Raw genomic sequence first — 72,089 nt, 5'->3', positions numbered from 1 at the left:
TATGCATATATATACAACTCGGCACTCTAAAGGTTAAGGAAAAAACCTATCAAAGGGGAAAAAAATGGCACGGAGAGAGAGGGAGAGCAATTCATACCGGGCTGATCCAGATGGGACATTTGATATGGAGAGCTTGTCAATGTTACTAAACGTTACATTTTGTATAGTCTCTAAAGTTTTACCAGTCCAATTCACAGGCACCAAAACCACTAGAGCAAGGAAAGTGATGGGGACAAATATTTTCAACCTGCAAGCGAAGGCCTCCAAATTAGATCTGATTAAACACAGGAAAAGAAAATTTGAATGCCATGCTGTAGTGCACCATCATTATCATTTCTTCGTAATTAACTACATCCCTCTGCATAGCTATGGAAAATCCAAAGTTGATGCAGATGACAATTCTGGGCGTCTTAAAAGAAACCATTACCAGCCACCAAACTATCAATGAAATAATCATGACGGAATAGGGAAAAGCAAATGCCTTAGTTTCATATATTGGCACAGGCGTTACGGTCACAGTGATCACTCTGTAGAAGTACCCCAAAATAAATTGATGCTTGGAGCTAAACGGCTTACCCAAGAAGGTAAATCCGGATGAATGCAGTAGAATCAAGGCCTGCATGCTCGATGAGCTCAGGTTCTGGCATTTTCAAAGCTGCTGGCATCCAATTCAAAAATTTTATATATGTTTTACAATCCAAGTTGACAAATTGCTTTACAAATGGCCCGGAGCGTGTTGGGCTGCCTCTTATCCCCTTGAGGTACCATTTCGGGAAGTACACTCTATCGTTTATGGGTTGAAGCCGCAATATGGCAAAGGCCACTAGAAATGCCAATGCCGTTAGAATATTGATGGCAGCTGACACGCCGATATCTTGGAGGCTGGCCATCGGTTCGTGTAAATATTATCAAGCGATCACCTAAATTAAAATGACCACTGAATGAGGTCGAGCAGTAAATATGATGGAAGAGTAATCGACAAGAAAATGAAAATGTCACGCATATGATGCTATCTACACAAACAGGATTTCATCTATACCTCAGAAAATTGAGCAACTGCAACTGCGTTCCTCTACAGAAATCACTCCTCTACCCGCAAAACCAGTGCTAATTGAGATTTCAATAACCTGTGCACGAGGAAAAAAACTGACATTGAACAATTGATAAGAAGGAAGTGAAGAAATATGTATATATTAATTGCGGACTTAGAGCTCTTCAGACTCTGTATTTGGTAGGTGAGAAAACTGAGAAACTGAGGAAGGCAAACAAACCACAATTTGCACCAGTCAAAAGCTTGTGTCGCGAGGAAGAAGAAGAAATAATCCCCCGGAAACTGATGACGAATCAACGTAGGTTCAACTCCACGGTAGCCGTACCTGACTCCGGCGCTAGCCTCCTCCTTATCCTCCGGAACCGATCCTCTGGACTTGACTGCTCTGCACTGCAAACGAAGAATGATCGGAAAACAAACAAGCATGATCAGCTCAAAAACCTACCCGGACGTCACACGAAAACGACGAGCCAAGCGGAAACGACAAAGAAAGCTAAACACAAGATCACGTTATTCCCGTTTTGGCTCGCGAGATGACTGAGGAACAGAGGAGGAGGAAGAAGAATTTGAAAAGCAAAAGAGCTGCGAAGAACAGCCACGCGACAAACGGAATGCACCATTGACATGCTGCGTAGATTCAACGTATGTCGCCATACCTGTCCTCGACGAAATGGTGTCCGCAGCGGAGGGAGGAGAGGCCGAAACGAGCAAATGCGGAGGCTCTGAGTTTTGAGAATCGCAGGGTTTCCGCTCCGTGCAGAGAGAGAGAGAGAGAAGGTGACGAGGTGAGAAGGGGAAGGGAGGAGGCGGGGGAGGGAACCGTTGATCGATGATGCGGTGACCGGTGGAATAGCGGAGAGTCGGCCTTTATATTAAAGCAACGATTTATTCCCATTCTCATCGCGCTCGATAGATCGTCATTTTGCATTCGCACATGGTAAAAGGACGCAATTGCCCCTGCCCGTTTTGTTCTCTCTCCCGCGCTCTGTCTCCTCGACATATTCCTCGGCATTCCTACTCACATGGCGTGAAAAAATACCGATTAAATTGCATAAAACAGTGAAATGAGCTTTAATTACTCGATTGAATGTCATGATCGTTCTTAATTAAAGAAACCTGATTTGTTTTTTCTCATCACATTATTATGAGCTTTACAAAATAGTGAAATGAGCTTTAATTACTCGATTGAATGCCTTGATTGTTCTTAATTAAAGAAATCTGATTTGTTCTTTCTCATCGCAGTATTATGAGATATAAGATCATTGAAGATTTGTCTCCTAAATAACATAATTTATCTATTTCATATTGAATTATTCATTTTTTCCTCTCAAATTATATTTGTATGTATACGTATACGTTCGATTACAAAGAGAACCTACGAGGCTAATATAGTATAATGATAGAGAAAAGGTAAATGAAGAGCATGAGGAAAATTCTATTAGCGAGATCAATTCAAGGGGTCCCTTGGCCCCAATTCATCTCTATACTTTGGCCGTCAACAGCTATACATAATTTAAATTAAAGAAGCTTATTTAGAATAGAATCTCTAAATTCCAAGTAAGACGTGCGCCGTTGCATAACAATCTTCTTTATATGTATTTTCTTTTTTCTTTTTTTTTAATAAAGATTGACTCTATATGTATAGGTAGACATACATGTTTATTTTTTTCCCATATATATGTATATTTGTCCATTACTGTTAGTTGAATCATGTTTTGTATACTTGTTTCCGCCTAGCTTGGATTTCTTGGTTATAACGGCTAAGACCTGATTCTAGTGCTCATACATCTACTTAAATTTTATTATATAGGAATTAAAGAGAGCGTAGCGCAGTGGTGCACGTCTTGATTTAGTAATAAAGAGGTTCTAGTTTTGATGCTCGTTAGAGACTACTCGTACCCCTTTATTAGTGTTTACATCCATTTTTTCACCATTTTTTCACGTCTAAGCCTCATTTACTGAGAAGTGCGGAAAATGAGTATTAATAATTGATTATTAAGATTTTTATTTTATTATACTATACTTACGAACCTTACTATGTAACCATTTTTTTTATAAGTACCAGAAAAAAAATTAGTAAAATACGTACAAGTTATTAATCTATTTCCATTTCTGAAAATATTTTTGGAATCTTTTTCACGCGAACTTAGTAATGCACGACAGAAACTAACTAATTCAGTGGGTAAGCATGAAACTTGAAATTACAATGAATGGGATTGAGGGCTGTGTCGGCCCGCAAAATCATTAAAGACCACGAAATCATAGTATTGATTATCAACACAGTTGTTTGGAAATTTGACTGCTCTACATGGTAGAGCAAGATTTTTGTGTAGTAAAAAAGATCAAAATTGTTTTATGATCTTTGAGAAGAGCGTTGATTAACACAAGGAAAGTATTTAAAAAATTATTGCCGAATTAATTTCTTGGCCACCCAATCTGTGGTTGTTAGGGGGTATCATGGAGCGTATGGTCTCTAAATGAAAAATGATTCAACCAACTCTCGGATTGTGGAATCGGAATGAGAGCGTCTAGCGAACCGACAATTGAAACGATTGTAGGAGTAGGGAACTCTTATAGGGCTCGGATGCCTTGCTTGAAATATGAGAACTTCATCAAGTTGGACGTGGAATGACTAATTTTATTGATACAAGCATGATTATAGGAGCATAGGAAACGATAAAAAGACGAACATAGGTCTTGTGTGTAGAGGGGTGTGTGAACAGTGGCGGAGCTAGTAAAGCCCCCCCTTGCCATTTCAAATAATTATGGGTGATTATAGGATGGAATGCTAACCAGTATTTTATGGTGGAATACAGATCTCAATCATGAGATTTCACCAACTTTTAATCTCATCCATTTATTTACATATTTTGTCACAAGTATTTGTAGTCCTTTATACTTTCTTTTTACAATTTTTGCTCACAATACTATATTCATGTTCTCGAATCTACCTTTCACTTATACCAATCACATTCCGCCACGTCACCAATTCGGCCACATCACATGAATATCCCATCCATGTAACTGCCACGTCAACAGCACTAATAGGAGAACTGGTTCAAACCGATTTACTAGTATTATTCGGTTTACCAACATAAATGGTTTACAATTCTGATTGGTTCTAAACCCAAATCAGTTTTTGGCTGGTTAGAAGCAACCGACAATGAGGCTCTAAACGACGATATCTAACTCCAAGAATATGTCAATGTTTGATCAGTGATTGTTTCTGACGATTCAGTTTTGAATAATCATGTCCAACTCAATCTTCTTTTCATTTTCCTGTGGGCAGTCTAAAAGCAATCAACAATGGCTTCTGACGATGAGGTTTGAACGATGATATCCAACTCAAGCAACATGCCAGTGTTTGATCCATTCTTGCTTCTGAAAATTCGATTTTGAACAATCATGTCCATCTCGATAATTTTTTCTTTTCTATTTTTATTCCGTTGATGGCTTTATCATCCTCTCCATTAATTTCCAAGGCGGCAGCCAACTACTATTGACGGTGGTCGGCCGTGACCACTTATGGTCGCCGGGGGCTACTTTTTTTTTTAATTCCGATTACACTTTCATCGGTATTTTTTTTTCTCATAATATGCTTTCCTAATTTTTCTCCCGAAAATCAAGGAAACATAATATCTGCAAAGAAAATTACACGGGTTCCCTAACTATCACCCATTAATAAGTAAATAAATACCTAATTTGTCTAGAAATTGGCGGGATTTTTAATTCGCTCCATTCAATTAACAAATATATGTGATTTTCTATAAATTCTCTTAGATTAATTTACCAGTATTGTTCCCCATAATCACAACCATGTTGCAACAACTTTCCCTTCCTATGTTTGAAACTAGGCAAGATTTGATTTATAATTCGCTTGGACGAATTATCATATTGGGACAAACTAAAACATGTGGTTTTTTGGAAAATTCTTGAAGATTTATTTACCAGTATTTGTTTCCAAAAATCATGGCCATTTCATGACAATTTCCCCTCCCACGTGGGAGAAGAGCTTTAGCATCGGCGACCAATGAATTCAAACAATTGTACTGGTGCAATATTTTTAGGCGGGAGAACCAAATCTAATATTTCTCAAAATCCCAAATCTAAACGCATTTAGCTCTGCCCAACATGAATGTTGGATCAAACCAATTAATAAAATGAGGGATTATCTCTATCCATCAGATTGCTTTGAACCAATATATATTCTAAGTCGAACCAGTACAAATAAATGTCTACCACGTTACTTACCCATTCCAAATCTTGTAATGGTTTAGATATTTAAAAGGATGTTCATTTTAGAGATGGCAAACCGATATATTAGAGCTAATATGTCTCATTGCTGTATCTATCAATCACCTTTAACTTTATAATTGTTATGTAAAATAACCATATAACATTCTAGGACCATAATGTCGATTTGCACGTGACAATTCACTCTTAAAACCATTTTTATTGGTTACAAGTTGATACTCTGTTTCATCATTGGTTCGATCTAACTCATTAATTGGTCGAGCCAACATGTGAATCTAGAAAATAATATGCACTTTATGGGTTGGTCTAAACTCGTTCATTGTTAAGGCTGAACCAACATCATCATCTTAAATATTATGGTTAATTTTTTATAAATGAAAATCAAAATAACTAGTTGCAAGTATCCCATAATTATAGGGAGGCCAATTTCAAGTTTACTTATGAAAAGTTAAAATCCCTTAATTTACGAAAATTTAATTAAGATTCGACCAGAAAAAAAAAATCGCAGGCACTGAGAGGGACGAAAGGACGACTCATGTAGCAGGCAGGACTCAGGTTGTTGTCATCTTTGTCATCGAACTTCAATGAAAGCTAGTGGCCGCTATGTCCTTGGGGCGGTCTTACATTGAAAACGATTAAACCAGTTATATGAACCCGTCGATTAATGCGTAAATCAAAATGATAACCAAATGTTGCAAAAGTTTGTCGAACAGTCTATGGCAAAATCAGAGTGGTCATCCCGCCCCCGCTAGCCTGGGCAGTGGATTTACCTTGAAATGGATTAAACCAGTCATATGAACCAATCGATTAAATCGTAAATCGAGATAAATGTTGCAAAAGTAGACGAAACGATTTATGGGCGAAAACCAGTGGCCGCCACCACCGTTAGCCTTGTCGGTGGTCCTTAAACCGATTCTATGAACCATTCTATTAAATCGTAAATTGGTTCTATTAAACCAAATATTGCAAAAGTAAACTGACTCGTATAAACCAATTTTTCATCTAAACCGGTCCACTAATATGGCCACATCATCCACGTATCCATGTCATCAACATTTCTTTTAACCCCAAAGTGGCCCTCCAAATTTATTTTACTATATATGTACCCCGATGGATCTGAGACAAAATGTAATATATGTTCCACAATGGAATATAAATGATCGTTCCATCCTAGAATTTGCCAATAATTACATATATGAATTTGTCAAAATCTTAACCTTTGCCCCCTAAAAAACACAAATCCCCCTGAAATTATTTTATTATTTGACTTTTACCCCCAAAATTTTCTTATAAGTCCTACCAATATATAGAAACTTTTGATTTGCCCCCCACCCTAGAGCATTATTTATGGCTCCGCCCCTGTGTGGGAATCTATGCCTCCATTTATAGGCAACTATAACTTGAACTCTATTATCTAGTCCTTGCGTAGGCGCTTTGGATTCTTTATTTTTAGTTAATATTGTTGTATTTATTGATTGTATAATACAAAAGATAAGAAATAAATAACGGACATTTGGAGTAATTTCATTAATTAATGTACCTAAATAAATTGTAAAAGTCTAGAATATTGTATAAAATTGTAAATATATTATGAAAATTTTGAAAATTGAATGAAAAAATCTAAGTATTTATTAAGGGAGAGACTTGAAGAGATGATCAACTATGAGCTAAGAGTTTTTCCAATACGTTTATGTGGAAAACTCATGTTGTACGAACAGGAGAATTTGGTGAGAGTATGCTAAATTATATATATATATATATATATATATATATATATAATGTAGATAGATAGATAGATAGATAGATTAGCCCCATAATGACCCAAATGAATTGAAAAATCAAGTGGCCTATCCATATATACACACACACACACATATATATATATATATAAGTAAAATTTACTCCTATGGTAGTAAATGCTCTCTCATTAATAGAAAAAATATTATTAAAAATAGGGTAAATTGCACTAGTGATCCAAAAATTTTTACAAATATTTCAATATGGTACAAAAAGTTTTTTTTGCTACTTGATGATACAAAATGTTTCCAAGTTTTTTCAGTATAGTACAAATCGTCATCTCGCCATTGACGCTGTCAAGTCGAAGCTGATTGTGCAAAATCGGTTTTGTGGGATGTTACATGATGGTGCAAAATGTTTTGAAGTTGTAAGTTAATAGTACAAAATGTTTTACGTAAGTTACATGATGGTGCAAAATTTACAATATTGTAAAGGACGGTTTGACGGCGTTAATGGCGAGAGAACAGTTTGTACTATACTGAAACAACTTTGAAACATTTTGTACCATCAAGTAGCAAAAAAAATATTTTGTACCATATTGAAACATTGATAAAACTTTTTGGACCACCAGTGTAATTTACCCTTAAAAATAATATATGAAAAAAATTAGGAGACTTTATTTGATCAAGTCAAGCCCAGTTATGAAAACCCAATATCTTCTCATCTTAATAAAAAAGGCCCAATTTAAAAAATAAGTGACATTTAAGTATAATAACAAATAAATATTTAATTAGATGTCAACTTAATTTCTATTATTAAAAGGGTAAATTTATCATAATAAATGAACTCACGAAACAAAAACTAAATATTTAAAATAAGCATGTCATAAAATTTTATAGTTAAAAATGTGTAACCAATCTTATTTGAATATCTATAAAAAAAATATATATCTATTATAAAATGATTAGATAAATATATAATGAATTAAGACCATTTAGTAAAAATATATATATCGAATAATTCAAGATTAACCAAATATTATTGATTGATTAACAAATGAAACTTGATATTAACATTGAGCATATTTTATTGTGTTAAAAAAGAAAGAATTTTTTAAAAAATCAGAATAATTGTTATAAAAAAGGATATATGTGTGTTAAAAGGAAAATATACCTGCAATACAAATGATATAAAACACTAACAAAAAGTAATCCATCATACATAGCATTTCTAAAAGAACATCATGACCCTACAAAAGAAAAGATTTATAACATAATGCCATTACTGACAAAAAAATAAAATTTAAAACTTAAAAATAAGGATGTTATAAATAATGTCTTATGTGATAAATCTATATTAACAATTAATTTAAAATTTTGATACATATTAATTAAAATAATTAGTTTGAAATTATTATTGTAATGATTAGCTTACTCTCAGTTCTATTAAAAATTATTATTTGATTATTAAAAATAATAATTAAAATTTATTATTGTTTTGAATAATTAGGAAATTGATGTTTTAAAATGTAAATAATTATGATGAAAATGTCATAGAGACATATGAATACGAGTCCACGCAATGCACGGTAAAAAAAAACTAGCTAACCTCTATTTTAATCTTTTTCAATTGCCAAACATCTCTTCAATGCATTTGTGTGTCCATGCCTTCTGCCATCGTTCTTCTTAGAGAGGCCACAATGGAGATACTACTGTTCATGAGCTTGATCGCTCAGTTCACCCGCTTTTCAATTCAACCCCCGTCTTTTACTTTTCCATTTCAAGCCCTTCAAATTTTAGCCACAATCAAGATGATAACGGGCTAATCTTGGGTTTTTCTTCTTTAATCAGATGTGATCACAAATTGGTCTTCAATTGTGGACTGATTGATGAAGTAATTCACATGCTTTTGAAAAAAAAAAACTCCTTTAGAATAAGCCCGAAATCATAAAACAATATCAACATCTTCTTGGGTCAAGACTCAAAGTTGGCCTGAAATGATATCTCGAAATTATACACGCCAAATTTTAGAGAGTATATGATTTTAGAAATTTCCAATAATTAGGTGCCAACACAGCGACCTAACCATTGTCCTTGTATATTTAAAAATACTAGTAGAGCTACACATGTGTTGCACATGAAAAATATTTGGATCGAGTGATAATACATATTATCAAAATGCAGGAAAATATATACATAATTTAAATTTAATTAAAAGATTTAATTATACACAAGATGTAGACCAGCCTATACAACATTAGTTTTATATATGTAGATTACGTACCTTTTTTCATTTTAATTATACTAGACAAACGTACTCGGGTTATGCACGGGTAAAAAGAAAAAGAGAACAAATTGATTAGGAAAACAAGGAAAATAAGAAGTGGATGGGTGAAAAAAATAGAGTGTGGAAGGTGGAGAGGAAAGTAGGTGAGTGGACTTGAAAGTTACTTGATGAAATTACTAGATTATCTAAAATATAGTAGTTGTAATTAATTAGAGAGAATGTATCATGGGTATTTTGGGAAATAAAAAATGACACCAAAAGAGAAGGCTTTGGCTTTATATAATAATATTGATTTCAGTAAAAATTGAAATATAAGTAGATTTTATAAAATATTATGAAAGCATTTTATGATAATTAATGAAAATAAAAAAGTAAAAAGTAAAAAAGCAAATGACGAGAAGGAGAAAGGAGGTGAGAGAAAATAGTGGTGAAGTGGTGGAATGGATTGTTAGAGCATTTGCAATGAGAAGACCATTTTAGTGACTCATTTCTCATTTCCGAGCCCACGTGATGCCACATCATCCAAAAGGGGTTGAAGGAAAAATTGTCCCTCTCCATTGGGGCCCATTTTGGGGCCATTTGTGAAATTGTATTTACATATTTATTAAAAGGGAAAGAGTGGCAAGCATACCACGGGGCGCACTTCGAGTGGAGCATGTCAACTGTCTCGCAGCCCTCGAATTCAAACTGGGGGGTGAAAACTGTCTCCGCTCTATTGTCATGGGGAGACCATTGGGCTTACTTTTTTAGAGTATTGCAGATGCTCTTAAAATAGCATTAAAATTACTAATATTTCCTTCTAAGTTTTAAGTATCTCTTAATTTAAATGGTTTGAAGTTATAATTTATATTTTTAAAATGGGCATTTCAAGGATAAACAAAGTTACCCAACTGCCATCATTTTCCCTTGTATAATATATATATTATAGAAGGGTACCAAATCAATAAGTATCAATCACTAATGGATCATTGAAAACAATTAACAAATTTTTTATTTAAATGATAATTGATATAATCAAATTAAAAATAATTAAGTCAATTTACTTGTACATTTATATTTACAGAAAAATTACAAGAACAATATTAATAATAAAGCATACTTCTCATGCAATCAATTACTTTTAAGGGTTAATAAGCAATTTGGTCCCTGACTTATATGCGCTAGGTCAGTTGGGTCCCAAGAAATTTATTGCATCAAGGTCTCCCTTACTTTGTAAATTTACATCAATTTGGTTTGTGGTACATCAATTTGGTCCCGTCCTTCATTTGAGAAATTGCATCAATTAAATCCTCGAGAGTAAGTGGCCATCCTTAATTACATCATACAGGTCCTTGAGTCGCATTGCTTGGATCCATGGACTCTAATAGCTTGACGGCGTTTGATGGAGATTAATTGTTTGAGAGCAAACTAATGTAACAAAATTGTCAAGTGATGTAACGCTGTTCAAATAAGGTTGAATTGTTAAATCAAATAGGTCCTAAAAGCAAGATTCCCTCTCATTTCTTAACGTTTGCCCTCCATTCTTTTCCTCCCATTTCAACTTTGCCTTTCTCTTCCTCTTCCCCTTCGTTTCTTCTGTTCAATCATGCTCTGTGATTCTTCTCCACCTACATTGTGCAACGCCATCAAGAAGAGAGGTTTGGGAGCACCATGGACGAAGATCATGTTGACTATAAGTTTGTTGCATACCTAGGGAAGTTTATCTCTCTCTAGAATCACGCTATTATTTTTTAAGGATAAATATGACATTTTTTTGGGCTTCCATGATCGACCATGTCTTGGTCTTTGTGTGGTTTTTTTTTTTTGGTAGAATTCCATGGTTTGTGGTTAGCATTCTTAAAAATGTGAGATTTTTATGCTTTTTTTTATGCTTGCAATGTGCACTTGTAGAAGACAGTGGATGTGCATCTTCATCATGAAAGGCATTTTGTTGGACTCCTCATGGAGAGTTATGACGGTGGCAATGTATTCATTTTTCAGGCTATAGATATAGATACCCTAACAGCTGTTGGGATCTGTGACTTGTTGCCTTAGGATTATGGTAGTAAACCTACAGCCCGCCATTATAGAGACTCCACATTTAAGATCTTTGATTTAGCCACAAACCCATTTGAAATAGACAGTAATGCTAGATACTCGATTAGTGTATTACAAGATCAGACTGAACTGCAATTGTATTATGAGGATGGCCATATAAATGTACTATGAGCATGGCCATATAGATGACGCTCTAGAACTAAGTGAAGATGAGATTAGGGAGTTGGAGATGGAGCTGGAAGAGCTTCAGATGAGGGAAAAATAAGCTGTTGAACACATTGCTAGAGATTGGGATGATATTTGTGAGGAACTTAAAGTTAGAGACTGGGATGAGGATGATGATGACATTCCTTCTGAACATACTACTCAGCAACCTTAGCATGGTCTTAAGGAAATTGAATTTGAATAAGTAGCTGGCAATGTGGAGAATGCAAAGGCAGGTGAAGTGAGAATAATGAAGAAATTATTAGCTGTGAAGAAGAATGAAGCAAGTAATGAGAAGAAGAAAGTTAATGAACAGAAAGATTCTAAAAGGAGGAGACCAAGTTACAATATTAAGGACAAGTTTAAGGTTACAAGACATGCTGAATGAGTTCAAATGTAGGCTACTAATGATCATGATGTAGGGGCTGCATCTCTCGAAGTTACACCATCAAGTGCAGATGGTCAAGGTGAGCCTAAAGAAGAGAAGTTGTCTGATGGGTATGTCAATTCCTATTTGGAGTCATTAGTTGACTCGGATGAAGAGAGAGATGGCAACAGTCCTGTTTTTAATGCAAACATGGAAATAGCCCATGGGATGGAGTTTGAAGATCTCAAAGTCTTCAAGCATGATATTAGAGAGTACAATATTGAATTGGGGAGGGAGTTTGCATTTGATGAGAATGATAAGGTGAGAGTTCGGGCCCATTGTGTAGATAGGAAGAAGGAAGGTGAGGAAGATGGTTGTCCTTGGAAGATTTATTGTGCTTTGAATAAGAAGAAGAGCATATATCAAGGGATTACTTATGTGAATGAGTACATTTGTTTAAAATGGTCGAGAATAGGTTAGCAAATTGGGGGTGGTAAGCAGAAAAGTTGATCCCAAGGCTGATGACCCTAGATATGACCGCATAACAAGTCTTTGATTACTTCATTCATGTTTATAAAGTTAAGTTGCATGATGTAATGGTTTTCAAGGCCATGAAATTGGTCAGAAAAAGTGTAAAGGTGAAAAGAAGCTGTAGTATGGGCAGTTAAGAGATTATGTGAACGGGCTGCTGAAATCCAACCCGGGTTCTTCCATGTACCTGCAAGTCCAACCTAAAACCCATCACTTTGAGAGGATGTATATCTGCTTAGATGTATGTAGGAAAGGCTTCTTAGATGGTTGTAGGCTTCTGATTGGATTTTATGGTTATTTTCTCAAGGGTTAATATGGGGGACAACTATTATCCGCAATTAGTCAAGATAGGAATAACTCATTCTTTGTGATTGCATATGCAATTGCAAAAGTGGAATATAAGGACAGCTGGAAATGGTTTTTGGAGAACCTAATAGCAGATGTGGTAGATCCAATAAAAAAGTACACCTTCATATCAGACAAGCAGAAAGTGAGTTACTATTTGTTTTTGTTTGTTCTATTATTACATCAAATAGGTCAAATAGATCCTTATTCCATAGTCCGTGAATTGTGTAGGGTTTGGATGCAGCCATGCAAAAAGTGTGTGATGGTGCACAACATAGGTTTCATTGCAGGCACATATAGGCAAACATGGCGAAGAACCGGAGGGTTCTAGTCCTAAAGAAAGCCTTTTGGACATGTGCTAGGGCAACAATCCCCAAAGGTTCAAGTAGTGCATGGCTCAAGTAAGGATGATAAATAAAGCTGCTGCAGACTTTCTAGAGAATTTGGATGTTGATAGATGGAGCAAGCATGCCTTTGATACCAACTGCAAGAATGATGCACTCACTAGCAACATATGTGAACAGTTTAACAAATAACTATTGAAAGTTAGGGGCATGGTTGTCAGAATCGTGATTCGAATCGTAAAATCGTACGATTCTACGATTTGAGGGGGGGTCACCAATTCCGATTCCACGGGATGAGTCAGAAGAGGTAGAATCGGTTGTGAATTGCGCCACGAATCGCAGAATCGTAGAATCGGGCCGATTTTGCGATTCTGGGTTCGTGGCTCAAGTTGGGAAGAGGCCCGAAGCCCAAGCCCAGAAGCGGGTCGAAGCCTAGGCCCAACCCTTTTCCCCCTCCCCCCCTCCCCCCCTCCCCTTCTTCTTTCTTTTCAGCCGTTTTCCCCGAATCTTTGAGTCTTCCAATCCTCTGCCCTAAATCTTTGAGTCTTCGACGAGTTCTGCCCTAAATCTTTCATTCCGACCAGCTAGCTTCTCCGAGCTTCCACGGCTTCTCGGCTTTTCCGAGCTTCCACCCGCGATTCTCGACTTCTCCGAGCTTCCACCTGCCCGAGTTTCGACCAGGTACGATACTTTCTTCTAGCCTCGATTCTGAGCTCTAACTGCTACAACTGAGCTTCTTACTGGATTTGTATCTCTGATTAGACTGATTTCCTGCTATAGATTTGAGTTCTCTGTTTGTCGAGTTTGTGTAGTCTCAGACTTTTTCTTTTAGCAACCACCAAAGCTTCAGTTCGGTTGAAACTTTTATGTGTATATTGATTTGTAATGTATTGGTTTTGCTTATAATGATTTGTAAGTTTCGACTGAAACTTGCTTCCATCTGATCTCAGGGCTATTGATTCTTGGATTCTTCATCAACATTGAATGGGCGATGAGATGGAGATGGAGAAGGAGAAGAGGCAACGGCGTGATTGAAGAAGGAGAGTCAGAGTATATTTGGGAATTGGGAGGAAGGATATAGGCGAGTTTGCACACAATTTTCAATAAATTTTCATAATTTTCTTTGGTAACAGAGTTCTAGATTATAAATTTTAAAAAAGGCCAAAAATAAAAAGGAAGAAATTAGTCTAATCAGAGATACAAATCCATTAGCTCAGTTCGGTTGAAACTTTTTCTTTGTATGTTGATTTGTAATGTATGGGTTTTGCTTATAATGATTTGTAAGTTTCGACTGAAACTTGCTTCCATTTGATTTTAGTAGGACCCGATCCAAGTAGGAAGAAGATGACTCAGTTTCATCCGTCCATTCATGCACTTCTCTTTATAGTGTTCCTTTTTGCTGAGCTTCTTCATGGGATATTCAATGCCCACCTTTTTTCTTGATATCATATAGAGTGAATAACACCACCCATAAATAAATAAAACAATGTTAAAATCATAGCAATGATGTATAGTGAATAAGGATTGATTTTTTTTCAGGAAAGTATGCTACATATATATATATATATATAATTACAGGTAGAATCTTACGATTCACGATTCTACGACCCTCGATCGATTCTAGGTAGAATCGCGATTCTGACAACCTTGATTATGGGAAAACCAATTATAACATTGGCTGAATGTGTTTGAGAATATATCACCAAGAAGATGGTGACAAAACAGACTCTATATGCCAAGCACAGAGTATTCATATGCCCCAAGGTTCAGTCAAGATTGGAATAGTATAGGCAGAGATGTGAAGGTTGGGTTCCATTGTGGTCAGGGGATCCTCATATAGCACTATTTGAGGTAACATGTCCCCATACTCTAAGTGTGTGGTTGACTTAAAGGAACCACACATGTTCTTGTTGAGTGTGAGACTTGAAAGGGGAACCTTGCAAACATATTATTACAGCCCTGCAATACAATAGTCATAGCCAAATGAATATATGAACCATACCTGAAGGAGAGAGGTCACTCTAAGAGATTACGCCCCTTTCATAAATCCTACAATTGGGCAGGACTATTGGGAAAAGACTCATTATGACCCTATCATTTTTCCAAAGATGAGGAAACCGCCATGAAAGCCTAGTAAAAAGAGGACGAAGGTTTCAGAGGAGCAGACTCACCCTCACAAGCTAAAGAGGAAGTTGAGCTCTCCTAAATGTTCAAGGTACGAACAGATTGATTACACTAAAAGAAGATGCACTGCACATCCAGCATCTGTTGAAGGTCCTTCAGGTGTAGGGTCAGGTGAAGGATAAAATGCCAAAATGAAAGCAACACTAGCTAGGAGCTTGGAAGCAAAAGCAATGGACATATGTCACATAACTCTATTCCACCCCAGCCATCTCAAACATCACATGTACTTTTGCTTAAGTGTTTGTAAAATGTATGATATGTAGGACCATTTGGAAGATAATGCATTTTGTTTAATGTTTGCTCCATGTATAGGTTCTTGAGATTGATAACTTTACTCCGGCATCTCTTTTCCCAACTGTATTTCCTGGTTTTGGCCCTTCCACAAGGAGGCTACCCCAATGAGGCCCCCTTCTTACACTCACATGACAGTAGAGACCATGGGAGCTGCAAGTTCTGGAACTGCTACAAGATTTGTAGCTTATTTCGATCCAATGAGACCTCCTTCTCCTCAGTAAATTAAAGCTCAATGTTCAGGAGATCTATCTTTTGTGAAGTTGATGAATGGAAAATGAAGTTGTTGATTATATATTAGCTTGAATATGGTAATTTTTTAGTTACATTTTGATTTGGGAATTCTATGTAAGTGGAAGATAGCAATATGTAATTGTAGACAACTTTCTAGTAACATACATGTTACTTTCTCAAAGATAGTGATTGGTTTCAAGGAGACGATGACTTGAAGCATGAATGATAATGAGCTTATTAGGAAAAATGAGATATAATCAAAAGATTAAAATTTTAGTGGATCATTTAAATGTAGATATGTACAATCTAAACGAATGGGTAAAATATGCCAAATTATTGAGAGAAAGAATAAATAATATTAAAAATTTATCAAAAATTTCAAAAATCTATCAAACGCAGATTGAAAGAGGTGTCAAATTAAATATTATAACGAATAGTCAAAGCAAGACTTATTTTACGCGTTTACAAATTTAAATTAAACTAAAATTAAACAAAAAATTCAAAAAAAGAAAATTAATTATTCAAAAATCATGAGTTTTGAAATAATATAAAGTTATATATTTTAGTATCTTTTGTAAATAAAATATACCAAATTTTAAGTTAGAATATTAGAGTGAAATAATTATAAATTTAAGTTAAAACTCAAATAAAACATAAATATTCATATTTTAATGGATTTACAAACTATAACACCACATACTTTACAAAAATTCTCTAACTTAGCACAAACTTTAAAAATTTTCTGTAAAAGCACAACGTTTCAAAACCGTCATAAATCTAGCATTTCGTTACCATCCTTTTATTAACCATTGTTATTTGCTGATATGGCCATTAAATTTGGTTAGCTGGCCCTTTTTTTCCACGTGTCTCCTATTAGAATCCTTCAGTGGGCCCATTTCCCTTCTTCCTCTTCAAGGTCAACCCTAATCACTCCCTTTTCTTCCTCTTTCCAATCCCTTGCTCTTCATCTTCCCATATGCTGACATACACTTTGAAGAGACGGGGGGCAGTGAGAGTTTTTGGTTTCGTTAATGGCATCCCCCCACATGGTTAGCATCGACCTCTAGAGCTTCATGACTTCCTACCTCGATCCGCAATTCTCCAAGGTCCTAGCCCACGGCACCTAGACCCTCAATAAAGCCCTTTACGAAGTCCCTTTACAGTAGCACCTCCGAGTTAGGCTGCTCCAACTCCCGCCCTCTTCAACGTCTCTGGGGGCTCCGACTCCGAGCTCGTCCTTACTCCAAGCAAGAGGCAAAGGAGCTCCCATGTCATCTACTTCCAACATGGTCTCGAAGCGGAAGCCCGAGGCTTCGAAGAGGTCTCAAACTTCATTCATCACCACTAATCCCTTCAACTTTCGACAAATGGTTCAGCAGGTCACTAGCGTCAGATTCTTTGGCAACTCTTAGCTCTAAGCCACCGCAGTAATGAGGACATGTTGGTGGGTGATTCAATTGTTTATAAAATAACACGTCAAATGGTAAAGAAATGGACAAAGATGGCATCTTATTTATGAGGAAATGGCATAACATAAGATCTACTATATTACTCCTACTTTCATTTTTGTGAGAGCCATATAACCATGCTTCCACCAAAGCCAATCTCGGGACCAAAAGAACTTGCTTCTTGAATCTTTCTCAATGACCCATTTAAGAAATCTGAAAATTGCAAGATTTTATCACAAATCGAACCTCGACTGATCCAAGTCAATTTCAGCGCAACAATCATATAATAATTCTCTCATTCAATGTAGTGATCAGTTGAATAAAAAGGTATAAATCCACACAATGTTCACTCAATTGAACCAACATTCCCTTCTTCTGCCAATTCATTGCATTCTCAACAATGCTCACCTGCTCTTCTGGAGGACAGGGTTCAAGCCCTCCATCTCCTTCAACAACCTCTGCACTTTCCATCATATTTGGGGCAACTTTAGGCAAACAGAGTACAAATTCTTGGGGTTTTGGTGTTCATCTCCTTTGTCTTCTTCCCCTTTGAAATTTTTTGGAGGACTTAAGGGTAGAGTCAATGTCCCGGGGGGTAAGGGAGTGGTCGTGACGGTGGCAGCATGAAGAGGAAGGACAGAGGAAGAGGAAGAGATAATGGAGGTAATGGGCCGCAAATGTGGTGGATACACATGGAAAAGGAGGACCAGTTGAAGTTAACGGCCACGTCAGCAGAAAATGACGGTTGATTGATAGATCACAATGGCATGCTAGATTTGTGACAATTTTGAAATGTTATGCTTTTACAAAAAAATTTTAAAGTCGTGCAAGATTATAGCCCGTTTGATTTCGTAATCTAATTTTAAGATTTTAACTTTAACTTTAACTCTACTTACTGCACAACAAAAGTCAACAATACAATTATTACTTTTTCATTTTTCTTCAATTTTTTTAACCATTCAATTCAATTTTTAATAATAAATTCTCTCAACTATTCATTATTTTTTCACACTTTTTCTCATAATTCAACATCACAATCATCACAAACCAATTAAAATCAAAATTCAACTCAACTCAACTCTAAAAGCAAATACACTTTATGAAATTTTGCAAAATACATGCTTTTTTAGGTTAAAAATCCTATTTTAATTAAAAAAACTAATTATTCAAGAATCGCGAATTTTGAAATAATTTATACTTTGCTATTTTATGTATCATGTATTTGAAAGCATAAATTTTTTTTAAAATTATTATATAAGAGGGAAATAATTTTTAAATTTAAATTAAAACTCAAAATAAATTTTTAACAATTAATTAATTGCTTGAAAATGTCAAGAAATTTTTAGAAAGAATTACTAATATTTTCAATCTTAACGTAAAACTAAATACATGGAGAAATTTAAAGGTTTCATTATTAAAAAGTTAATAATTTTCATTAAAATTTTAAGTAATTAATATTATTTGAGTTCAAAAATTTAAATTATCTGATTGATCTATATTATCATTTAGAACGCGTGAGATTTAGAAGTCAAAGTGACTTTTAGAACTTTGATGTTAAAAATTTAAAATTTTTTAAATTTACTAATTGTATACCTAAATTTTAATTAAAATAAATTTATTAGATGTATTACATTAATTTATTTAGAAAATATATAAATTTAGTTGTTTGAGTATTTTAATAAAGTTAGTTCAATGCATTGTATTTAATAAATATTTTATGTTTAATGTTAACATGAAAATTAAATGATAAACTATACTAAAGTTTTTCAAAGATTAGAATATCACGCAAAGCGCGGGTGGACTGACCAGTTTACTTAGCTCAATCAATGGCTCCAAATGTGATCAGAAAATCTTTAAAAGCGATGAAAAGCTACTTTTATGCAGACATCGTTATCATGGCTCTTCAACTTAGTAATATTTTCATTTTGTTCTTTTTGGTACGATCGAGGCCGAGGACCCTTCATCTATTGTCGTATAGCTCGTGTATAATCTAGTGAGAATGTGTACTTATCTTTGGCTTCCACACTTGATTATTATCCATTTGCACAAGTTGTAGATCCGATTGACTATGATATACCTCTAAGTTCAAGCAAATTTTTTCATTGCCCGTCGTTCTTCTCCTTGACGTTCATTGCAGTATTGAAAATATTATTGAAGCGAATGCATGACATCCAAATTGTGCCAAAGTAGATTAATCTCTCACATCTCTCTCTTCTCATGGCTATATATATATATATATATATATATATGTATGTATGTATGAGAAAACCTCCTTTGTTTTTTTCATTCTTTTCATGCAATTTTTTTTATGAAATTATGACCTTTTAATTATTTGTCACTAATAATCTATTTATAATATTAAAAGCCGAGGGGAAGCTCGTGAAAGTGCCACTTAGGACAAGCATGTTCTTCCCTTGAGTGACTTTTCAAATCAACACTAATAGAAGCGAGACATTTGGTGCAAAACTATTGGTACCATATTTGATCAGAAGTCCAGTAGTCCACTACTATGATCGCTTGTCGATTATGCTTGATTGGAATTTGAAAAGACATTAAAAAGTATAAAAGAGTATCGAATTCATTATTCTTTTTTTGTTTTGTGTTTTTCCCTCAATGGAACTAGGGGAGCAAAGAACATGGATATGATGAATAAGTGAGGGAGGTCTTTCAGTATCATATGAAGAAGTACTCATAATTGGTACTACCTTAACTATTTTTGCATCCGTGATAAAATGTAAAATTAGGTAATTATTATGATAGTATTTTTCTGGTAATAGTTGTTAGCAATATTAGCAATATCATAGATAATATTATTTTTGAAATTTTTAGATCTTATCACATTTAAAGAGCATTATTAACTAACTCACACAATGCACCCGATGTATGTGTAGATCAAGAATGTTGTGGTGCGCAAGAATTTTTTTTGTCTAGTATGAAGTGACCGGTAAATGACAATTGGCATAATTTTATGTTATCATGATATTGTTAGAACTTATAAGACCAAAAGTTATTCCCTATAGGAGACTTATTGTATTCCTATTATACTTGATTTTTAATTTTCATAGTGATTTAAAAAGGCCCATTTAAATTTTGTGTAAATGGAATAGTTCATTATATTATTAACTCTAACTATTAAAAAGACCAATATTGCTATAAAACATTTACTGTCATATATTAAAAATTTTAAAAAATAAATAATTTTAATTAGACCAATCACTTTTAATACTATAAAAAAATATTGTTAACAATAACTTGAGCATTGCACGAGCAATTTAACTAACTAAAAATCGGATTAGTTCATCAACGATGCCACGTATGATTTAGGTAATTCATGGTTTAATAACTTTTAAAATTTTCACAAATCATAACTTAACAAGTGGTGTGCTATTATTGGGCAATATCGCTATAAACTCCAAAAAAAATTTCAGTTATAAAAGTACAAAAAGTCATTCATATGAAAAAAGAAATTTAATCAAATAAAGAAATTTGAATAAAATATTATTAATATTGGTAAAAATATAATATAGTTAATAAAAGTATAAAGATTTTTTTTCGGTTCTTTCACTTTTCTTTTGTAAATGTAACAATTTCATGAGAAAAATAAAGAAATTTGAATAAAATATGACAAATATTGGTAAAAATAAAATATGACTAATAAAAAATAAAATTCAATGAAATGTGCGTTTGCAAATGAAAAAATTAAAAACTAATTCTTGTAGACAAATCTTAGTCACAGATAAAATTTTATATTACTTATATATCCAATCCAATGGTGGCCACCGATCTATTAATATGCCTATAAAATCTAGAAAGTACATCCATGGCCGCGTGCAGCGTGGGCACAATTCCAATATATATATATATATATATATATGACGACAATAAATATAGGTAGAAAAGTAATTGTCTAAATAATGCGAGGTTGAAAACTTTAATGTCTAATTAATATAACTTGACAAAAAGACAATAAAGGTAAATGCCTAAATAATGCAACGTTAAAAATGTAAATGTCTAATTAATATTTAAGAGAATATATATGTGACATATATTTTACAAACATGTTATTGAAATGTTTTCCACAATGAATGTGCAGGTTTTATTATTTACTAGCTTTTTTGCATAAAATAAAATTCATATACTAACGTATTATATTTTGAAATTCACAATATATATACAAGTGCTTGCAATTTCATTGATAAATAGTTAAATTATAATCATATATTAATTAATAAAGTATATAACAATTGTTAAGCTCATGATTGCAATTACATAGGAAATTTTTTTATTTGAAATGCATATAAGATATGATGAACTAATTGTGCATTAGATAAATTTGCCTATACTGAAGCCTGAAATATGCAATGCGTAATTTATGAAATACTTCACTCTTGCATATTTATATGAATAATTTCCCAATTTCAATTTTGAAAATATGATATAATTATATCCAGGTACAATTAATTATACTCTTTAATGGACTCTTTCATCCTAACCATTGAGGTTTAATTAATTTATTAAAATTAAAAATTTATTTAATCTTAATGTTAATCTCTTAATTATTAATGTCGTATATCTATCTATACATATAGATTGATTTTTACCGATGTCCCAAATTAATTAGAATTTCAAGTAATTTTTTTGTTAATTTCATTTCAATAATAGATTTTAAATTAGTAAAACCATTAACAAGGTTGTAACAAAAAATTATTAATAAACTTAATGTTTCCTCTTTATTCCCGTCTCGTGCGTTTAATGTTCTTTTCTTTTTTTGGGTGAAATGCGTTTAATCTATCTATCTATATATAATATAAACTTGAATGTATTGTAATAAATTGGGGTAGAATAACAATTACTCGTTAATTCAAAAGTTAATTGCTATATAATAATAATTATCATTGTGATTAATAATACTATACAATACAAAAATTATTCAAATAAGCATAAAAAAGGATTCCTATATCATGAGTCAATAAATATTCATAAATTTTTAGAAGTATTGTATAGCTACCTTCATAATAACTTAATTAAATATTTCTTCCATTGAAGTGTTTGGTCCATTTTATCTAAAAATTATTCAAATTTATGAAACTCATTCGTGTAAAGCGAAAAAGAATAAAGTAAAAGCAAATACTAAAATTATAAAATTTTGAAAATTCTATGATTATACTTTTTTTAATAAATAAAACTAAAGATTTTGAAGCTGATGGATATTTAAAATTATTTTTTTTTATAGAAATTCTACTAATAACATAAATAATGTATATCAATTTATTACATAAATTATTTGCTTATGAGTTGAATATATATTCAATATAGTACCGTCTAAAATTTATAGAATAAAAATAAACTTTTTGCAAATTCGTATATACTATCAGTTTATATCAATTATTATTTCCATATGTAATTTCATAGTATGAAATTTTCTGCACGGATTTAAAGATCTAGTTTAGAAGATAAAAAAGACACATCAGTGTAATATTCGGCCCGAACGTCCCCTAAAGAGTTACAAAGGTCACGTGTTCTGTTCTCGCTGCTCTTAACTTCCCGAGTTCCGACCCTCCATCCATCCGCTCCCATGACCGCCCGACCGTTCGCCGACTGCGAACTGGGGGCGCACGTTAGAGCACTTCCCCACAGCTTATCCTGCGCATTCCAGCGCACGCTAGCGCCGCCCTCACCCTTACCTGACTCATATCTGTTCTTCCACTAAAACAACCCTGAAGTCTCCCTCTCTGTCTTCCGCCCTCTCTCTATCTCTCTCCCTCCACCTCTCTCTGCCCTTCAATTAGGGTTTCGGCAGACACAGTGACTGCCTCCCAGTCCCTCCGTCTCTCTCCGCCCCTTCAATCTCCCTCTGACGGACGGGCACGTACAGTCTATGCGATCTCAGGCGGCATTCAATGCCAGCAAACGGCGCCGCCTGGCCGTGGCTTGACAACCCTGCACCTCTTTTCATGAGCGGCTTGGGCGTATCAGCCTCGCTATCGTTTGCCTCTGAATTTGCGGCTGTTGAAGCCCTTATTTGATTGGTGCGGTAGTTTGTGTTTCTACGATGGCGCCCAGTCGCAGGAAGGGTGCGAGCAAGGCTGCCGCCGCTGCTGCCGCCCGCCGGCAGTGGAAGGTCGGCGATCTAGTGCTCGCCAAGGTCAAAGGCTTCCCTGCTTGGCCTGCCACGGTATGTTACTCGACTGTTTATAGTCTCTTTTCATGAGTCTGTGCATTTGCCGGTGTGAATTGTGGGTCCAATTGCTTCCTGATTGATACGCTGTTGATTGTTCTATGCTGAGGCCAATCGAATACTTGAGGACCTTCTTTTGGTTTCTATTTTTGTGATTGGGGCCACTCTTCTGCATGCATGATAGTTTGAAAAATCCGATTTTTGCCCACTTCAAGGCAGCAGAGGTTGTGTCAGTTGCTTTTTTTGCGTACTTTTACCACTTTAAAGATCAGGCTCTGAAGTTCTTGGGTGGATTTTTTGGAATTTTTACTATTGCCATAATATCTAATCTGAATGTTCTATAAATCTGTGCGTCAACTCGGTTCTTTTGTGCTTGTTGTGATGTTATGCTTGAGCTTTTCCCAAATCAGCCTTTTCCGGCAAGCATAGGATCTTATGTGATAGACCAGACATTCTGCATACATCCTTAGTGAAACTTCGGAAAAACTTTATAGTGATCCCTGATGTTTTTGTGCGTGTGTTTTTTCAATTAGAAGTATCATGTTATTTGTCCAAATGCTTGTTCAAAGATGGTGACCTCTTGCGCTATTTTATACTTGTTCAGCTACTTTTTGTTGTATGACCCCCGTTCTTTGTGTATTGACACATTATAGTGTAATTTATCTCTTCTAAATGAAGCTGTTTCAGAGCTTGATCTGCACTTTTAGTCTCTCAATTGCAGTGTTTTCGCTGGTTCCTGCTGCTAATTATTTTTTTGCTTGTGGCATAGGTAAGTGCGCCAGAAAAATGGGGCTATTCAGCTGACTGGAAGAAAGTACTTGTCTACTTTTTTGGAACCCAACAAATGTGAGCTCTCTGTAAATATCTGTAGTTACTTTAAGTAGCAACATACTTATATTTTTGTTGTTTGAATGACTATTTCTTCTTAGAAAATTGTTTTTTTATCCAGTTCTCTTTCCTATTCCAATGATTAGCAAAGAACAAATATTTCTCCGAGGCTTAACTGAGGGCCTTATAAATCTTAATAATGAAATGATTTTTACTTTATCTTGGTATGTTAACAGTTATCACCATCCTAGTGGGATAGTTTAGTTTACAGCCGCTGACAAATTGATGTTTATATAATGTGATGCTGTTTTTCTTGTTTCTTTGACCTTACTTCATGCACAGACCTTTATTTGGCTTGTATCTTGATGTTATTTGCATTTGGGCATTCTTCTTTTATCTGTTTCTTTCTTTTGTTTGTTGTCAGTAGGACCTTTCGTGGCATTTGTCTTGCTGTTATTTGCATCTACGCATTCTTCTCCTATATATGTGTCTGTCTATTGTTGAGCATCAGCAGGAAAATGTGTGTCTACTGATCTGTTCATTTAGGTTTTGTAATTTTGCAGTGGAGGTGTGGAAATTAATGCCATATGGTACTAGCAACAAAGATTTGAATCACTTTCTGTTCCCCATGCATGTTTTAATTTTAAACTCACCGATATCCTATTTCTGCTGAGGTTTCCAGTTATAGTTGACTCTTGTATAAGGATACTTCAGAGAGAAATGAAGTTGATCCTTTGTACCCTTTGGCCTATAGCCAATCCTCTGGAGCACCATATGGTTCTGTCTTTCTGGTAAGAATTTGGCGGATGATATTTAAAGTATGGTACTATAGGGCTGGTTAATTTTATCGTGGAGGATTACTAGGTTTTTTATTGGGTAATTAATGGGGCCTTTTCTTGCCTCTTAAGCACTGTATAGCCAGCTGACTTTTATCTTAAGCTAGAACTATATAACTCTGGTGACTTAATACAAGAGGGCTGCTATTTAGGAGGTATTAAGGAATATTATTTCCCAAATCTGCAATTTTTTCAGGTTGCTAGCCTAGGAAGCAGTTTTCTGGATGTTCTAATGTTGATTTCTTGTATTGATAGTTGATTGTCTTCCCATTGGATAAGCGGAGCTGAAACAAGTTCTAGTTGTTGTAAGATTCCATACAAGCTCCCTAGTTTCTTCATCCATTCGCTCTTAACTTAGAGCATGGGGTTTCATATGGTCCTTTTCCCAAGGTAGTACACCTAACTTAAAGCACGGGGGTTCGTATGGTCCTTTTCCCAATGTAGTACAAGGTGTTATTGATGTAAACGTATCCTGGAAGCTTGGTTAGGGTATTAAGAGAATTAGATGGGAGCAGTCTCTGGAGATTAGTAGGACAAGCAGCAATTATATATAACTTTTTAGGAATGATTAACCAGTTTTAAATCTTTTGAATCCTGAAGTTCAGGACTTAGATACCTAAGGATGTCGTGATGAAGGATATGTATAGTTTAGACTTATATTAGGCACCTCTCTTTCCTTATATAAGGTAAGGTTCATAAAAGTGGTGTTGGGAGTTTATGCAAAAGTTCTCACAGAAACAGCTATTGATGTTCTTCTCCCTTAAGTTTTTTTCATGTATATTACTACTTAAAATGTCTCTTATATTGCAATATGCAGCTCTGTAAAATTTTAGGGTGATTTTTGTAGGAAGGTTCCACAGAAAGAAGATTAGCCATTATGATAAGTGCTGGATTTCTTACTTGAAGCTTTCGATTTTTCCATATCATGCCAATTCCCTTTCTAAGAACCTGCTTAGTGGAGGATATATAGGGACCTTTTGGTGAAACTATTAGGCTATTGTCAATTATTAGATGTGGTAGCCAGGTCAGATATCAAACTCTCGAAGTTTGATGCAATTTATTTAAGAATCTCTTTATTTAGCTAGGTCAGACTGCTGACCATAACTGGACCAATTAAGTTGTGACATTATAGTAAGGGAATCCTGCACACGTAGGTAAGAAGCTCTGTGGAGAGGATTTTAGATTTGACTGTACTTTAGGGTTTAGAATTATACAATTTATACAATGCAAGAAAGGTCAGGGTATATTGGAGAGGATGAATTTTAGATGATTTTTTCTGTCCCTCTGCTGTTTTTTTTCAAAGATGAGAGCTACTGCTGCCTATTTATATTTATATTAGATGGTTACATAATTAAGGTTCTCATTTCACCATTTACTGACTTGTTCTACTCCTAAGCCAAAACTTATGTTAGAAAATGTAAATTTAGTGCTACGCTGGCTGAGCATGGGAAATTTTAGAGCTTACTGAACCGACTGAATTGTTGGAGGAAAAGATTATGAATAGTGACTGGAGGTTTTCCAAATTGTACTATACTTAGTCTGTCTTCATAGGAATCATCTGAAAAAGTTGCAAACAGTGGAGACTATTTGTGCAATCTGAGGATTCTTCCTTCAGTAGATGTAGTTGTTCTTTCTTCAATTTTAGTTGATGAATTGCTGTTGCATTGCTTTCAACACTTTTAACTGACTAATCCACAGCTGTTCTATATTATATTTGTCCATTCCATTCTTTAGGTTCTGAAGCAATTTTTGAACTTAGGGAAGATGGAGCTCAATTATTTTATTTTATTTTTCCTTTTGACCGATATTGAGGAGGCAGGGGAAATCATTGAAGATCTTATATATGTCACGTGGATAGTTTTAGAACCTTCTAGTTTGTCATTTTGAGGGTTACTATGATCAGACTTTCAATATATGCGGCGGTATATAATTATAGGTTTTACTGTATTTTGTGCAAATCTTTAGACTGGAGCTGTCAAACTGTGAAGATCATAGTTCTCAGACTTAAAATTTGGGAGAGCATAATCTCCACGAGATTTAGCTGTTTTAAGTTGGTAGTTGCTTAATGTTTTGATTTCCTGGGCCATGAATTTGGGTTACTTAGTTATCCACTTTAGCAGGCTTTGTATGTGCTGGCATATTGCACATCTGGAAGGGAAAAAAGGAAAATAAAAGTTATAAGGTTGCAACTGAAATTGAATAGGAGCTCCCTAGTTGCTAATTACTAACTACATGGTTCTCCTGTTTTACAGAGCATTTTGCAATCCTGCTGATGTGGAGGCATTTACAGAGGAGAAGAAACAAACTCTCTTGGTTAAGCGTCAGGGCAAGGGAGCTGATTTTGTGCGTGCTGTTCAAGAGATCATTGATAGCTATGAGAAGTTAAAAAAGCAGGAACAAGTTGATGATTTGAACTCTGGCACTGAAGTTACTGCAGCAAATGGTGGGAACTCAGTGGAATCATTTCCCAACTTGCAGTTGAAGGACATATCAGAAGCTCCTGCTGAAGCATCTGATGCACAGTCAAAATTTTCGAATTTAAAAATAAAAACTGATAGCAATGAGAATAATCTTCCTGGTAAGGAGGCTATAGTTGCCACACAGGTTGGAGATTCACATGTTAAGCCAGAGGTGAAGGAACCGGTTCTTGAGGAACAAACTAAAGACCGGCCAGTTATATGTACGTACTCATTGAGGAAGAAATCTGGTGGCTCACAGTTTGAAAGCTCCATGACTAGGAGAAGGGCGTCATCGGTTAGAAGATCTAGAAGCTCATCAAAGCAAGAATCTTCCGGATTCGAAAACCTAACTGTGCCTTGTAAAGATAGTGAAAAGGGTGCAGCAGTTGTTTCATCTAATTCAGCCCAAGATGGTTCTTCCCGAAAAAGTAGACGGACCAAGAAAACTCCTGATATCTCTAAAGGGGATGACAGGGATTCCCCAGCTTTTGTTCAAAATGGCAGTATTGAGGACAATGGCTCAGAAATTGTGTCTATGGAGAGTGACAGCATCAGTTTGAATGATGGTAGTGCTGCAGATTCTAGTTGTAAACATGAACAGTATGAAACTGTTATTGATTGTGTCGAGGCGGAGGCTGAGTTGAGGAAAGGGCTTGATCTTCAGATAAATGCTGTTCTTAAGAAAAAAAGAAAACCGAACAGAAAGCATGTGCTTCGCGATGCTGCTGAGCCTACTACTAATGCAGATAATGGGGCAGCTACAGATACTGTGAACTCTGCTGGTCAAGATTCTGAGAGTACTCTTGTTCGTGCAATTGAAAGTTGCCCCAAAGATGATGGGGATGAGCATTTGCCTTTACTGAAAAGAGCAAGGGTGAGAATGGGAAAACTCTTATCCCAAGAGGACGAGAACAATAGCATTACAAGTTCTGAAGAAAAAGTCTTGAAGGATGTCCCAGAGAATTCATCGGCATTGAATCACAATAGCTCTTGTGAAGAAAAAGTCTTGAAGGAAGTCAAAATGAATGCATTGGGATGTAATGAAAATAACATTTCTTATGCAGAGGAAGAGACTACAAAAAAAAGCTCTGTGCACGCTTCACTGAACAGCCCATCTGTAAATCATGCAGAAGAAGAGATTACAAAGAAAGGCTCTGTGCATGTGTCACTGAGCAGCTCATCTGTAAATCATGATCCTGTCAGTCCATGCATGAAGAAAGAAACTTCAGATGGTGTTTCCATTTCAGAAGATTGCACTGAATGCTCAGACCAAAGACCTCTCTGGAAACTTAACAAGAACCAGCCATATGTCTCTTCAGCAGATGGTGAGGCTGCTTTACCTCCATCTAAACGTCTTCATCGTGCTCTTGAAGCTATGTCTGCAAATGCTGCCCAAGAATGTCCATCATCCAGTGGGGTCTTATTGATTGTGCAGCCAACTACTAGCAGTTGTATTTCTAGTCAGAGTTCTCCACACATTGCTATAGCTTGTGAGATAGGGAATGCTGCGAGGCACAATATCCCAGATTCTATTTCCAATCATGTTTCTCATGTTATGACTTCCTTGTCGCCTTCCCATTTAAACCAGAAAAGTTTGAGTGAAAGTAACATGGTTGAGGAAATGGACATCTGCCAGCATCCAACTGAAAGACCTGAGAGCCCAATGCAGGCGGAAGAGATAGCAAGTGTTAGAGATGAAGAAGATGCAAGAAATGTCTGCATTTCCACCTCTGACGATCCTGTTGGTGATTCTCTGATGGAAACACAAACTACAAAGCAGTTGTCCCCTGAGATTGAAGTGACTGAGCCTGCTTTAAGGTTCAATCAAGTTTTGCATGACCCTTCGTGTACCGTGGGTGAAACACATGCTGTGAATGTTGAGTTAAATTCTAAAGAGGAAAGTGTAGAAAAACACCCTGGTCCTTCAGAAAAGACTGCCAGAAGTCCATGCGCTGCAACAGAGATTGAGAAAATCGCTGCAGTTTCTCCTGGACATGGAATTGATGCACAACAGAAAAGTTCAGAATGCAATTCAGAGAATGGTGGCAATGAACATTTGAGGCTTCAATGTCAAGACAGCAACCAAGATAATACCATGTATATTCTACGTCCCTTTCCTCAATTTTTGCATGATTATGTAGCCAGAGTCTAGTCGCCCTCATTTTTCTGTCGAAATAGAAGCTTCTCTCTCTCTCTCTCTCTCTCTCTCTAATTTTTTTCCCCTTCCAATTCTTTAGAGATATTTCTCTGGCCCAGTAAAAGAAACTTCCATTTGGATTTTCAGGATTAGTATGCCAAATGGAAAATGCTAGGAAATCTAGTTTGCTGTTTTCTTATTGTTTTGCTTCTACTTGCTTTATATTGCAAATCTTTTTTTTTTCATTTGCATTTTCTTTCATATTTTGGGGAAAAATAATATTGAATAAGTTTTGAGTATTTTTAGTACTGTGAGTTATTTTGCAGGTGCCATGGAAATGAAACCAGACATGATCAGATCTTGAGGAACAGTAAAGATGTTTCTTGTTCCAATGGTCACTTGGACGACGGTGATATCCCTATTTCTTCTAGAACTGATGGAATACATTCTAGTCCGGGGGCATCTCAGCACAATACTGCAATATGCCATACATGCAATTCAGATGAAGACAGGTCTAAAAACTCTAGACAAGATAATGGAAGCTGTAGTCCTATTGAGACTTCACAGTTGAGTAATTCTGCACATGATGCAGCTGATTCTGATGGAAAAGTTGAATTGTCTGTCACACCACCAACCTCCGTTGGCAAGCACAGCAATTACTCTGAAGCACATGCTGCTCTGTCTTCCTTTGAGGCTGTGCTCGGAACCTTAACTAGAACGAAAGAGAGTATCGGTCGAGCGACACGCATTGCTCTCGACTGTGCAAAACATGGTTTTGCTTCAAAGGTGTGGACTGACTGAATTATTTTACTTTTGCTAGTTTCTGTCACAACTTGCTTCACAGGCTTTACTTTTCTTTGAGGTAGATATGCATGTTTGATCTTTTAGGCTATAGTAAATATGTTGGTATATCTGGTTTTACTTGGATGAACTATGATCTTTGATCTTTGCCAAAATGGTTGGATAAACCTTTCTTGAAGTGCATTCCATACCTGTTGCTTGTTTGCCATTGTTATTGTTTGTTTAGGGTTCCATTTTGTTCTAAGAACCTATTCGGGTTCTGCATTTGTTACTTTTTGCTATACACGTGGTTTTATGGGAAATAAGATCATTGGGATGTTTAAATGCATCCGAATTTTTTTTTCAAGGAAGTTTTTGGCCACCTGATATTGTGTAGTAAGAATAGTACTTTTTGACTATCTATATTTAAGGCTTTGTTTTCTGGCAAATATGTTGGGTTAGTATATCCGAGCTTAATTTTTGGAGCACTGAAGTAATGCAGAGAAAAGTATGATAGTTGTTGCATGTTCGTAGCCGTAGGGATTCATGTATTTAGTTAGCTTGGATACATTTGTGCATTCATAAAGCCATAAAATAAGTTAGGAGGGGCGAAGAGATTTTAAGAGAAGAGGGTAGACTCTTAACACCCTTGGTTGAGTGCGTTTTGTCCAAGACGATCAACTTTCCACTTATATAAATTGTTTTCAGTGAGTTGTGATTGATCATTTTTCTTATTAATCTGTGTGTGTATATATATGTATATATATGTATGTATGTATGTTATGAAGCTCAATTTAAAGGCTTTTAAACATACTAAACTAGATTATGTCATAAAGTACGAGTCTAAGCTTTACTTTGTACAATCTTTTAATGGATAACTTTTGCACTTGTGCTTTTCAAAAAGAAAAATGCCTTGGAATCCTAATTTATACTCTGAGACAACAATGCTATTGGCTGTAGCCAGCTGGCGTTTGCTGCAACTATTGTGTAACCATGGCCTCTTTCTGATAGGCATTTGAAGTTCTTGCTCGTAGTTTAGAGAATGAGTCAAGCTTATACAGGAGGGTGGACATATTCTTTCTCGTCGATTCCATCATGCAGTGCTCTCGAGGTTTAAAAGGTTGAACCTTTTCCCTAGTCCTGGTACTGTAGCAGGTGTTCCTTTGTGTCAGCCAGAAGAAAAGAGGAGATTAACACGAGATATACTAATGATTGATTTGGGACTGAATATACAGGTGATGCTGGTGGTGGATATCCATCTCTTATACAAGGAGCGCTTCCACGATTACTGTCAGCTGCTGCTCCAACTGGCAGCTCTGCTCATGAAAATCGGCGGCAATGTCTGAAGGCATGTGGAATAATAGTTCTTCCATCTTTAGTTGTATTATTTGTTTAATTTATTTTCTTTATATTCATCATTGTTATCGGTCTGATTCCGAACTATCTGTTTTATAGGTTTTGAGGCTGTGGTTAGAAAGAAGATTTCTTCCTGATTCCATCCTACGACATCATATGCGAGATCTTGATGTGTTCAGTGGTCCATCTTCTGTTAATCCCTATGCTCGGCGCTCTTCTAGAAACGAAAGAGCATTTGATGACCCTGTTAGAGAGATGGAGGGTATGCTTGTTGATGAATATGGCAGGTTTGATCTTCTCCCCATTCCTTGTCCTTATTGAATCAATTTCTTGCAAGATATGAATTTTTACAATTTAGTTGAATTCAATTATGAATGATAGGATATTTGTGATGTATGGGAATTGAATCGAGTTGATTAAAAAAAATTGTAGTGCATCTAATTTCGACCTTTTGTTGTATGCGGATGGATATTTTATTGGATTAGATTGGATGGAGTCAAATTGCATTTGAGTATGACCAGATTTCTAATAATCACTGGAATTCTAAGGAAATTGCATTTGCTTGTCACCAAATTTCAGTTTCAGTATTTCTTTCTTTTTTCTTTTTCTTTTTTTTCTTTTTTTTTTTGTGTCTATCCGTATGAGAAGCTGATTCAGAAGCTAAATAATGGTAGGATTTAACGGCCTTTACTGAACACTACCTTTTTAGGTATATCGAGATAATGGTTAAATTAAATCCAACTGAACTAAATTGTTACTTTCACAGTTATTCCATCCCCCCAGAATCTGATATTTATGCAGAAAATTTGTAATTTTTATGTAACTCTTTAGTGTGCAATATCCTCATGAAGTCTCTGCATAATCTGTCAGCAATTCGAGCTTCCAGCTTCCTGGTTTTTGTATGCCTCGAATGCTCAAAGATGGTGATGAAGGAAGCGACTCTGATTCTGATGGGAGTTTTGAGGCTGTTACTCCTGAGCATACTACTCCTGGATCTCCTCAGCAGGAAACAACTTCTACTATGGGGAAGCACAGACACATTTTGCAAGATGTTGATGGTGAGCTCGAGATGGAGGATGTTGCTCCTTCTGAAGGTGAAATGGTCTCAACAGAAAACTCACAAAATATCGAGCAACGTTTTCCACCACCGCCCCATGCTGCCCCTGCTCTCCCTGTTTTGCCACCCTCTCCACAGCCAATATCGCCTCTTCCACCACCACCTCCGCCACCCCCTCCGCCTTTAAATCCACCTCATCCCATCGCATCTGGTGTATCAGATTGTCATGTGAATGGGCTTCACCAGACTTCCCATGCTAGTGTACAGGTGATCCATGATTGCTCATTACTTTCCCTGGCCTTTTCTTTTTGTGGAAAAACTTTGATGGTTTGACTGGTTGCCATGGAATGGAGAGGGAATGCTTTCCAAGACAGAAGTTTGTATGTTATTCTGTTTGGTTCTCATGTCATTCTACTTCTGCATCCACTGGTATTTTTCTTAAATATCCTTAAGAGAGAAGCATTATCGCTATATAGAGTTGAAAAGATTTGAATGATGCATCACTAAGAGAAACATGAAGTTAGTACTGGAATGATCAGGTAGAAAGAGATTTTATGGGAGCTACTGGGGTTGATTCTTCCCCGATTGAGTCCTATCTTTACTTGGTTATATATTCCTATGTTGTCTTTCATTTAGGCTGTAGGGTCTTTCCTTGTTCGTTGGTAACGGCTGGCTTTAAGGCCAAAAATAGCAATTTATCTTCACTCTCTCTCTCTCTTTTTTGTGTATAGCACGTAGTTTGAATCACACTCATCTACTTACTGATAAAAGGTGAGAAAGAACATGCATGATATTAATATCTGAGGGCATTTGCAGAATGTTCAAGGAAACATGGGTCCACCCCATCCGCCTGTTCCTCCTAGAGCTGATCAGAGAAATTTTAGTGGGTCTCACTATCACAATTCGGAAAGCAGAGATCCTCCGCAGCAAATGCCTATGCCCGACCCTCCTAATCACGCATACAACAGGAGATCAATGGAGAATGGGGAGCATGAGGATGGGTCTAGGTTTAACAATGGTAGGGGGTACCAAATGAGACCACCCTATGCTCCTCCATCAAATCACTTCTCATATGGCCAATCAGATCAGCGTGGTAGACCTCGGAGGGATGGCCCACCACCTTATTCTGGCCGAATCCACCACCAACATAACAGAGGAAATGGAAACTATCACCACAATAATCATGAGAGAATGAAACCGCCCCCATATGAAGTCCGAGATAATTGGAGGTTTTCATCTCCCTATTCTGGTGAGGCCTTATCTTTTTTGGGCTGTTCAAATTCTTGCTTAGACCAGCTATGTGGAAGGTTCCCCCCATTTTCCTTCTTCCGGGGCTTGGCTGCTGATTGCTGCTTTGTTTTTTTCTTTGTTGCTTCAGGGCCACGATATCCTGAGAAGGGTAAATCTTCTTGTGCACCGGGTCCCTACGGAGGTCCGCCTTGCGAACCGGAGAGGTTCCCGAACCATGGCTGGTCATCATATCCTCCCCGACCAATGGGTCACAGAAATCATATGCCTTACAGGCCCCATTATGAAGGTACAAATTCTGACGAACAATATTCTTTCTGTGTTGGATAGACTTTTTTCTTGATGGACAGCTAGTCATTAATTTTCCCAAACCACCGCGCACTCCCCATCCTTCCTAGGATGCTATGTATAGCAGAAGAAGCCTTGTCAGGGGAAGATAACTATGTTTTCAATGCATTGTTTGGAAGTATATTTGTGACGTTTTTGTTGAAACTTTTTTTTTTACCGAATTTTATAAAGGTTAGGCTCTTAATATTTGTTGCATGCCAATATTGATGTCGACAATATAGGCAGAGTTTGCTGTTGCCAAAATTAATGAGGCCCTTTCAGTAATACTCTCTCCTTACTTTGGTTTTCAGGTCCTGGATACTGGCGGCCAAGATGAGCAGTGATGGTCTGCTCCAGAAAATATATTGATATTTTGTGTTGTGGAGTCATTAGCCTTTTGGAAGTTTCCCTAGTCGTAACGACAACATGCCCTGCCAGCTCAGTCAGGAATGGCCCCGTTTTTATAGTCTGGGTGGGTCCTGCAAGGCTTTTGTTTGGGATAGTCGCCGCAGAGATTCTTAGGGCCATTATGATTTGCTATAGTTACACCACAAGTAAGAGAATTCCATGGAAAGGGAAGGGAAAACTGTCTTCATCGAGCTGGGCTGTTTGCTTTGCCTTTGAGTTGGGCTGCTAGATTTGTATATATAACATATATGGAGTTTCCTCCTCTGCTCAAAAAAGCCAGGAGTGGGAAAAAGACTCTAGTGCCCCTAGAGATTCGACGAGAGAGAGAGCTGTAATTAAACTCCCTTTTTAGATGATGTAATCTATCTTCTCTTGTACTCAATCAGATTAATTTCGAAGATCATAAATTATTCTCATCTCACTTCCCCTATCCTTGTTCGTAAAAGAACTCTCCCCTTGTTTCTCGTGGCCTCTCCCTCTTCGATCGCGAATTGGATGATTTGTCCTTGTGGGAAGTGTGGAACTAAGGGTCTCTTGTTTACGGAAACTTAAAAATCGACTGATATTTTCGGTGTGTCAGCTAGGAAAGTTTGCTGTAATTTCGACTAAGCATCTTATCGAAATATTCTTTTGGTGAGGTGTTCCCTCCATTGTAAGGATGGACTTGGAGTTTCTATGAAAGTAATGATACTACGAGTCTTGGAGGACTATTAGGGGTGTTTGATGCAAGAGAATCCTTGTTTCGTCTCGGATAACATTCCAGTATGAAATCCAGGTCGCCGAGCTTGGCTGCACCTGATTCCGGGGAAAGGATGTGTTCCAGATAGGTTATCGCATTCTGGTTACATGTGCAGATTGTCTTTCATTGCAATTGCATGTCCTTGTATATCTGTTAGAACTTCCCAAACTATCGGAAACCATCCGTGGCTATTGCTCATCACCACCTGCCACCGGTCGCCTGGGAACTTTCAGCAACCCTTCTTTGAGCAGTACAGAGGGCTAGTATGTCGAGACACGGTCTCCCCAACTGATCATGGTCGGCCCTGTGAGAGCGTCAACAAAGGTTACGCTGGGGCAGGTCGAGGCTGAGGTGGCCTGACCTTCACTGGGACATCCTGACATGATGCAACTGGTCATCCGAGGGCTTGCCATAGGTTAGGTTGGCATACTAATTGCATCGATTGAATTCTCCTGTACTTTCCATCCCGACAGTTGCTTCGATAGCGATTAAGGCGTACGTTAGTTTTAGACTCCAAACGGGTCAGGAGGACTGGGGTTTGCACTTTGAGACCTCTACGATTTTTTTTGCACTTTGATACCTCTACGATGGTCGTGAATGTTCTGTCTTCCCCGTTGGTAATGGGTTTGTTGACTGTTGAGTTGTCAACTGTTCTCTTTCCAAATAATGAATAACAGTACAACTCTATCTGAGCTGTTCGTTCCTAAATATTCGTATTCGTGACAACCACATCCTATACGGATTCATCCTCCTCCTTATAGGACTAAATACGAGTTTCGTAGCTCGTTCGTATATATATACACCGACGAGCGTATTTGGAGATGAAGCATCTTTTTCCTTCCTACAAGGATTGTGCTTTCCGCCCGTGGTTTGATTCTTCGTAGTCTCGTAACGAGAGACCGGGGAAACTTCTCTTGTACGACGAGAATAGGGAGCTTTATAGTCATTCTCCGCACGCCTCCAACTTCCTTCACCGATAAGGTAAGGCCTATACGGCTCCCGCTCTTTATATTATCTTAAGACGCACCCATACAGCGTCACATGATCAATATCCTTTTGGGGCATGGCGCGATTCGTCGATTTGTGCTTCCGAAGATTCGAATGAATCACATGAACCTGATCGAAAGCTTGCGTAATCCCAATTGCTCGCCCATCTCCCTCTTGAAGCGTAGAATTAGTTCGTGTAGACCGTGTTGACAATGTTTCCCATGGTTACTATGATGAACCAATAGAACTCATGAAGAATGTGCGTCTTCTCTAACCGGCGAAAATCAAACCTAGATCTTCTTCTCTTTTTTTTTTTTCTTTTTTTTTTTACTAATATTTTGTCCCATGACTTCATTACTTCCAGACACGAAAACTTCTGGAAGCGGACACGAAAACTTCTGGAAGCGACTACATTTAGTGGACGACACTTTTTCAAACTTCATAGCTTGTCTCTTGGATACACATTGTATCAATCACGTTGACATGATCAAGGAATTTGGTGACGCGGGCCCACAGATTTCTCTAATCTATAAATTTTGGAAAGGGATATAACACTAATTTTTTGTATATAAAAAATCGCGAGGGTGATTAACGTGAATTGTTGATAGTTGGACTTTTTTTTTTCCTAATAAAGTTTTGGTTTGAGTCTCAAGAATGTAGAAAATTCCGAGTTGTGCCTTTTATTGGGTTAATCCAGCTTGAGTCTAGAATAGTGGGTACTTATTGAGTTTCTCAGATGGTATAAAAGAGGCAAAAAAACAATGTGAGGAGTAAATTGAGAATAGAAGGGGTCAAATGCCGATAAGATGTATATGGCTATGGCACTTTTCCCATACCACACGGCGGCTCCGTAGATCACCAAATAAAAGCCATTCATATGATTTTATTTCACGATGATACGGTATGGAAGAGCCAATCAAATTCTTATAATCAACTAACATTATATCACGTTGCTCGTATTATTAATGCGTATCTGTTAGTTTGCTTGAACTTTATTGGCACTTTCACATGTCATACCGAGCAGTTTGTATTTAAGTTGGATATAGATTGCAGACGGAGCAGCGCACGTCGTCTTCTTTTTTTTTTTTTTGTATTACAGTTAAATCTTAGATGAAATTAAAACGAATTTATATCAAAGAACGTGCAATGTAATGGTTATTCGTCTCATAATTAAGAAATTTCAGGTTGAATACTCATTATGAATTTACATATAAAGAATTTATAGATGTCTACATGAGGATGTTTTTATTTACATTAATGATGACGGTATGTATTTTGATGTGGGTGAGGCGGGTAGGTTCCGAGGTCGGTAGCGCATTAAATCTTATTCGCCTGCTGGGAATGGCATTCCCTTCTTCACGGGAGGACTAAAACGGACAGACAGCAGAACAGACAGCCAACACAAAACAACAGTCCCATCCTCGAATCCGACGCAGAGCAGAGCAGAGGAGAGCCCTTTCTTCTTCTTCTTCTTCTTCTTCTTCTTCTTCTTCTTCTTCTTTGTCTTCTGACGAAGGGAGTGGGGAAGATTTGATAACCGAGCAAAGGGTGAGAAATGGGCGCCTCAGAATCAGTCCCCGAGAAATCAATCCACGAGTTCACTGTCAAGGTAAATTGATATGAGCTTCAAGATCCAATTTTGCAGCAGACCCAGCTCCCCATTTTCCTCCTGTATTCTCTCACGAAGCGACGTGAAAACCCGCCTTGCAGGATATCAGGGGCAAGGACGTGCAGCTCAGCACTTACAGAGGCAAAGTTCTTCTCGTGGTCAATGTCGCTTCCAAATGGTGCCTCTCTCTCTCTCTCTCTCTCTCTCTCTCCATGTTCTTCTTTGTCTCCTTTTTCTGTGCTGGGAATTTTGGATTGCTAACACCGGAAGGAAATTCACTGTAATTCGGGCTTTCTTTTTGCTGATGAAACAGTGGCTTTACTGACTCCAACTACACCCAGCTCACCCAACTCTACAACAAATACAAAGAGAAAGGTTGGTTCTTCTTGTTTCTATTTCTTTTTCTTCCAGAATTAGTTTTGTTTGTGCTAGTTTCCTGGCAGTATTCCTCAGACGAAAACCAGGAAAAAGGAAGATTCACTGGTGGAAATTCTGCTACTTTGTTTTAGAGTTTAGACTAGGCTTGCCTCTTCATGTTTCAGTTTTGTTCCTAGTCTACAGGTCTCACAGGCTTATTTCTGTCCTGTTCTTGCTCAATGGCCATGCTAATCAAATCGTAGATGTCATAGTCTCAAAGCTGTATATTATCAAGTCCGAAATCTTGAACTGTTCCCTGCTAGAAAATTTACTTTTGATGATTGCTGCTACTTATTGGATTATGATTGAGTTGCAATTGGCCACGACATGTTTAATTACTATGTATGCAACTATAGTTGAGCTATACTTATCAGGTTGCGATTAAGTGATAATGAAATATTAGACTCTCTCCTGCCAATTAATTGTGTGCATATTTATGATGAGTTTGGCAGGACTTAATGAAAGATTGTCTTGCCTTTCTGACAGCCAATATGTCAATTAATTAAACTTATTTTTGAAAAATTTGCGCTTCACCATCTTGGATGCCTCTATTAAATCTTTTCCTTCAAAGCCTTGTGTAAGTATCTTGAGAGATCTAGGTGATCTTTGGTGGCTCAGGTCTTGAGATTTTAGCATTTCCTTGCAACCAATTCCTGAGGCAAGAGCCTGGAACAAGTGAGGAGGCACAGGAATTCGCTTGTACAAGATACAAGGCCGAATACCCAATATTCAAGAAGGTAGCAGTCCAAATATTTCAGCAGCTGTTTTCACTTGAATAATGTTGGTGCTTCTTCTTGGGTAAACATAAGAATCTATTACTATTGAAAGAATTATGCTGGTTCTCTATTTTCTTCATTCCCTTGTTTTTCTCTGTACCTTTTCTTCTCTGGGTGTTGGGAAGGCTCAAGTTGAGTTGCAGGTCCTCTTTAAATTTATGCAATTTTCAGTAGAACATTTAGCTTACTATATAGGAGAATCTCGGATTCCATCTATAAGTAAAGATACTTAAATTTGGATTGGCAAATGCTTTTTCAGAAGAATGCTGCAGGTAGCCCTTCTACCAACCTAATGAGAACTTAACAGGGTTCTTCCTGATTTATTGCTTTGTGTTTCTTGACTTTTATTTTGCGATGAGTGTTATTCCTGATTGGTTTTTGTTCATAAGAAGAAATCTCTCAATTATGCGCCCTCTCCCACAATAATGACAATTTCATGCCACAAGAGCGCTTCCTTTTCTTGTATTTACTATGAGAAACGGAGGATGCCATTGGTAACGTTTAATGGTTACTTTAATGATGCCAAGAGACTGGTTTCTGGGTTTAGTTGATTTTCTCTGAGAGCATTTTCATGTTCTGAGAAGCTAAAGTTAGACGTGTTTTTGTTACTGTACAATTCATGGCAGATGTATTAGCCCTAAAATACGCTTTCTTGTGTTTGTGGATGTCGACTCCTGAAGAGTATAACAGATACTATTCTAGGATTAACGAGGTTCTGGTAGATATAGGCCACTGTCAATAGGTTGCTTCTTTACTAAGAATTAAGAACCTTTTTTATGGCATGATTGGTGTTTGAGATTCTCGTCCTTAATGCTTTAACCTGGAAAAAAGGATTGTGTTAACTGCTGATTACATTATATTTAGGGGCTTGCTTGAAGTTTTCGATGATGCTTGTGGAAAAGATACTGCCAAGTACTGTTTTATATGTCTTCATACTTGGATCTCTTGTTTAAGTTTGAGGTTGGAAAAGTTCAATCAAGATCCAGAAACAAATTTAGTGAAATTAGAGGTCAATTCTAATGGAAGCTGATCCATATAGATTGCAGCATAATTTAAAAAAAGTCTGTCGTGAGTCCCAGAATTTACCATGGTGCTGGACTAGAAAAATAAAGTTAAATGTGATTGAATAGGGAAACTCCTTGCCTGTCCTTCTCCTGTTACTAGCAAATCATGAGCTTAATGTTGGGTAGCCAGTTGCATATTTGCCTTGCAAAGTAATATCAGGGCCCAATATTCTGAGTGATGATCTGGCAAATACGTAACCTAGCCGGATTGTGTGGCATTGGTATTATTGATTGAATGTGCTCGAACTTCTGAATTCCAGAGATAGAAATGAACTTATGAGAAAAAAAATAAGCAAGTTTTTCGAGATTCTGATTTCGTGTTGTTCTCCTGATAAATCTATTGCCATAATGAAAGATTAATGGAACCTTTTATCTCTTCATGCATTTCTCTTCACTGCTGTTTTCTCAATGTAATTGCAATTTCTAGGTGCGAGTGAATGGACCTGATGCAACTCCAGTGTATAAGTTCCTTAAATCAAATGCAAGTGGATTTCTTGGTTCTAGAATAAAATGGAACTTCACTAAGTTCCTGGTCAACAAGGAAGGGCAAGTCATCAAGCGCTATGGTCCAACTACCAGCCCATTAGCTATTGAGGTATACTCTCTCCCTCTCTGCAGAGATGCTTGCCTAGAATCAGAGTATAATTGTTCATATAGGTGGCGTGTTCACCATCGTTGATCCCTTGAGTCCATGACAATTAAGACATGACCCACATAACTGTGTCCATCCATATTATGCATGTATGAGTGTAAACGTTGACAAGTCAGTCAGCAATGTTTTGGTCTATAGGTGTTTTACAATTTCCCTCATTTGTAGACCATTTTGTATGCTTATTGCAAAGTTGAGTTGATTGCCATCTAGTTTTCGTCATCTTACTCATTATGTTTGCTCCATATTACCCTCGATGGACTTGACCCAGGCGGACATAAAGAAGGCATTGTGAGAGGGATGAAGCACATGATTTTGCCAGAACAGAGCTTGAGTAAAAGATGTGTTAAAAAAAAGTGTGCAAGAGAGTTGTAATTGCTGCTAGTTTGGTCAAACTCTTGCCTTGTTTTGGTTTGGCGTGGGGATATACTGGCTTGTCGCGGAGCTTTCGTACTCTGTGGTGTCTGTATTATATGTATATCTCGTCTTGTCAATCTTGGGATGATGAGTAGAAAGGCCTTTGTATGATTCTGTTTTCAATTGAACACTGCAGAATGGACTTAGGATTTTGTCAGAAATAATGTTCTTGTTCATAAAATCATCAGTAGGAAACAGAAAAGGTCGAGTTTTTGTGTGTACAACAAATGATTACTCATTCTATTACTTTATTGTACCTCAAAGGCTTGTACTGTTTACTGAGTTTGGTGTAGTGTAATTGCTGCACGTAAAAGCGATTGAAAATGATCTATGGCAGCACTGCAAACTTGTATGTATTCCATATAGCAATTTCCGATCTTTGGATTCACCAACTAAAAAGCTCACAACAGTTACATAAGATTCATTCGATGTTAAAAGAAACAACAGTCTGGTCAAAACATCATCTTTGTTATGCTGTCATCCGATGTTAAAAGAAACAACAGTCTGATCAAAACAATATCTTTGTTAGCCAAGACACTAAAGTATTTTATATCGCATTCGGCTCAACTACTGCATAACACTATATAGCAAAAAATAAACATGCAGCCTATATGTATATAGATAGTCAAAGAACTTTCCATAAGAACATTACTATCAATATAGTATCAGATAAATACAAGCAACCACCTGCAAAAGGAAACATAACGCAAGACTCAGTCAATTATTCTCGATCCATTCTCTGTACAAAATGCCAATTCGTACTCTACCAAACCGAACCGTGAACGCTTATTAACAAATTCCCGTCTTTCATTTCATTGCTTGCAATCAACTTCCATCAATTCTCACAGAGCTCCCACCCTTCATCCGACAGCTCCTTTTGCTCTGCCCCAGCAATGTTCTTGTCTTCTGATTCCTTTCGTGGAGATGAACCATCAATTGACGATTCCAGGCTACCATTATTTGGAGCTTTGCAGGTCTCTCTATCATCAGGAATTCGATCTGAGGATGCACTGCTATTGATGGACAAGCTCGAAGATGCTAAGATGCAACTTGTCTGCCCATAGGAAATAGACTTGCTGAGAGCAACACCCGAGTCGAATCTCTCCTTCAGCAGCTTCACGTCCTGACATATAACTGCAATCTCGCCTCTGCGTAAGATTCAAAAGAATATCAAATGAATAACCAAATAAATCAACTATAAAGCTGAGGTTATGTTATATGCAATCTTATAATAGAGCCTAAACCAGCTAAGAAAACTAATGCCTTATAATACTTCAAAGAACTAAACCATGAGAATCTGAGCTCATGCATGCAGATAAAATTGCTGATTCATCCGACAAACATAAACTAAAAGAATTTGAATCCCACTGAATAAAAATTTGTTTTTCTAGGTAATCAGCATGCTAGCAGATCTTGGACTGGACAACAAGTCATTCCTGTGAAATGGGTACACCGTGCATGGGTCCAGCCAAGTATCAGTTCACTGAATGAACCAGCCAGCTCAAGCCATTTTTGTATCGACTAACTGGTTGATTCTTATTGCACCGGTTCTTGTGCAATATTGGTCCAATTTCTAAGAACCAGATTAGGGCACATGCTCTATTCTTGGTCCATTCCCCTCCCTTTCCCTCTCTTTCTCACATTTCCTTCCCCCCCTCACCCAACCCCCACCCAAAAAAAAAAGAGCCTATATATGATAAAGAGGGGCAGAAGAAATAAAAGGTTTGACCAAAAGGGAGTAGCAAAAGTCTTATAAATTCATAAAGACAGAACGAATTCTAGCACAGAACCAAAAAATGATTCAGGTTATTGGATACTACTATAAACATCAACCCTTGCATGCATATCTGACAATAGAAAAAGTAAGGAGGACAGAGCAACAAGAACGAACAAAAATACGCGCTAGGATGATGAATTAAAGCAATGTTAAAGCCACTTTAATTAATGAATGTAGTGAATATATACAACATGAGTGAAAGAGACAGTACTTACTGTAATTGATCCACTACGCGGCCACGATTTATGAGGAATTCCCGTAACTGAAGACAACATAGGATAAGTAAAATGGTCAATTACTAAAAAGTTCTACTGGTCCCCTCAAAGGCTACAACTTTATGACAGAAGCTGCTACCTTAGAGTTCTCTTCTGCCTCTTCTTGCAACACTTTCGACTCATGAACCACCTTCTCCGTAAGGGCTTCTTGTTCCTTCAAAGCACTATAGGCAGGTTCTACCTTTGCACACTCTTCACGTTCAGCAGCTTCAATCACCCATTCTGCAGCAGTGAGTCGGACTTCAAGTACCCTTCGCATCTGGTAAGAGAAACAAGAATCCATCACGAAAAGGAAATGTTGCGGGCGCTGATAACATTTGGATTAAAATATCTGCTGATGCTAGTACCGAAAACCCCCTCCCCTAACCTCGCCCAATTATGCAACAAGTTGGACAAGTATGTCCGTTTGACCGCTCGAACCATTAGTTAGACTGAGCTTAAGGATTAAACTGCTCTACAGACCTGATTATGCTGGGCAAGGACAACTAAGATCAGGTGCGGACAGGATTTTACTGGAGTAGGCTGACCAGACAGATGGTTGATATTTTTCTCCAAGCCAGCTCGATGAAATATTAGTTAAAGCCCACGCCCATCATCATTTGCCTTTTATTTTTCTTTCTTTTCTTCATTAAGAAAATAAATTCAAGATGCATCTCTTAACTTTTTGATATCATACACATGTTGAGCTGGTTGGCTCTAGATGGGCCAACATGAAATTTTGTCAAGCCAAAAGCTTTTATCTGGCCTAACCCAGTGGACCCACGGGTTTGATCAGGCAAGGTACCTCATCAAGAATTGCGAGAGACCTATCCCTCTCATCAGACAAGCTCAGCAGGCGGGATTGAAGCTCTCTTACTTCAGTAGCTAAGATGGCCCTCTCTCCGTAAATTTCCCCAGCATGCTGCAAATCAACAAAGATAGTAAATGTTCATGCTCATACAACACCAAAAAATTTGAAAAACCTAAGAGTACTTTGGCATTGATTTTGAGGTAAAGTTCTTATAATGTAAATATGGAGACAACCATATCATTTGCTTCTTTTGCACTCTGTATCATCCTCTTGAGTTCTTCAACCCTTCTGCTGATATCTGAGCTCCTTCGAGCAGCTTCTTCTCTAGCTTGTTCAGCAGCTCTCTCCTGTTCTTCGACTTCCTTCATGGTGTTGATAACTGATTCCATGGCTGAGAAGAGAGTTTTCTGCAGCAACCAAAAAAGCTAAGTGCTTCACAATAATTAGAGAGCTCATATAGCAAGTAAGGAGTTACCTTGTTATTCTTAGCATCCTCAATGATTTGGTCCAGGAGATCAACCTCGCCAATTTGGGCAGATCGTGTCATTTTCATTGCCTCATGGCCCGAGTCCTGCCCAACCGCTGTGGCATAATTCGCTTCTAACGTCATATTAATATCATTGAGATATTCAGCAGAAACGTCCTTTGTGCTATCAGCCTCTGGGGCATGCTTTTGAACTGATAGTGGTTCCAATTGGCAAATTAAACTTTCAGGAAATAAAACTTCATCTTTGTTATCGCCATCAGCAGAGTGAGCCTGAGGTCCTTTGGTGCCTTCCCCATCAGCACTACCTTCACCAGCTTCAGTATCACTTGCATCGTGTATGACAGATGGCGCAACACATGAAGTCTTCGTGGTACTTGAGGGAGGCTTGTTCATCAATCCCAGCAAAATCAGCTCTTCACTTTCAGCAGTCCCATTTAACTCATCAGGAACTTTAGCTACGTTAAAATGGTGCAGAGCAACTAGCTGTGCATGGGAAATTTGATCCATAGGGGCGGCTCTTATTTCTTCAGCTGTTTTGGTTGCAGCTATCACTTCATGATCAGAAGCTTCCTGTGATTGATCAATTGAATCCTTAGCATCCCAGAAAGCAGCCTCATTAACAAGCGCTGGATGTGCTGGGTCACTGGCTGTAGAACTGCTAGCAGAACCATCAGCACTCACAGAAAATTTTAATTTACTGGCACTTGCTTTCTCAACAGTTCGATGACGCCTCAATAATAAGCCTTCGTCCTCCTCTTGAACTACAAAAACAGGGAAATGATCAGAAATAGGGTTCTCCATTTGCTATAATGTTAATATTATATTGGAAAGCAAAACTATAAGCAAAAACAGTGGCAAAAGAAAAATGTGGCATTTGTCTGAATAAGGTCGCAACGAATAGACAAGGCTTTACCTTCTTCGTCTAAATGACTGGGTGTACCCAAACTTCCCTGAGGTGAAGAAGGAGGTTTTGCTTCTTCAGTCATAGAAGGAAGAATCTCCATAAGGACAACTTCAACAGCTTTATGTACATCCTTAGAGTTTTCAATTGCGACAGCCTTCAATATACGAGCGTCCAGCTGTAAAAAGTCAAAATAAAATATTAATGGTTAGATAATTCTTCATAAAAAAGTAAAAGAGACCACGGGATCATTAAAGACGGAAATGGCTGTTTGAAGGCGGTAATAAAATAACTCATAGGCTACAAAAATATAACATTTCGACATTTTATGACACAGGAATATTAGATGTTGATCGAGATGAAGTGTCAGTAATAAGGACAACAAGCATAGCCTCTCCATTGCATAATGCATCTGGAAAAAAAAAATCCTTCTATAATTAGCTCTAAGAAGATAATACATGACGAAGACTCTTTGATTCTCACTTGGGATTACAGCTTTATTCAGGGAAGAAGGGGAAAACGGAATTGAAAAATAACAGTTCTATAATGGAAACTCAAAGGGTCTCAAAAGGATTGCATCAAATACGGACCAGATTAATCTTTTTGACTATTTTGGCACGGAACAGAGTTGATCAAGCTCCATAACACACATCCGATTCCTTCCACTTAATCAAAAAGCTTTACCTTTAGCCATTGCAGTGCAAAAACCCAAGCATCAAACAAACTCACAACCACATGCTTTTCTACAAGGATTATGATGATCGTAACTGCCCTTAAGACTATAAAGCAGTGATATCACTCAAAAGCGATGGCGAAAACCTCAATACCTGTGGAAACAATTCCTGCAAGCACCGGTAGACCGAGCCGAACGCCATTCCTGAAATTCTGCGAATCTGTGCCAGTGAACAAGCAGGAGTCCGATTAAATCACCGAAATTGAACACAGAATTCGACAAGTCAGCGAAATGATCAATCAAACACTCGAAAGAGCAAAGAATCACAGCTCCCTCATCATCCACTTTCATGATAAACAAAAGTCAATTGCAAAAATCAAAGTGACCGGAGAACAAAGATGGAGTCGCCTCGCCGGCAGACATCAAAAACCTGACCTTTCAGTGGCCGAGACGAGGAAGAAACGCAGAGGGACGCACAGAGAGAGAGAGAGAGAGAGAGAGAGAGAGAGAGAGAGACAGAGAGACAGAGACGGGGAGAACTCAGAGAAGTCGTATTTATTCTATGAGAGCACTTTATTTACTTATTTGTTTATTTGTTATATGTTATATTTATTTATAGAGTTAATTATCTAAAAAAATACAAATGTTTCACTTTTATCAATTCTAACATGAATTTTTCTCATTGATAAAAAAAATACAAACCATGCGCCAACTTTTTTGTTAATTTAAATAAAAATTGTTAGCCACCACCTCCCTGATCGGAGTAGTTGTCAATGACTCTATACAGGCGGTGATAGCCTCCGATAAGGCCTTTAATGTGCGAATTTGACAAAAAAATAAAAAATAAAAAGCAAATTCGAAAATGGAAGGAAGAGCAGTAGGAGGTGGGAGTCTCCGATGGCCACCATCCTACAATTGGAGTCGGCGGCAACATATGTGTCAAAGGCAACATTGATTGAGGGGCGATGATCGCGGTTGAAGCCTCACTGATAAAAAAAAAACGTCATGCCAATTTTAATATTAGTTTGATAGTTTCTTTGATAAGATGTGAAAAATTTATTCTTTTTAGACAATTAACCCTTATTTTTATTATTTTCAGCCTTTTATATTTTACTTTTTCATTTTTTTATTTAATTTAATTATTTTTCTGGACTCTAACCTATTATTTGGACGTCTAACGGACTGAACTAATCAAGCTTGAAATGAGTCGACCCCATCAGTAAAATTCTTTCAATCATGAATTTTCTCCATATATAAGTTTTGAACATGAAAATTTATTTGGAAATAAATATCAAATTGCTTGAATCAAATTTAATTCATGTTGATTTAATTATTCAATTATTTGAGTCGATCTTTTCAGCCACATAAATAAACAATTAAAAGAAATAGAAAAATTCTGATTTTCGTTAGGAAACTTCCCCCGCTAAGGAAGTGCTTGGCGGTCTAACCCTAAGGGCCCACCGTGTTCTTCTTTTTGTTTTTCTATTTTTTTTCCCCAGGACATTGACTCGGCCGAGCTAGCGATCGATTAATACACGAATAAAGGTATTAGAACATCGATTATAAAGAGGACTAGCATGTACTTACCTGATGGAAACACTACTACATGTGCGTCGATCATCAATCGGTTAGATTTATAATGGACGTCTCGGACCCGAGTTGATGTAATTGTCTTTCTATAACGTTCATAGGCGCTAAAATGCAGCTTGTACGATCAAAGGGAGCGTGTCATGAACAGAACTGGTCTAGAGGGTGCATTTTTTTTTTTTTTGCATGACGTTAATATTAATATCTAATTGCAATTGAAATATATCCTTTTATTTTCTTTACCGAAAGCAAAACAGTAATAAGGAAAGTTGTGCAATATCCATGATGGTTAAAAATTTGAAATGGTATCAGTAATTATTTTATTTTTATTGTTCCGAATTTTAACGTAATTTTGCATTCTCGGAAGAAAAATATTCTCTTACTAACTTTAATTGTGTCAATATATATGTATATATATATGTATGACTTCCTAGGGTGATTCCGGCAATTGACTTAGCACATAAGCTAACAAGTCGGCGTATCTCATATTTGATAGGGCTCCTAAAAAATATTCAGATAACTTTAAAATTAAGCAATTGAAAAACCAAATCGAAATCAATTCAAAAAAATCCGAAAAGAAAAACATATATGTACGTATATTAGAATTTGGTTTGGTTTTGTTTTTAAGATTAGAAAAAGAAAATCGAAAAAACTCGAACTAAACAGTATATATGTGTACGTATATTAGATTTTTCTTTCCATGGTCTTTGAACCCACATCATGAAACAATATTATTGAGTTATGGACTTGATATATATCGTCATGACGTTGATTTATTTTACTACATTCTGAATTATAAAATTTCAGGTAAGTGAGATTATTTTACTATTGTTTCTTGGATGCATCATGTATAGTGTTACGTGTCTCTCTTGGTATATAAAATTGGTCTACATGTGGTCCAGTTTGGGAAGTAAATTGCCATTATATATTATATATTAAATTATTGTCATTATATTATGGGTGTGTTTGTTTTTTAAAAAATATTTAACTCAACTCAACTCCACTTATCTTCAATTCAACATCACAATCATTACTTTTTTTCATTTTTAAAATTTTTTTAATCATTCAATTCAAGTTTTAATATTAAATTCTCTCAACTATTCATTACTTTTTCACAATTCAACAACACAATAATTACTTAATTATTACTTTCTCTCAATTATTTATTACTTTTTTACATTTTTTCTCCTAATTCAACAATAAAATCATTACAAACCAATTAAAACCAAAACTCAACTCAAACTCTACTCTAAATACAAACGCACTCTATATATATATATATTATATATATATATAGTGGGAATATAACCCGAAGGGATATTTCATCATTATTTGGTTAACCAAAGCATGAAAATTGAATTTTACGATTTAATTTTATTTATAAAATATGATTTAAAAAACCGAATTTATGATCTAGCGATGATTTGGAACAAAAAATGCACCAAATCAAAATCGAGCACCCTCAATATTTGATTGAGATCTTAAAATAACGTATAGAGCTTACATTTTCTATTGGTGTTCGTCTATTCATAGCGTTAATTTTCACTTGGGCATAATCTTGATCTATTCACGAGATACACACCTTGTTTGGTTTTATTATTTTTAATTTTACTCCACTTATCTTCAATTCAATAACACAATTATTACTTTTTTTTCTTTTTTTTTTCAATTTTTTAACCATTCAATTCAATTTCTAATATTAAAGCATCTCAATTATTAATTACTGTTTTTACAATTCAATAACACAATCATTACTCTCTCAACTATCCATTACTTTTTTACATTTTTTCCTATGATCCAACAACACAATTATTATAATCCATTAAATATGTATATTCAAAGTTAGAATAATGTTGAGTTTAAATCAACTCTAATCCCAAACAAGCCTACACGTATTTTCCATATATCCTACGTGCTCTGCAACTTGGGGTATGACCAAATTGAAATCAATCGTAAACAATTTGAACCCAGCTCGATGAGAGTTCGAGTTCAACTCAAACTTAATGCGTTGCCTAGCTCCAGTGACAATGAGCTTTTTAGCCAAGCAAGCTGAGCTCGAGCTTGACAATGTTCGGCGTAAGAGGCTTGCTAGCCTAATTGAACTTCGTAGTATTTGCATATATATGGTCACCAGTCCAAGCTAACATAATTATATGAGCTTCTTTCGACCATCTCTCGGCTCTGGAGTACTCCTCTATCTCGACCCTCGGAACAGCCGCTGTAGCTCACTCCTCAACCCCCTTGCTGGTCTGCATCGATGCCCTTCTGCTCAGCTCCCTCCGACCCCCTTTTGTTGCTGTCCAGACGCCAGGAGAATTTGAGCTCCGTCAAGCCAAAGATCATTTTGTTTGCAAAAACCGATCAAGGCCTTGCCAAGCTCGAGCTCAAGCTGCTCATTCGTTTGACCAGCCAAGCTCAAGCTCTGATGTTCAAGCTCAACCAAGCTCGAGGTTAAGCTCATGGTAAAATGAACGAGGGGAGCTTGAGCCTCCCATTCTCAGGCTCGGCTTTAATATGCTTAAAGTGATGAGCACTTCTATTTAGCAGAGTCACTTTAGCACTCGATTTCAAATTGAGAAGTTATATGTTCTTGATATCCTTTTATTCGCCATTTCACGATGCTCAATTCGACCAATACTTTACATTTACTTATTCCAAGAGACAAAGCAACTATTATTTTACATCAAGCAATGCGAAGAATTCGAGTTCTCCATTGCTAAGCAAGTACGGATACACGATTCAGCCACCACTTATGGGAGGTATTATGGCCAATTCATCCTTGTCCTGAACAGTAGTTGATCTGCTCGTGTATTCCTCATTCAACGCCAACACCATGCAGCTGCGAATCTCCTCCAGACTTGGGAATTTGGCGACCAGCTCGTTCAAGCAATCGTCGGTAGTGCTCCCAGTAGGCACCACCAGGGGCATGTCAGACACACCAGTCAGGTCTCGAGCCCTGGCGAAGAATAACACCTTCACAGCAACCGTAGAGGTGTTTGCGCCCATGGAAGATGTAGTTTGAGGCTCCATTTGTCCTTCCATAGCACGGAAAATATGCAGGCAAGACCGTATCAATTGCAAGAGTACTAGAAAGGCACAATGTACTTCAATCAGAATTCGACATTACAAAGCACGTAACTTATGCAGACAAGCCCGTATCGAATGGAAATGTACTAGAAAAGGAATAATAAACTTCAATCAGAATATGACACTACAAAGTTATGATAGAAGTGGAAAATGTTCCCCTACGATTGAGAATCCCTGTGATCAACGCAGTCGACTCGACCGTATGGGGCATAGAGATTATCAGCTGAAGAAGACGGCAATCTATAACAAGTTAGCTTTGCAAGCAACTAACCGCTAACCGGTTTTGAAAAGGCTCGAAGCGATCATTTCAGTTTGCACTGCGAGTCGCGTTATCATCAAGCTATTTATGCTGATTCTATTGAGCTCGAGCTCTGACCCGACTATATATGTATCTGAGAAGCTCGACTACGACTATAGATCCGGAATTCGGTCATAAGCACTATACTCTCTAATTTGAATCAAGACACAACCTTATGTAAGTAATTTTGTAACCGATGCTGCTCCCAAAGGCCAAAGTATCGAATGTTGTCGGACAAAATCAGAGCAATCTGACGAACAGCTGAACAGAACAGCAAGGGAGTACAGGAAAACCATAACAGCGGAGGTGAAAAAAAGCTACAAATTTCTAGGAAGGGAACCCTAATTGGCGACCAGAATCAGAAGCGGACGGGCATCAATCAACCTCGGACTTCGATTCAGACAAATGCGAGAGCTCACAAAGTCACCAAAGCCATCAGACGAGCAACGATACAGAATCAGTCTCAACCATAGTGATCGAATAACGAGGAACAGAGAGGCATCCTAATCTGACCTTTCAGCTGTCGAGAGAACAACAGAGAGAGAGGGGGGGGGGGGGGGGGGGGGGGGGGGGGGGGGGGGGGGGGGGGGGTGGTGGGTGGTGGGGCGAGAGCGCTGGGAGTATTTCTCCTCCTCCTCCTCCGCTTCACAGAGTGGCGTGAGAGTTCGATTGGGTTTTCTTAATTTTATTTAATTATTTATTTTTATTATATGGTTTTTCTGGAGAAAGAGGGGCTTAGGGTAAAATTTCAAAATAAAAAAACCCAGGATTACAAAAAATAAAAATAAACAAAAACCGTTAAATTTCACAAAATTTAAAAACTTCAGAATTCAAAATCCTAAAGAAATAAAAAATCATGATGTACAAATAAAAAAAGAAAAAAGAATGGTGTTGGAGAAGGGGATGGGGGCATCCCAGTCGGCCACCCATCCTCCGATTGAGGCCGCCGAAATGGTCTAAACCATTGCCGACTATAATCGGGGGTCCGAATCCCCCGCAATTTGAGAGATCTCGTCGACTAGGATTTCCCAAATTGGATGGTTAGGGGCTTCTTTACCGGTCACCCACCACTGATTGAGGTCACCGACATGGCCTAATGACGATCCACCCTAATCTTGATTAAAATAGACATTCCATCCCATTCTTGACAGTAAAAAATTAATATTCCATCTTATTGTCCATATTGACCAAATTTTAAAAATTCCTTTGATATTTAATCTCTAGCTTATTTTTCAATTTTGTCCTATTCATATTCTTTTCCAATATTGTTTCCCATTCATATTCTTTTCTAATATTGTTTCAAGGCGATATAGTTATTTCACAGTTGGACATTGTCTAAATTATCATTAAATCTATCAACAACCATTTTTTGTGAATGAAAAAAGATTAAAAATAAGAAAATGCATTAAAAAAGAAAAGAAAAGTAATGCATGTAACTACTCTGTTGGAGATCATCAGTGATCATTAAGATTTTTGGTTACCTATTGTTGGGTGTTTACCACTGGGAAACTCTACTTGTAACATTGATATCTCAGATTAAGATTTCTAAAATCTCAGTATTGGGGACGAGACTATAACTTATGAAAATGGTCGTCTATAACTTTGTGGGAGTGTTGGCGACACGTATTATCAAACATGAGTGTTTGATACGGGCATGATCTCCCATTTTCAAATGCAGTGTTTCAAATATTGATCGTTTCATCGTCGGACACCCTTACTTTAAGACTATTGAGAGCTTTAATCATTATTGAAGAGTTGTTCTCTTCTCCTTTTTATTTGAAAATATTTTTTATTCTTAAAAATATTACATATTAATAAATTTATCGAAAATTCAAATAGTAAGATCAAAGTGAAACCCGTGTAAAGTTGAAGATGAGAATAATTTAAAAGAACAAAGAATTAGGTTAAAAATGAAAAGAAAATAAAGGTTGAGGGTCAAAAGAAATTTATCTTATAAAGTCAACAAGGTCAATGAGTTGGAGTGTCTATATTGATTAGGAATGGGATGGAGCGTCATTGAGCAAAACCTCAGAGGGAGGAGTGTATTTTACCCTTTTTTGTTTTATTTGAAAATTTCCAATTTTTATATTTTAAATTCTCTATTTATCTTTAAATTTTTATGATTTTTCACTTAAATTTTTGAATCTAGATTATTTTTTTAATTATTTTTGAATTTTTAAAATATTTCAAATTGTTTTCAAGTTTTTATTATTTTTCCTCCTTTTTTTATTAATTTTATAAAGTTTTCTTTTGAATTTTTTTGCATATTTTTTATTTATTAGACATGTGGCATGCTTTGATTGGTACCACTTGGAAAAAGTGGCACGTGGATGTGCCACATCAGCAATTAACGGTAAAGTTGATGGAATGTACTCGATTGTAGTAATTTTGAAACATTTTGTATTTTTTTTTTGGTACCAAATGGTTACATTTCAATCCTTTTTGCATCATACAACATTTTAGCCTAACACGACACTATATTGAGTATGGAAAAACTTTTCTTCAAACATTTTACTTTCTTGAGTTAAATCATCACGTTGGTCATAACACTTTGAGTTTCATTTTTCTTTTTCAGTTGTGAAAAGAAATTGAGAAGATAGAGTTAATGGAAAGATATCGGCAATAATGTCAAATTAAACAACTATATATATACATGATATAAATGTAAAAATGAATAATTTTATTCGCGAGTTGCACAAATTCTATAAAGAAAAATTTAATATGAAAACAATAATTGGTATAAATTTATAGTTTATATCATAAAAAGTTTATGTTTTGTATTGTATAAATTTTAATGCAGTAAATTTATACTTGTGATAGAAGAATATAAATCAAAAGTTTCTTAAATATGGAATTCTTGTAATATATATCATTCCAATTATCAGTTTAGTTTCTAAAAAATTAATTTTAAATATAAATAATTTTAGATCAAATCGTTCGTTTTTATTTTATCAAGAAATAATACTCTTGGAGTCTATCAAAACTTTTAAACTACATTATTTGCTTGTTCTTTATTATAACTAATATTTCATATATTAATTTTTATAAATTTGAATACTTTTGGATAAAATGACCTAGTCACTCAAATGAGAAATTTACTTAATTGAGCTTTTAGAAGCTTAGCAATAATTCTTAAAATTTGTAAATTGAATTTAAGTTATATTATTATAAATGATTCTTTATTTTTCTTAATTATGAATATATTTATTTATTAATGAAATGACAATAATTGATAAAAAAATGTGAAATATTCTTTTATACATATTTGAATATTTTCATTATATTCATATAACGTTAACTATTATCATTTGATTCCTATATGGAATATATTAACATATGAATTTTAATAATGAATTTAATGTTTTTGGCCCTCTTTATTAAGGTGTTTTCAATTTTTTATTTGTATATATATATATATATTGATGATTTGTTCTTGATGCTGAAGATGAGATGAACTATATCATAACAGTTGTCAAGTAAAAATCAATATGTAATTAAAACCTTAGATTATGCAAGCAATTTAATAATACAGTAGGGCATTATATCCGCGCATGCTGCGGGTCGGAAAAAAAAAATTCATCAAGTTTTTTACTAATCATAATAGTGTGTGTAATGACTAATTTATAACATAACTGAAATTAATGACAATTCTACTTATATCAAAAAATCATAAATTTCACAATTATGAGAGATTTATCTTTTAGTAAGTCAACCTCACTCGACCTTGTTCGAACCTAAATTAATTAGATTCGATATACTTTCGAATATCAAGTGATACACAATGAAAAAATCACAAATAAAATTAGGCTACTTAAATCACCGATGACTTGATATGGGTTAAACGTGGGCTATTTTTAGGTGAGTCGGTACTTGTTATCCTTAGGTAAGCCCTCAGGTGCGAGTCTTTCTATTGGAAAGAATTTATGATCGGGAGAGATTTATCCTATAGTGGGTCAATAACCTCGCTCGAATCTAGATTAATCAAACTTAATAGACTTCAGAATATCAAGTGTGCACATAGAAAAAAATAGTTATATACTTAAATTTAGGTGAGTCGGCATTTGTTATCCTTAGAGAAGGCCTCAAGTTTGGGTCTTATTACCAGAAAGAATTTTCTATCGCGAGAGGTTTATCTTTTAGTGGGTGAACGACATCGCTTAACCCTAGACTGATCGGACTTAGTGGACTTTCGAATATCAAGTGTGCACAAGGGAAAAAAAATATTTATATACCTAAATTTAATAAAAATTTCAAACTGTTGATTTTTTTTAAGAAGAGCAAATCTTATTATTGAAAAAAATTTACAATCGGGAGAGATTTATCCTTTAGTGAGCGAACGATCTCGCTCAAATCTAAATTGATTGAACCTAATGGACTTCTGAATATAAAGTGTGAACGCGGGTGAAGATATTTATATGCCGAAATTAATAAAAGATTAGAAATATTATTTTTTTTAAAAGAGAGGGGCTGGGGGTGGGAAAACCTGCCCACTCGCCCCCTCCATCCCACCAACAAGAGTTATAGTGTATTTATAAGATAAGATAAGATACTTGTTATATCAACTGTCCCAAAATGGACATTTATCAATTTATTAATAAAAAAAGTTTTTGTGATTATGAGAATCATAAAAGAAGATAAATAATAAAAGAGAGAAAGATGATTAGGGGTAGATAAAAGAAACGAGATGAAAAAAAATCATTTAAAGGACGAAAAGATAAGAAAGGATATTTTTGAAGAAGAAGAAAAGTTGAGGGGCAGAAATAAAATAAGGAAAAAAATAAAAAAAGACCAAGAAACATCCAAACATTTGGGCATTTTCTCAATTTTATCCTATCTTTTAAATTATTTTTTAAACATCCTAACATTTGACTTTTGCCCCAAATCTGTTTGACTGTTAATTTTTCGTCCAAAATTCACAAAAAATCTGATGTGACACTTTTCTACTATAGTAACGTGGATCCCCGAAAATATGCTACATTAGATAATTTTCTATCAATTTTCTCCAAAATTGATAGCATAATAGATTTGGAATAAAAGTAAAACGTTGGCTTCTTTGGTTTTAGAATAAATATTTAATTCTACCCAACTCAACTCTATTCATCTACAAATTCAATATTACAATCATTACTATTTTGTCTTTTATTTCTTTAATAATAATATCTCACTCATATTTTTTTCTAACTATTTTTATAATTAATTTTTTAATAATAAATTCTCTATCTACTATATATATATATTCTCGCACATCCATATGTTTTTCAACATTTGTAATAATTATTTTTTCTTTTCTTATTCCCCAAAATTGAATGGAGTTGAGTTAAAATCACAACTTAATAACCAAACATGCAAGATACTTTAAAAAAAAAAACTTTAAAGGAAAGGATATAATTGAGACAACTGTGAAAGATTGAAATTTACAACATTATTTTCTATTATGTACACTAGTATAAAGCACAGGCATTTCACGTGCCAAAATCCTCAATTATTGCTTGAATTACTTTATTTTGTTACCCAATCAATTATCAATTATAACATATAGAAGCTAAGCAACGAGGTTGTATGACCTCCATTTACTAACCTTTAGTTCATGGTTGATCATCATTTTGGTTGCTCGAATAATTTAACTCTAAATTAGAGATTCGTGTATTTGTTCATTACATATGTAGAATATCAAGAAAATATTTCTACATTCAATGTATGTACGATACCAAGAAACTTTCTCGATTACTGGATAGAAACCCTCGCGATATGTGATTTTTTTTCCAAATTCAATGTTTCAAAAATTCTATAAATAGAAGATATGAAAATTCAGTTTACACATCATATTGTGATTCAATATAGTTTTACGACTCCCTAATCCTGATTCCTTACACGATATCTACCACTATTCACATATATACAAATATATACACACTATAGGATTATTATCTTTATCGAGTGATGCTATCATGGTTAGTTGAAAAAATAATTACCACGGTTATTTTTTCCTAACCATTTGGTCACCTTACGTAAGATCTGGACTTGACACGTGTCCAAGATTTTTTTACCTTAAGTTTTACTCCCATAGTTTGAGCATTGATATTTTGCACCACGCATCTTCTTAACGACACTCGATTACGCCTGTGAAATAACTGGATCTGCTTCGATATTAAGCCGAATCGAAATTTACTGGTTCAATAAAATAAAATACGATTTAATAACTTAAAAAAAAAACAAAAATAAACAAACTCTAAAACCATCTCATCGTTCATTACACTCCCAACTGAACATAGAACAAAATTCCTAAAATTGAATATCAAAATTCAGTCTGATACCGGCACTGCCCTTCGATCACCCCCTCGTCCCCAGCTCTGCCGCCAGCCTACTCCGACTCCTGCCCCTCCTCCCCCTTCCCTGCAGATGGCATTGGTAAAGCTGTTTGCCTCCCTGCAAGGCAAAGACAATTTTTGCAGATAAAACATTTGCTCCCTCAGGACAAAAAAAAAAAAACCAACAACAACAACAACACTTCGATAAACTCATGGTATAATGTTATGTCATGTATGATCATCTTTCTCTTTGTAGTGAATATGTGATAGACTTGTTACCACTAAGAGCAAGCAATCTCAAGATTCATAGTTTTTTTTTCTTTTTAATTTCCTTTTCAATATCTCAAGATTCATAGTTTGTTCTAATTATATTACATTAAAAGTAAGCAGTAAACACATTATACTTTGTGCCGAGGGTACTTTGAGGGTTAGACGCTAAATTACAAAATTAAAGCATATAAAACAGTAAATTTTAATGAAACGAGAATGTAGCGCAGTGAAGCATGCTTTTGTCTAATAATCATGAGGTTCTAGGTTTGATATTCAGTGAGATTATTCGTGTCCGTTTATTAGGTATTATGATTTATATTTTATTGTATTAGCACTACAGGAATAGTGTCTTATAAAGATGGAATTTTGAGAACGAGTTTGTCTCTATTTTGAGAAGAAAATATTGAAAATTGAGACGCAAAATTCCGCGTATCACCCAATATATAGAAAAAAGACGAAAATCTCTGTCTCATTATTCAAAATGGATTAGGATATGAAAAATAATGTCTCTTTAATATGAAGATGATACTTTTTGTCTCAGAATCCATCTCTCCTTTAGAGATAGAATTTTGAACGAAATGGATTGTCTCAATTTGGAGACGGGAACTTTTAAATTGAGACAGAAAATAAGACGTAAAACTCCGTCTCTTTTTTTGAGACGGATAAGGAAACGGAATAACTTCATCTCTTAATAATGAGACGAAAATATCCGTCTCAAATCCCCGTCTTTATCTACATGAGATGAAAGTTTTTATCTCAAATTTCTATTTCTATGGATCTATATACTACTTATAAATTAGAATCTTTGTTTCTCTTTTTTTAAAAAAAGAGCTAGGTATATAAATATAAATTATAAGAAAGTCTATATAAAAGTTTCAAAAATTATTAAAATAAAACTTATGGATATTGATTGTAGATTAAAAGTTTTGTAGATAAAATAATAAATAAATTACATACAAGAGATAAATAGTATTAGAAAAAAAGGTGCAAATTACAATAAGATTGAAGGTGTAAAATGAGTCGGAGGTACTTCACATATAACCAATAGAAAAATAAATATTAGCTTTAAAATGAAAATTTGCAGATGTATAACAAATATAATGTTAAAAGGTATCAACAAATAAGAGTAGTTTAGGTGGTAATATGTATGCGCACCAGGATGAAGATATTAGGTCGAATCTCCACGAGTGCAAAGTCTAGATAATTAGAGAGATACGGTATATTGCACCCCTAGTATGGGTGGTGGGCACAAAAATCCCGTGCTCCCTCTAGGCTTCACCAACCTAATATTTTTTCTTTATACATTTTGCGGTAGACTTCGATCTCAATGATTGAGACAAAGAGAAAGACGGAATTTTTCCTCTCTAATGGAGAGATGGAAAGCTCCATCTCTCTTTCTGTCTCAATTGTGAGACGAAAATTGAGACAATTTATTCCTTGTATCGGGTTGAGACGAAAAATTCCATCTCAAATTTCCTTCTAAGTCGAGGATGAGATGGAAATTATTGTCTCGTTATTTTGCAATGAGACTTTTTGAGACGGACTCTCTAACACGGAAAAGTCCGTCTCTATATCATGTAGAGACGGAATTGTTCGTCTCAATTGCCATCTATATAGGAGAGAATTTTATTTTTCCTAGGCCACTTTGAGGGTTAGATGCTAAATTATAAAATTAAAGCACATAAAACTGTAAATTTTATTCAAACTAGAATGTAGTGTAGTGAAATATGCTCTCACCAGATAATCATGAGGTTCTAGGTTTGATACTATGTAAGATTATATGTTTCCGTTTATTAGATATTATTAGGTTTATTGACGTCTCTTGTAACCGAAAGAAAAGGTAGTAAGCACTAGTTGTTTCGCAGCCTTATTTGCTGGGCTCGCACACCACAAAAAAAGAACCAAATCCAAATAGTTGGATGGTAGAATAAGGATGAAAAATCAAGTTCTAGAATGCCCATTGCATTTAACAACACAATCTAGCGTGTTATGAGTTCCCAAATTCCTTATTATAAGCAGAACTTTACATTTTATGTGTATATACATATAGATTTCCTTTTACTATGAGAATATTCCAAATGAAGAAGTATTATATTGCTCGCCATTTATAATTTTAGCCACCATGCAGTGAATATACAAGTCCCAAGGGTAACACCTAATCCTATTTTCCTAGAAAATTTTTCTTGAACGGATTTTATCTACTAATATTGGAAGACGTGTAAACATGTTGTAAATTTATTGAAATTTTTTTGGGAAATTCAATTAATTCATTATTCGGTGTATTACTTAATAGTACCTTTAGAGAAAACATTTTTGATCGGGTTAATAGCAGAAAAAATCACCAACTTTGCACTTTTCTCAAATTAGCACGAACTTTTTGAAATGACACGTAAAATCACCAACTCACTTTCAGTTCTCACATATAGCATTTCGTCAATCCTCCCGTTAATTTTAACGGATTTTACTTAATGGCGGCACGTGGTGCATTCGGATTGGATGAATGGACCTCACTGAATTTATTTAATAATTAATTATTATAAAAACGAAATTTTTTTTAAAAAAAAAGAAAAATCAGAGGGAAAGGGAGGAGGGGACCTGCGACCAAGGTGGCCTCGATCACGGTTGCCACCTCTCCAATTAGGGTTGGTGGTGACCTTTGTTGGCGCCGGCGACCTCGATTGGAGGTTCTCTCGATTGAGGCTGGTGGGGCCTCGACCGTGGCCGCTACCACCCTAATCGGGGTCGTTGGTGATGACAGAGTTTTCCGCCGACCCGATTGGATTGTGGTGGCCGCGATCAAGGCCACCATGGCCACTGGTCCCCTCTCCCTTTCCCTCCATTTTTTTTTTCATAATATTAATTATCAAATAAATCCAATAGGGTCCACTCATTCAATTCGAATAAGCCACGTGGCGTTGGTAAGGTGAGTCGGTGATTTTATGAATCATTTCAAAAAGTTCGTGTTAGATTTGAGAAAACATGCAAAGTTGATGATTTTTTCAGCCATTAACCCCTTTTTATTCAGAGGATGTGAAAAGACGATAAATTAGGAGTTATTTACCAAAATGAGCCTCTACCTAAAATATTTTACCAAAATGGACCTTCCTCCAAGCCATTTATCATAATGGACTCCATGACTTTTCTTCCTTTGTTTTCAAAGGGAAAGATATATATATATATAAAGCAAAATAGACCACATGAAAGAGGGAAAATGATTTCTTCCAAAACAAAAAGAAGAAAAGGTCAATTATCTTCTTCGGAGTCTAAAACCCATAGGACCATCCCGACGAAAAACATGGTAGATCGCCCTGGTTGTGGCCGAGCTTTGCTGTGTAAGTTAGATCTCAGACGAGATTGCATGGACCTCGACCAGTTGGCCCTATGGCTCTCTCTACCTATATTGTCTTTTTTTTTCCCCACTACACATGCATAGAGACTCTTGACTTCTACAACAACGAGAAATTGAGAACCGGGATGATGTTTCTCTTTCTCCCTTTTTGCCGCCCAGTGTCCCCTTACGGAGCTCTCTTTCCTCTCACTAGCTCACTGTAGAGGAGTATCAAATCAATCGAAGTAGTCGGAATCTGAAGTTAAGTCAATTGGGATGAATCTTGCCATACCGACAATCACGTATATCAATGGCAATGACAGAGCATCCCGATTCTCCTTGCCGAATTGATAAGGCTTAGATCAAAAACCCGAACTCATGATTTGAAATTTCAAGTGCAGAAGATGGTCATGTTGAATATTAATAAAAAAATTTGTCTATAGTAATAGGAATTAGCATCCAAATTAAAAGTGGTGACTTCTATTGATGGGTTCCATCACAAGGATTCTGACCTCGAACATGGAAAGAACAAGGCCCTAATATGTTGGTTGAAGAAGTAGATGTGGTGTATTTTTAAATAAATTATTTGTTTTCCTATTTGTCTAATTCTTTATTTTCTTCTTTTCCATTAAAAAAGGAAACATAGAATGCATTATGGTAAATAGTTCGGAGAGAGATTCAATTTTTTTGGTAAAATGTTTTAGGGAGGGTCCATTTTGGCGAATAACTCATAGATCAGGAACTAAACGTTTACCAAAAATACTTACGTGAAAACTCATTATTGAAGGAATTAGAGGCTCTCATAAAAAGTAGTTTAAATCACTCTATATATATTTGTCGGGCTGGAAATCACAATCCAGTCCCACTGGTGGGTGCCCTTTCAGAATTCGAGGTCAAACTCGTGCGAACGTGTTCACACACGTATGCCGACCAATTTTAACTTTTTAGAACTAAGATATTTAGGATATTGTTATAGCGCGTTATATTATTAAGTCAAAAAGGTCGAAAAAATTTAACTTACATTATTAATAAGTAAGTTGTAAATTTTAAATAATATCTCAAGAGCATATGATATTATTTGCATACGTATTTCAAGAAATCCCGTTCAAAAAATGTAAACAATGGGCATCCTTTAACACCAAAAAAATAGTGTAAACAAGGAAAAAAGAATGTAAAAAAAGAAAATCCAACACCACATGGGTAGCGAAATTGCTGAAATAAGAAGGACCAGAATGACGTCGATTTATAAATTTAGAGTATATAATAAAAAAATGAAAATAGAAAGTTAAATGCAACAAAAAAAATAAAAAATAAAATAAAATAATCAACTTGGAGTTTGGAGGACAGCCTTTCACAAATTTTAGGAAAGTTGATACGAAGTCTTATATTTTATGGGTTTTCTCATAGTTAAGAAAATCTTTTAGAGAATCGGAAAAATTTCTAAAAGTAAACGGAGGTTTTGCATTATATGGATATGTACAATAATTATATGAATTATAAATAGAAAGTTAGCAAATTACTAGTGAAAATCCAGGAGCCTCAAGCAAAGGTTTAGAGCAGCCCTCTTGAGACAAGAAAATCATAAATGGTCTTATGTCATAGTGATGTGATGAGGATAATCGATAAGATTGTTACATCAAGAAAAATCATGATAAATTTGAGTAACAAATATTCATCCCACAAATGGTCAGCTCTTAATTAAAGCAGGGATGGAGGCTTAGCCTAATGAGCTAAATGGGTTATAGGCGAATCCACATTTCATGTCGAGTTCACTCACATAAATCATTATTTGTCAAACTGCACTATATCTTGTGATTATCACTTTCAAGGCTTTTTATAATCTCTATCACACTATTAATAATGAAGCAGAAATTTTTGGTCTGTTCTATCTTTGTTGTTCTTTTAAAGACTAGAATATGGTCATCCGAAACACCTAATTGGGGTATTGATCAACAAAGTTTTGATGTTATCATTGCCCTCTAGCCCACACTAGCTTAAGTATCCAACCGATTAATGAGTGACACGTGCATGTCGAGGTTAGGGTAACATCTATATCAATATTCATTCATGCGAATGTACCAGACATGTCATATATTCATATCGTGGCATTGTGTGTAACGGTTACATCACGCGATGTTGTGTCTGTTTCCGGATAATGATGAAGGGAGAAAGGCAATTTCCGATTTTTCGGGAAAATTGGAGAATTTCTTTTCCTTCCACTTAAAATGCTTGTGGGTTCTTTCACGTTTCTCTAAATCGAGGACTTTGTTCGGAGAGAGGAAGAGAATATATATATATGAACAACTTGTGATTTTAATGCAATGAACGAAGTTAGAATTTCATTCACTAAGACATAAATGTATTAAATATATTATGGGATCATGTACATATATCTTGTATATTAGTATAGCATTAATGCGTATATGTTATTTTTGGTAGCGTAGATTATTTCTTTTCTATCATAGCTGTTCTCTCTATGTTAGCCTTATGGCTGGACCTATTAATGTACACACAGGAAATACAAAGAAGCTTTTTCAGCTCAATTCAACTTTTAGAAAATGTATCACGAGTATATGTAAATATAACGAAATTCAAATCGAAGAATCTTCGAGGATGGCCTAAGCCGGATGGAATGGCTATGCCGATGTAGTTTAGGTTTGAGGATCTCCGATTTAGGGTGCTTGAACCGTCGAGGAAGGAACAAACCGGTACCGCGTTCAGAAGTGGGGACAAATGGCCATGGGATCGAGCTCTAACCTCCTTGATGATTCAAACTTAGATAGACCTATGTCGTTGAAGACTAGTTTGGCCGCCACCGGTGTATGATAGCCCGAGTCGTTGAAGACACATCTTACCACCACGGGGTCGGTTGCTTGAGTTGTTGACGACAGAATTCTTGCTGCCACGAACAAGCGTTGGTTCAAACCATTGAGGGTGAGGCCCTAGCCACCACGAACTGGGAGTTATCTACATTACTGCTACTCCTAGATAGGGGCCATGAGGGACCAAAGATAAAAGTTAATGAGCCTTCCGTGTGTTTGATTGAGTGGGTGTCGAATCTATGGAAGCCTCTTCTATTTATAGGCAAAGTTTAGGTATAATCTGCAGGCAAGGAGAAGATAAGAATGCTTGTAGTCATAGAACGTGAGCAACAAACTGCCCTCCACTAAGTGAATTTGCATGATAATATGAGATAAGGTTTTTGGAGGTTTTGACAACATGTTTAAAAAGAAATTGAACGTATGTTTCCTTCTCCTAAAGACATGTGTCTTTATTGCATGTCTTACAAGTGATTCAATCGGGCATTGACACGTGCTCCCAAATAAATTCTTTATAAAATTAATTTTATACGGATAACAGTGTCACAAGATACATGAAAAATTCTATTTGTGTTAATAATAGATTTTTTTTTTGTAATATTCCTAATAATCTCTACTAAATTGGGAAATCTTTATTGGCATGTGATTATATACGACACCTAATATATTGGTTACTTATATATATATATATATATTGTCAACGTCGGCCTCCTTTTTATGGATAATACAATGAACACACTTTAGGACAAAAGTGTCGGACTAAGAATTAATTCATGGTCACATTTTGGTCTAAGCTACAAAAAAGCTCCATGATCCACTGCCAAATTAGGATTCACCACGACCATGCAACTCGGATGTCTCAATGAGCTACTCAGGCCACATGTTCTTCGTATACCGTCAAATGTCTAAATAAAAGCAAAATGTCCATCGAAAATGGAAGGAAAGGATGTGAAAATGAAAAACAAGTCTCGAGAGTTTTTCATGCCAAGTCAGAGTTATTCGTAACAAGGGAGATTTCCTACGTTACCCATGCAGTTTCGGTTAAATTATCTATAATTTTACGATGGTCGAAATGTACGTTTATTTGTAAGAAAAATACAGGCGAAGGCTTAATACATCAAATTATCATGCAAGAAGAGATATGCTCTCATGTGTTCATGCTGGAGGCTTTATTTCTTGAAGTGAGAAAATCTTAATCCTCGGTTCAACCGCTAGGAAGGCCCAATTTCAGCCCATGATCGGTCAAAATGGGCCCAATCCAGAAAACGTTCCGTCCCATTGGGCCTGTTCCAAGTATTTAATTTTAAGGTTTACCTCATTATGTACTCTTGAAACAACTTCAATTAACAAGTTCAATTCACAACGGGATTAGAATTGATGGGTAAGAAGTCGTAGATCAACTTGAGTTCCTGTCCGATTAGAAGAAAATAACCCTTGCCTCCTTCGATATGGTGCATGCTATAACCCATGTATTGACATAAATGCAGAAACCGAATGCACAAGAAGTACAGCCACGACCTCTTTGTGCACGAGAAGTTGCGTGTAAGTTGCCTAACAATTCCATCACACAAATGGAATGAACACTAAGCTATTACAACCTAAACTTCTCCAAATGAATTCAACGAGCTTGTCGCCACACTTTCTATGTCCAATTAAGGCCTAAACAAAATAAAAGCAAGAAACTTGTGTGTGCATTGTCGCAGTTATATAAATGGGGGACATGAGTTGCCTCCAAAGCATAGAAAAAATCGCTCACTAAGTAAAATCTATTCATCCTCCTTGGCTTGTTCTTAGTCCAATGGGGAGATATAAACTTGTGGTTTTGGTGCTTTACGTGTTGATGGTGTTTCTCCCTCAAGAGATCGACGGGCAGATTGGGCGACCGCGACCACCTTTGCCTCCAACCCCACTCTGTGCCTCCCAGTTCGCCCTCGTGAACCACGCGTGCATGTTCTTGCCTTACAGCCTAGTGCCTCCTCCAGCTCCCATCACCCCTCCCGGCCCTGATTTGCCGCCTCCAGGACCATCGGAATCGGAAGAAGAAGAGTCGGATGACTTGCAACACCACCATCACCATCACCACCACCACCACCATCACCACCACCACCACCACAAGAGACGTGCTCCTACTCCCGTGGAGGCGGACTGTTGCCGATGGTTAAGGGAGGTTGACTCTGTCTGTGTGTGCGATCTGCTTGTTCACTTGCCTGCATTCTTGGCCAAGCCCGTGCATGAGTACGCCGTGATCGTGCCAGATGCCTGCAATGTTACATACTCGTGCCCGGGAAGGTTAAGACCGTAGGGAGCGTTGGTTCGTTAATAACATTTGGTTACCTATGCAATGTGTCATCTATGAATATTTTCTATAGACAACAAGTTTGATATTATGCGCTAGATAAAGGGAAAAAAACAAAAAAAAAAGCAGTGGGATTTGATATGTCAACAGGTTATTACCTAGCTACATGTTTTGGAATGGAATAGGTATTTGCAACGCTCTCATTACATTGTTATCCTTGGAAATAATCGAAGCTGCTTGTCTTTTAAAGTAAAGTATTTTGGAATTAGAGTTCACACAGAAAAAAAAGAGAAAAAAAAGAGCGTTTTGGAACCAAATAGCTCAATTCATTAATCTGCTGAGAATTACAAAGTATAGGCATCAGTGCCTTGACCGAGAAAGAAAACAAAAATTTACATGCCTTAAAGTGTAGCTACTAACTAGGAAATATTAATAGGTATCCTAATCAAGTATAACTATCTAAAATATGTACAAGACACCGTAATGTACATCATACATCAGCCACGAGAATCTCTCGTAATATAAATTGTGATGATTCATGATAATTTGAAGTCATTGCACGTAAAACATTTTCACGGGCTAATTCACCTGCCGATATTGAGCTTTTTTCCCAAGAAAAATTCTGGCGTTTATCTCTATGATATATCCTGGCAGATTTAATTTTATATCTATACAAATTTGCATTCATCTTACCAAAGCTTGTATGGTTAATTTAAGAGACTTGGTTCTAACTTTCTTTCAATCGTCGCGTTAACATATAAACTCTGAGAAAGTTCACAATACAAAAAGTTGATCCGGCAGTTACTACAAACTACTACTGATCTACAGGGGCCGTGGTAGAAGTTTTCTCATTTCACCAATCAAGTTCTATAAAGTAAAAGAGAAGGTAGTTATGGAATTATTGCAGAACAATCTTTTCTCAAGGGTAGTTATAATTATCACCAAAACCCTTGGTCGGATTGTGGAAAAAAGAGGGACAAGAGTTTAGGGGACCGGCGAGTAAATATTGGAATTTTATTTTTTCCCCATAAACTCCCACCCTCCCCTTCAAATCCGATTAAATTCAAATAAATTCAGACTAGTTTGTCTTTATTATTTTTCGCCGGTGAAATTAATGGCAACTGCATTTAGGATTAGGAAAAAGTTGAAAACGAAATGTCCATGTTTACGTGTGATGTACAATAATGGTCACTCTAAGGTTAGTGAAAATGGATGAAACGGGCATATACCTCGTGACTAATCTTACAAGGTCATGCATTCAAATTCCTCTTACATGCATAGCGTTTGGCGAGGCCACCCGCACGTATGCTTGCACAAGACTTTACCAGGAACCATGGGAAATCAAATCTACATGGAATTGGGAAGTGTTGATCACATTAAAAACGTTAAGACACTAATTCGATGGCTAGCACCGGTTTGATGGCTAGCATCGATTGGTTCGATGACTAAGGCATGACGATAAATTGTGAGAAAGTAAATTGCGGGAAAGCAAATGTGCGAAGAAAAGAAGGATAGAAAAATGTAGTGCGATTGATAGTTGTGCCGAAGACAATAAACTTCGAATCACGTATTTATATACGTTTACATGAAACCCTAAAAAATCTATCTAAATCAGATACACTTATAAAATACGATATCAAAATGATATTCGAATAGGAAATAAACTATCTAACCTACCTAAATTACCAAAAGATAAGATATTAAATAAAATCGGAGGAATATCCGACTCATTCGACTTCCTAAAATCAAACGTAACACGAGATAACACGAGAATACCTGCTGCCATAGAAAATAAATCCTCCACCTCTGTTGAATGTGCATGTCCAAGCGCGCGCACGCGCACACACATATATATTGCTCTCGATTAAGCTCCTCATTGCTGGGCTCTCTTCAATTGGGCCTAATCCATGAAAGTCTTGGGTCTTCTTCTATTATTTGGACCCCAATCCGATTAAGTCCGCATAATGACATTTGCAGTCTGTCTCTTCAAATCCGAATCAACACATCCCAAAAGCTCGAGAAAATTATCGCAATCACTGAATACACGTCACAACTTGGTAATCTTCATTAATTACAGAAAATGGATGTACATAGGAAAAGAAATAAAACTAAAGGACCTTACAGTACAAGGACTACAAGTGGAAAACATAAAACGTCAAGTATATATTTTAAAGAATATATCAAATGAAATGCCCCTCAAACTTTAAAAATCATACGTTTATATCACTTCAAATTTATTTTCAATTATAATCTTTTTAAGAATAACGCATGTAATTTTTCTTATATATTAGCCCATGTCTTTTTTAATATACGTTTTAATTAATAAGCTTGTCTCTTGAAACTTAATAATAAACATATCTATATTAATTTTATATACATATACAATTTTATTCAACATTTTTACTCCTTTTATTATTTCTCAACATTTAAGCTCCAAAAATATCATTTCTACTTTATTTAAAATTCCTCTATCTTTACCCTATGTATGAGAAAATGTACACACCATTATATCTTACAAGCTTATATTTTGTGCCTTCTCGATCGATTCAATGCCCATGCAATTATTCGCTCTTATTTAGCTATTTACACCATTCAGTTCTCTTCATTTTTTTTATACTTGAATATAAGATTTAACTATTACAGATGGGTTGAATAAAAGAAACTATGTTTTATTATTTTAAATTTGAAAGAACATGACTATCCTGTGTGTGATGAGATTATGGCCTAAAAAGCATGACTAATCGAAGAGTTATATTTACACTGTTATATATATACTTTCCAGTATCTAAGAGATACGAAAAATCATTTGGAGTACTTAAAAAAAAAGTAAACTGGAACTCTCTTCCTTTATGAAATTCTTTGCCAAAATAGTCATAAGAGATATCTCAGGAGAGATTCTTGGTTGTCACACCAAAATTTGGTGAGGAAAATTTAAATGGTTCTTCCTCATAGTGACAAGGAAAGAGAAACCTACAAATTATTTTATTATACAAATTTATGATGCATCATCCATTTAATAATAACCCTGTTCACCTATATGCTACAATTTTATTGGTACTTTCTCACATCACTTGATAAGATAAAATCATCGAGTAACCACTTGTTCTATCGTTCTTTATAGGTTTTATTTTGTTTTCTTCGACAGTGTCATAACTTTCTTCCTATATAGATAATTTTCTCTTTTTAATCGAGAAAATTGTGAGAGATATTGCTTTTGCAATTATGAGAGATCGAGCATTAATGATTATTTTTCCATTTTCCCAAGACTCGAATTTGTTTCCCCGTTCTCCTCCTTATGGAGATTGAAACTGATATTCACTCCTTTATTAGTTACTTTCTCTCGATATAACTTTTCTTTATACTCTTTATCCTATTATGTCCTATCTTTTTTTTTAATAAGATTTTTCTAGTAATTCATGTGTTACTGGAAAATTCAAACATGACAGTGTTAGGTGTCATATTTGGTACTTTTAGTTCAACTGTTTAGTACGCCTTAATTCAGTTATTTAGTACTTTTACTATTTGTGATGAATTGTATAAAATACTAAACATTTGAAGTAAAATATTAAGTAATTGAATTGAACGTAGAAATAAAAAACACTTTCACTAATCACGAATGCTAAAGGTATTAAATATTTGAATTGAAATACTAAAAATATCAAATATGTCATCGCGATTCATGGTCATGTTAGAGGGACCCTTTAGCACTACATACAATTATCTTCTCCGTGCTCATTTCTCGCAAATTCTCAATATACAAATATGTCAAATATTCTCCCATCTTTTCTTCTTTCAATCTAACTTTTCTCTTGAGAGGAAAAAAAAGTTAATTCTTCAACTATGTTTATCCTGGTCGTTTTCCACTTTCTTGATTTCAATCTCCAACTCTTTTAAGTTTCAATAGACTAGCTAGCGTTATGCGACCGAAAGTAAATATTGGGAATTCCACATGAACGTAGAATCTGCCCTTTTGAAAGATGCCCTTTACTTTGCGTAAATTTCAGAGCTCCACAATAAGTTTTTTTAAAAATATATATAGTAAAAAATTCTCTTTGATTTTCAAACATTAAGCGCGTCTCGAGTTTTATGAGTTGACTCAATGCATGACCTAGACTAATACAAATTTGGTAAAGCTTGACATGACCAAAAGTTAGTATAGCGGAACGTACTGATTTGAACTGATAAATTTGACCCGAGATCAGGTTCCCCTCTTGTGCAGTTATTTTAGAGAGATGAAAGTAGTAAGAACAACTTCATTTTAGAGAAGGTGCGAGATTTTTCTTTGACTCAAGCTTGAATGAACCCGATCCTCCTTTGTCCACGAAGTACCGCACAGACGGTACCGTACATATGTCGCGTGTACATTCTTCGGCTTCTCTTTTTAATTCTTATCAACCGAATCAATCGGTATCACGTGAGTGCAGACTTTGAAGAGAGAATATGAATAAAGAAACCATCGAGAAAACAAACAACATGTTCCATCTACATGGGCCATACTTCCCGAGCTGTGGGCCTGTGGGCCGAGGTACTCTTTTAACCAGACTACCTTAATGTCTTATTATATGAGGATATGTGGATAACTATAAAAGCCCTCATCATCATAAAAGTAAAATAAATAATATGCCTTCGAGTATCGTAGTAATTGGACCGACTTTTCCTTTTTTCCTAAAAGGAGACACATGAACCTAGTAATTAGATCATCTCATTTTCTGCCTGCTAAAATGTTAAACCATTATTAGTTTTGAGGCTTGTCACATCCTTTACAGTTTAGACTTTAATTAATAGATCCACTACCTATTTGATAAGATTAATCTCTATCTCACATTCATACATCAACCCCACGCATTGGATAATATTACTATTCCTGTCCAAATGCAATGGAAGCATTGAGACATAGAATAATAATACACTACGGTTTCGATTGACAATGTTAACTTTTTAAATTTACCAGTTATTATCTTAATATTTCATATGACATTTGATGGTTAAAAGTCAAAATATGTTGATGCTTATCTTTGAGAGAACTAGATGAAGGTATCTTCTTTTTCTAATTGCCACATGAATGATAGGACTGTTGGTGATCAAGTTATCCTCGGTTTAACCCTATCCTTGTCCCTTTCAGATCGCTCTGGTCCAAATAAAGCATCTATACGGATACTGATACTTTCATGTATATGGGAATCACTACCTCACCGTTATACAAAGAGAGTCGAATTTAAGTGTTTGTTTTTGATTTTTTTCAAAGAGATGAACATTTTCTTACCTTCAATCTGAACTAACTTTCTGCAACGTCTCAATTGTACGCGTCAGATCTCATATTGTGAAGTGTTCCATTTGTGATGAGATACATGGGATTGCAAATCAATCGATACACGGTGAATTTGGGTTCCCAAATACGCTCTTCCTAGCAAGTTGGATCAAGTGGTCCACAAACTCCATAGAGTCTAATCAAGAGAGCTTCGAATCAGGTCATTTGTCTTGTCAACCCGTCCAAGAATTAGAATTTCACAAAAAGCACCCAATCATAAGACAGAAACGACAAGCCCCTTTTTTGGAGTGGAGTTCACCCATAGTCCTTTTATTGAGTTTCCTATATATTTTTCACCAA

The 72,089-nt window shown here is 36.0% G+C and overlaps 6 protein-coding genes across 7 annotated transcripts in view; 3 read left to right on the top strand and 3 right to left on the bottom strand.

Moving 5' to 3' along the window:
* The window catches only part of LOC116187294 (CSC1-like protein At4g02900), a 6,061-nt gene extending 4,172 nt beyond the window's left edge, over nt 1–1,889 (bottom strand). Inside the window, exons 1-5 of the mRNA XM_031515947.1 lie at nt 1,708–1,889; nt 1,272–1,441; nt 1,040–1,127; nt 577–920; nt 98–247 (exon numbers count right to left, since the gene is read on the bottom strand). Of these exons, the coding sequence (XP_031371807.1) occupies nt 98–247; nt 577–890 (464 nt within the window). The 5' untranslated portion in view covers nt 891–920; nt 1,040–1,127; nt 1,272–1,441; nt 1,708–1,889. The remainder of the gene's footprint in view (nt 1–97; nt 248–576; nt 921–1,039; nt 1,128–1,271; nt 1,442–1,707) is intronic.
* A 21,126-nt stretch (nt 1,890–23,015) lies between these two features.
* On the top strand, nt 23,016–35,348 carry LOC116187926 (protein HUA2-LIKE 3-like). The gene is made up of 11 exons (XM_031516961.1): nt 23,016–23,488; nt 24,261–24,337; nt 27,408–29,711; nt 30,078–30,537; nt 31,543–31,651; nt 31,767–31,879; nt 31,987–32,174; nt 32,758–33,211; nt 33,761–34,193; nt 34,323–34,481; nt 34,831–35,348. Exons 1-11 carry the CDS (start codon nt 23,366–23,368, stop codon nt 34,854–34,856), a joined length of 4,446 nt encoding a protein of 1,481 aa, XP_031372821.1. The 5' UTR covers nt 23,016–23,365; the 3' UTR covers nt 34,857–35,348.
* A 2,606-nt stretch (nt 35,349–37,954) lies between these two features.
* On the top strand, nt 37,955–41,863 carry LOC116187929 (probable glutathione peroxidase 5). Its single transcript, XM_031516964.1, has 6 exons — nt 37,955–38,262; nt 38,364–38,440; nt 38,576–38,637; nt 39,298–39,416; nt 40,947–41,114; nt 41,440–41,863. Exons 1-6 carry the CDS (start codon nt 38,209–38,211, stop codon nt 41,461–41,463), a joined length of 504 nt encoding a protein of 167 aa, XP_031372824.1. The 5' UTR covers nt 37,955–38,208; the 3' UTR covers nt 41,464–41,863.
* A 307-nt stretch (nt 41,864–42,170) lies between these two features.
* On the bottom strand, nt 42,171–47,059 carry LOC116187927. 2 transcript variants are annotated; one of them, XM_031516962.1, is made up of 9 exons: nt 46,924–47,059; nt 46,643–46,708; nt 45,828–45,993; nt 44,903–45,675; nt 44,661–44,852; nt 44,422–44,538; nt 43,717–43,896; nt 43,578–43,624; nt 42,171–42,733 (listed from the first exon to the last, which is right to left on the bottom strand). In XM_031516962.1, exons 2-9 carry the CDS (start codon nt 46,688–46,690, stop codon nt 42,421–42,423), a joined length of 1,836 nt encoding a protein of 611 aa, XP_031372822.1. In that variant the 5' UTR covers nt 46,691–46,708; nt 46,924–47,059; the 3' UTR covers nt 42,171–42,420. The 2 variants fall into 2 exon arrangements, with proteins under 2 accessions (XP_031372822.1, XP_031372823.1); XM_031516963.1 differs by having other exon boundaries at nt 44,661–44,834.
* A 3,581-nt stretch (nt 47,060–50,640) lies between these two features.
* On the bottom strand, nt 50,641–52,012 carry LOC116215824 (molybdopterin synthase sulfur carrier subunit). Its single transcript, XM_031551597.1, has 2 exons — nt 51,974–52,012; nt 50,641–51,161 (listed from the first exon to the last, which is right to left on the bottom strand). The coding sequence occupies exon 2, from the start codon at nt 51,115–51,117 to the stop codon at nt 50,815–50,817; it is 303 nt and encodes a 100-aa protein (XP_031407457.1). The 5' UTR covers nt 51,118–51,161; nt 51,974–52,012; the 3' UTR covers nt 50,641–50,814.
* A 13,928-nt stretch (nt 52,013–65,940) lies between these two features.
* Nucleotides 65,941–66,630, top strand: LOC116189355 (protein naked cuticle homolog 2-like). The gene has a single exon (XM_031518983.1). The coding sequence runs from the start codon at nt 65,984–65,986 to the stop codon at nt 66,485–66,487; it is 504 nt and encodes a 167-aa protein (XP_031374843.1). The 5' UTR covers nt 65,941–65,983; the 3' UTR covers nt 66,488–66,630.
* The last annotated feature ends 5,459 nt before the right edge of the window (nt 66,631–72,089 follow it).

This window comes from Punica granatum, chromosome 8, assembly GCF_007655135.1.
Source record: "Punica granatum isolate Tunisia-2019 chromosome 8, ASM765513v2, whole genome shotgun sequence".
Taxonomy (NCBI): Eukaryota; Viridiplantae; Streptophyta; class Magnoliopsida; order Myrtales; family Lythraceae; genus Punica; species Punica granatum.
The sequence above is the reverse complement of the archived record's forward strand: the minus strand, read 5'-3'. Positions and strand labels throughout refer to the sequence as shown.

Excerpts from the sequence above, each read along its gene's own strand:
- LOC116187926 (XM_031516961.1), top strand. The coding sequence starts at position 23,366 with ATGGCGCCCAGTCGCAGGAAGGGTGCGAGCAAGGCTGCCGCCGCTGCT. Across the intron at positions 23,489-24,260 it reads TCCCTGCTTGGCCTGCCACG|GTAAGTGCGCCAGAAAAATG; the intron begins GTATGTTACTCG and ends CTTGTGGCATAG. Across the intron at positions 34,194-34,322 it reads GTTTTCATCTCCCTATTCTG|GGCCACGATATCCTGAGAAG; the intron begins GTGAGGCCTTAT and ends TTGTTGCTTCAG.
- LOC116187927 (XM_031516962.1), bottom strand. The coding sequence starts at position 46,690 with ATGGCGTTCGGCTCGGTCTACCGGTGCTTGCAGGAATTGTTTCCACAG. Across the intron at positions 43,625-43,716 it reads AGGCAGAAGAGAACTCTAAG|TTACGGGAATTCCTCATAAA; the intron begins GTAGCAGCTTCT and ends TGTTGTCTTCAG. Across the intron at positions 42,734-43,577 it reads CGCGTAGTGGATCAATTACA|AGGCGAGATTGCAGTTATAT; the intron begins GTAAGTACTGTC and ends AATCTTACGCAG.
- LOC116189355 (XM_031518983.1), top strand. The coding sequence starts at position 65,984 with ATGGGGAGATATAAACTTGTGGTTTTGGTGCTTTACGTGTTGATGGTG.
- LOC116187929 (XM_031516964.1), top strand. The coding sequence starts at position 38,209 with ATGGGCGCCTCAGAATCAGTCCCCGAGAAATCAATCCACGAGTTCACT. Across the intron at positions 38,263-38,363 it reads TCCACGAGTTCACTGTCAAG|GATATCAGGGGCAAGGACGT; the intron begins GTAAATTGATAT and ends CCCGCCTTGCAG. Across the intron at positions 38,638-39,297 it reads CAACAAATACAAAGAGAAAG|GTCTTGAGATTTTAGCATTT; the intron begins GTTGGTTCTTCT and ends TTGGTGGCTCAG.
- LOC116215824 (XM_031551597.1), bottom strand. The coding sequence starts at position 51,117 with ATGGAAGGACAAATGGAGCCTCAAACTACATCTTCCATGGGCGCAAAC.